Here is a 72,089-nt window from a genome sequence, read left to right on the forward strand (position 1 = left end):
GAGACTTTAGAGGTTTAGCTATCTCAAAACCTCTCTCTAGAAGACTCCACGATGTTACCAGGTGCTTTAGAGGTTCCGGTCATTTATCACCTTTTCTCCCTACCCGCATTGGTCATTTGAGAGCCCGGGCTTTTTATTGAACCTCTCCTCTCGCTCCTAGATTGGATGTTTGGTTGGGTTTTTCATATTTTCAACTTTTTTATGGAACCTCTCCTGACCATAATGGATGTTTCTTTTAGATTCTTTTTCATTGGTCCACTATTTTTTAAACTCTATCAGAACAGGTGATTTCAGTTTCTCATAGTATCAGCTTTTTTTTTTTTAACCGTCTAACCGATTGGATATTTCAAAAAAAAAAAAAAGCCTCTCTTCTGTTGTTTTATATAGAAGGTGACAAGTTATTTTAGAGGTTCCGCTATTTTTTTAACCTCTTGCTGCCATTTTTGATGTTTTACATGTCCAGCCAATAATTCCACAGAAAATCTTATTAAACTAATCAATTCATTTAGCATAGTGGCAGGATACAGAATCAACACACAAAAATGAGCGGCCTTCCTATACACAAACAAATCTGAAGAAAAAGAAATCAAGAAAACCATTCGTTTCATTATCCAAACCAACAGCGAATGCGGCTGCAGGGGCTGCTGAGGCGTCAGGGGGAGGCATGGGCGGAGCCGCTTGACTTCGGGGCGCGAGCGAGGATGTGCGGGCGGGAGGCCACGGGCAGGCTGATGGGGGCGGGCAGGAGCACCCTGTGAAACGGGGTGAAGGTGCCAGCCAGCCTGGGCGGGGACCTGGGCTGGGAGAAGCATCTACGCAGCCGGCGGGCCCGTCTGCTGGGCTGTGGTGGGGGGCTCGGGGCGGAGCCGGGGACACCCCGCCGAGCCTGCGGGCATGGGAGGGGCGAGGGGGAGAGGCGAGGGCAGAGTGAAGTTTGGGGTCCAGGGGATCTTTGAAGTGAGAAGCTGGGGGAAGGCGAAATGAAAGAGTCGGAGGGAGAGGAAAAGGGGGGGCTGTGGAAGGTGGGACAGGCAGCAGGAAGGTCGGGGTAAGTGAAGGGAAGGTGAGGTGAGGGGTGACGAGCTCAGAGAGGACGAGACGGTAGGTGGGGCGAATAGGGGATCCCGCTGGGGGTCTGCACTCGATCCCGGGTCGAGTGCAAACCTGAGCGTGTTTGGAAATTGGGAGACTTGGGGGCGAACGAGACTTAGGGCCCCCCTCCCGCCTCGGAGACGGGGCGACATGTCCGGGGCGTGGGACCCCAGGCTGGCGAGGTTGGCCTTGTTGCAGCAGCTCCGGGCTGTCTATGGTATCAAGGTGAAGGGCGGCCGTGGCCTGAGCGATCGCAGGAGACACGAAGCCACAGCCACGGAAATAGTGTGTAAAATATTTGGAGTGCCTTTTAATGCGTTGCCCCATTCTGTTGTACCTGAATATGGACACATTCCAAGCTTTCCTATTGATGCTTGCACATCTTTAGAAGAGCATATTCACTCAGAAGGACTTTTTAGGAAATCAGGATCTGTTACTCATCTAAAAGCACTAAAGAATAAATTGGATCATGGTGAGAGTTGCCTGTCTTCTGCACCTCCTTGTGATATTGCAGGACTTCTTAAACAGTTTTTTAGGGAATTGCCAGAGCCTCTTCTCCCAGCTGATTTACATGAAGCACTTTTCAAAGCACAACAGTTAGGTACAGAGGAAAAGAACAAAGCTACGTTACTGATCTCCTGTCTTATGGCTGACCACACAATTGATGTATTAAGATATTTCTTTAACTTTCTCAGGAATGTTTCTCTTAGATCTAGTGAGAATAAGATGGATAGCAGCAATCTTGCCGTTATATTTGCACCAAACCATCTTCAAACAAGTGAAGTACATGAAAAGATGTCTGCTAACACAGAAAAAAAGCTACGATTACAGGCTGCAATAGTACAGACTCTTATTGATTATGCATCAGATATTGGCCATGTTCCAGATTTTATCCTGGAAAAGATACCGGCTATGTTGGGTATTGATGGTCTCTGTGCTACTCCATCACTGGAAGGCCTTGAAGAAGGTGAATGTGAAACTCCTGGTGACTGTAAGAGAAAGCAAAGACAGAGTGTAGGAAATTTTGTTAGTGGAGCATTGAATAAACTTATATCTAACAGAACACCCTCTGTTACACCTCAGCAGGAAAGATTCACCCAGGTATCTGTATCACCAGTGATTCTTACACCAAATGCTAAGCGTAAACTGCCAGTAGAGTCTTCTCATGGTTTCTCAAGTAAGAAAAGGAAACCCATCAAGCACAATTTCAACTTTGAATTATTGCCAAGTAATCTCTTCGGTAGCAATTCTACTCCAGTATCAGTTCACTTTGATACAAGCTCAGAAGGGTCATCTCAGAGCTCACTCTCTCCTATAGTCATCGGTGGAAACCATTTGATCAGTACAGGTGTGCTAAGGCGAAGGAAAAGGATTGCAAATAAAAAAGTTTGCAGGGTAGAATCAGGAAAAACAGGCTGCTTCTCTCCTAAAGTCAGTCGTAAAGAAAAGGTTCGAAGATCTCTTCGTTTGACATTTAGTCTGGGGAGAAGTAGCAAAGATGTAAATGAGTGTTCTGGTATCAAGAGACATGAAAATGTTGGTCGACGACTTGCAAATCAACAAAATTTAAAAAATAGAATTGAATGTGTAAAAACCGGTCTACTTTTTAGCCCAGATATTGATGAAAGATTAACAAAGAAAGATTCAAAAAAGATCAGTACGTCTGAGGAAAACTTACTAACTCCAGAGCAACTTGATGGAACAAGTTACCGGATGTCTTGGGCAGGAACTAGTAATTCAAGTTTTCAAGAAATAGATGTAAATGAAGCTTCTCCAGTAGAGGCAAATTGTGACACGGAGAACTCTTTGGAGCCTGATAGTATGATTGAAAAGTCATCTGTTAGTTCATATGATCTCACTCCTAATATATTCAGTAAGCATAATAACAACTTAACTGGAGGCTCTCTTAGTGGGGAAGGAAATAACTTGACCACGGAGACTTTGGAGAAAATTCAGAAAGCATTTTCTGAATCTGGAAGCGATCTTCATACATTGATAAATCATAGGGAGTCATCAGTAACTAATGTAGGGCAAGTAAAATTAAATGAAACCTGTTCTATAGAATATAGCCCAGAGAAAAAATTATTTGAAACTAATGATTTGCCTGTTATAGAATCAAATGAATGCCATACTAGCACACATGAAAATAGTTTTTCAGAACGAGATTTATCATTACATCAGACTCAAAAATTGGATGGAGAACCAATTATGAAATGTTACCCAACTCAGATGAATATGGAAAATGACAACAGCATTCATGCAGATAGACCAAAAGATAATTTAAGCAAGCAAGAATGGCCTGTCGATGAACAAATGAAACAGCAGTCCCCAGCAGATAAACTAAATCCTACATGAAAGAAGACTGAGGATATAATTGAAGAGAACTTTCTGCAATGTGCAGCTTCTAGGGAGGATGAGGATGCAGCTAAGACCGCTTCTGTAGAGCAGATTTCATGTAACAGAACCAACTTGTCAAAACCTAGGCTTGTGAGAATTGTTAAACAGCAGTCATTGATGGAAAGAGGGGATAAAACGGTTTCTGAAAGTTTACGAGTGACAGAGCATGGTAAGGTTTCAGACCATATACAGTGGTTTAACAAGCTTTCTTTAAATGAACCAAATAGGACAAAGGTTAAGTCACCCCTTAAGTTTCACCATACACCTGTCCGTCAGTCTGTCAGAAGAATTAATTCTTTGTTGGAGTATAACAGACAGCCAGTGAGGCGTAAATTGACAAGTCTCGGTGATGCTGCTTCTCCCCTGGTTAAAGCAGTAAGCTGTGATAGTGCTCTTCCCTCTTGCGTAGAAAGTGCTTCAAAAGATTCCTCCAAGTCAAGCCCTAAAGAACAGAAGACTACATCATATGAACTGTCAAATGTTGATTCAATTTCAAAATCGAGCATGGACTTGACTTCTAACTTTTTCTCAAAGATGAAGAGACACCCAGACTCCATGAATGCTACTCTTGGGTCTACCAGAGTTTGTAAACAAGAAGTGATAACTGATGGTCAAGTTAAGTTTCCCTTGGATGATCTGACAAATCATGATATATTGAAATCTGTTGTAAATAATAATATGGGTGTTTATCCTGGGATAAATCACAAGGACCTTAGGAAACCATCAGAAAGAGAGAGGATCTGGTGCAAAGGCTCTCCAAATAATCCTACTGGAAAAGTTCAACTACTACCAACAAGTAAACCGGTAGACTTGTAGTTGGTAGATATTTTACTTGTTATTAGTATAAATTGAACTAGCAATTAGTGATATGACTTGCAGGATAATCTACCTGTTAGTTTGTAGCTCAGGATGATTGTTACATGATTTTTATATCATAGCACAAGCGATAGAGAGTCCCATACTTGAATAAATGACTGCTTATTGTTAATTGTGGCAGTATTTGAACTTTTAAATTCTATTTAAATTTTATCTCAAAAAACTGAGGTTATATTTTACCTTTTTAAAGGAATTGTTGACTGGGTTTATAGAAATTTATTTTTGAAAATTATGAATTTATTTTTTAAGTGTGGTACGAAGAGTGGAATGAGTTTTGCCTATTTGCTGTTATTTCTCCTAAATCAGACTAAGTTTTGTTTTGTTTTGTTTTGTTTTTTTAAGATTGACTTATTTATTTATACAAGCACTGGGTACAGTCAGAAGCGTGGGAGGGTGAGAGAATTCACCAGAGCCAGAGCGGGGAGCAGAGCAGGCAGAAGGACCGAAGTACACTGCTGAGGGGAGCAGCAGGTGGCAGGAGAGGTCTGCGCGCCATGTGGGACCCTCCTTTGGTGGCCGGGGAGCAGCCAGGGATCGAACTGGCACTGCACAGGCTGTGGGCAGCTTCGCAAGCCAGCGCTCAACCACTGCGCCACCGGGGAGGCCCTAAATCAGACTAAGTTTCTCCGAGAAATTTCCCGCATATAATTGGAAGAGATAAAACCCAGCAAATCTCATTTCTTGAGTTACATTAATGGTTTTTACCAGAATCTCCAGAAATTAATTAGCTTCAACAGCCTCAATTCTTTATTCCTATTCGGGGCAGAGTAATTAAGTTTTTATTGCCTGTAGAAGCGTGCAGTACATTCACTTGAATATTTGACAGAAGCAGAAGAATGACTCAAGTGTTGTGTTCATGGAATATGAAGCTGCAGAAGGAATTGATGACTTTTAAGCCATATTACGTTTTTAAAGTTAATTTGCACAAATACATTTGCATCTGTTTTGTCCAAAGTAGATTTTTAAATTATTTAAGGAGGAATAATAAAATGAAAAATTTTAATAAGGTGATTTCTTATATGCAGATGTTTGATTTTAAAATGAAATGTAACAGTGATGCATCTATGTATATTTAACTTGGATTCTTAAGCTTTAGTGTCTTATGAAAGCCCATGATGATTTTGTCTTGTGTGTAATGTTATTTATTTAGCATAGACATTAAAAGAAACTTTATGGAAAGCAAAAAAAAAAAAAAAAAGAAACAAACAAACAAAAATCCAATACTTGGGAATAAGGCTGACACAAAAGGTAAAGGCTCTATACAAAACACATTATAAAAGATTATGAAAAGAGGGCCTCCCCGGTGGCGCGGCGGTTGAGCACTGGGTTGCAAAGCTGCCCCGCAGCCTCTGAAGCGCTGGTCCAATTCCCAGGCTGCCGGTTCGATCCCACATGGCGAGCAGACCTCTCCTGCCGCCTGCTGCTCCCCTCAGCGTGTATTTCAACGATCTGCCTGTTCTGTTCCCGGCTCTGGCTCTGGTGAATTCTCTCACCCTCCTGTGCTTCTGACTGTACCCAGAGCTTGTATAAATCAATAATAAAATAAATCTTACAAAAAAAAGATTATGAAAAGAAATTGGGAGAAGGACTTAGAAAATCAAGACACAAGGAGCTGGAAGATACATCATAAAATACCCATGCTTATGTCCAAGTGTTTGGAAAAGGGAAAAGAGTTCCCTGCCCCATCTTATTAGGATTTGTCTCTAATTTTCATCTTTTACAACAACGTGAATAGCACTGTTTCAATACCTTCGATATGAAATGAAAAAACATTTCAACACAAAATTCACACTATTAGTTGTTTGTTGCAAATGAAAAAAAATTCCAATACAAAATTTACACGAGTTGTTTGATGCAAATGAAAAAATTTCAATACAAATTCACTCGACCAAACGGTTTGTTGCAAATGAAAAAATTTCAATACAAAAATCACAGGACACGTTGATTGTTGCAAATGGAAAATTTTCAATACAAAATGCACACGACTTGTTTGTTGCAAATGAAAAAATTTAAATACAAAATTCACACTATGAGCTGTTTGCTGCTATTGAATGAAATTTCAATACAAAATTTACTATGAGCTGTTTGTTGCAAATGAATAAAATTCCCATAAAAAATTCGCACAACTCTCATACAAGAGTCAGGCGAGGGAGGGTGAGAGAATTCACCCCCTGCTCCCCTCAGCCGTGTATATCAACGATGTGCCTGTTCTGTTCCCCGCTCTGGCTCTGGGGATTTCTCACCCTCCTGTGCTTCTGACTGTACCCAGTGCTTCTATAAATTAATAATAAAATAAATATTTTAAAAAAATTATGAAAAGTAATAGAAGAGGACACAAAGAAATGGAACCACATCCATTGGAACCTACTCTCTACCAGATTTGCTACTTGAGAATTCCAGCTTGACCATGGTTATTTATCGTACTATTTCTTGGATATAATTATCTATATTTGTAAGCCAGAGACATCCTGCAGGGGGGGAGGAGCGAGGAGCTCAGGGGACTGAGGTGATGGTGCACGGGGGCACTGGTGAAGGAAACTCTGCGTGCTCCACCTGAGGTGGGGGAAAGCAACCATTGCTTACAAAGGAACAATGATGACAAACCCATTAAAAGAAAATTCAATAAAAACAAAACAAAAGGACACCTGCTCTCCTGTGGATATTGCGGCCCATTCTAGGATAGGTAAGCCATGGAAACAACACAAATGCCCCCAACAAGATGAATAGATCAAGTAGCTAGGACGCACACAATGGAATATTACTCAGCAATCAAAAAGGAGATAGTCATGCCATTCGCAGCAGCATGGATGGCGCTGGAAAGGATGATGCTCAGTGAAATAAGCCAGAAGAGAAGAGAAAAGGTCAGAAGATTTCACTGATGGCAAGAAATGTAGGGAAACCCAATAAGGGATCAGGGCACAACATAACTACAATCAATTAAAACACAAAACCAACAGGCAACCCTAGACCCGAGACATTCTGTAGGGGAGGCGGAGCCAGAGGGATGAGGATAAGGGTGGGAAGAGCACAAGGGTCTATGGTGACTGAGCATGGGCGCCTTGGTGGTGGGCACTTCACAGGGAGGTCACACATTGTACAAAAATGAAGGATGGGGTAATAAATAGATTGCCGAAAACATAAGCTCCAGCTATTATTGTACCACCTCTCTCTACAGATTGTATCTGCCAAGTCATTTTGAGAGTTTCCCCTGTTTTACCTTAGGAATAAAATATATTCTGTTTGCCCCTGCGATTAGACACATGCATTCTTTTGAGCCTCTGGAAAAAAGAGGATCTACGTTAGAGAACTCATGAGAACAAAGAGACTGGGAAATAGCAGGCGTCGACTCCACCAGGAGAGAGTGCGTTGTCTTTTGAGTTTCTGGAGCAATATAGAAAAAGAGCTCAGGTTCTCTCTCCATGAGATAGTTTAGGAAACACAAACTCCAGGAATTATGCCAAATATCAGACCCAACAGCTCACCGTTTCTGGAAGACCCACTCTGGCCCGGATGGGAAAATGCCCCTGATGTCACTTTGGAGGAAACGGACCTGGAAGAAGCCTCCTGAGAGGGGCCATTCCTAGTCAAGACATTTGTCTTCCTAGTCCTCTTTCCAAAGTCTGAGTGACATCTTTCACCCAGCGTCCTTTGGACATGGAGTCTCAGTCATCTCAGTGTATTCATCTCTCCGATTCAGCCTTCCACTTGGGAGAGACGGTCTGAAAGTCAACCTGGCTAAAGAAAGTTCTGTAAGGACTTGCTACATACAGGGTTTTCACAATGGTACGAAACGGAAAGCATCTCAAACTGCATTGGGAGAAGGACTTAGACAATCATGACACGAGGAGCTGGGAGATACAGAATGACATAGCCATGCTTGCTTCCAAGTGTTTGGAAAATGCAAAAGAGCTCCCTGCCCCTTCTGAATAGCATTGGTCTCCAATTGGCATCTTGCACAACAAAGGGGAGGGCACTGTTTCCACAACACCTTCCACAGGAAATGACAAAAAATTGCAATAGGAAATTCCCCCGCTGAGTGACTTTTTGCAATGAAACAAATGCCAGCACAAAATTCACACTAGGAGTTGACCCTCTCTTACATAAGAGTCAGGCGTGTGTGGGTGTGCTGGGCCTCAGATCCGTGTACGGAGCTTCACTGCCTAAGCGTCCACCTCGCCGAGCCACCAGAGCTGCGCTGGGGTCGCTGAGGAATTCGGCACTATTGAACTTGTCTCCACCAGGCCGGACCGACGATCCTCACCACTTCCCTTACAAGGTGGGTGATTTCCCAAAGACCATTTCCAAGCTGCTGCCAGAGAGCAGGCTGGTGCTTGTGAGTTGCTTCAAGCTTCTGCTGCTGAGCTTCCGCCAGCTGTAACCCTCTCTCCACCAGATGGAGGCTGCTGTGACAAGAGCCCTAGGGCTTCAGCTACTGAACCTCTTACTACCAGAGTGGACGGTGTTACCCCTTGCTTAGGGGCTCAGCTACTAAGGAGTCTGTCTTTACCAAACTGGAGGATATCACCCTGTCCTTTAGGGGTGCAGCTATCATTGAACCTCCCTCTGACAGACTGGAGGAGGTGCCAGTGACTTTAAGGCTTCAGCTACCATATGAACTGTCACTTTCAGACTGATGGATGTCGCAAGTTTCCTCAGGGGTTCCGCTATCTGTAAACCCCTCTCTGACAGATGGGAGGACGGCCCAAGTGGCTTTCCGGATCCCGCTGCTTTTGGACCTATCACTCCCAGTCTGGAGGGTGTTCCCAATTGCTTTAGAGTTCCAGCCACTATGAAACCTGTCTCCACCCGTCGGGAGGATGTCACAAGTGACTTTAGAGGTGGAGCTATCTGGGAACCTCTCTCTAGAAGACGCCTCGATATTTACAAGGTGCGTTATCCGTTCAGCTACTTTCTCACCTTTTCTCCCTACCACATGGGTCATTTTTCAGCCCGGGCTTTTTTAGTCAACCTCTCCCCTCTCTACTAGATGGGATGTTTGTTGGGGGTTTTCCATGTTTTCAACTTTTTTTGTTTACCTCTCCTGACCATACCGGATGTTTGCTTTAGATTTTTTTCACTAGCCCACTATTGTTTTCTACTCTATCAGAACAGGTGATTTCTGTTTCTCATAGTATCAGCTATTTGGTTGTTTTGGTTGTTTTCTTTTACCGTCTAAAATGGTTTATTTCAAAGATTTCATAGTTTCGGCTATTATTTCAATTCTCCTCACCAGATTGGATGTTACCACTTGCTTTCGAGGTTCCGCTATTTTTCTTCCTCCTCTACCAAACTCCAGGAAGTGTGCCAAATATCAGACCCAACAGCTCACCACTTCTGGCAGACCCACTCTGGGTCGGATGGTCAATAGCCCCTGATGTCACTTTGGAAGAAACGAAACTCAAAGAAGGTTCACAATTTCTGGCAGACGCACTATGAGTCACGGTGTGTCCGGCCAATGAACCAAAAATCCCAATACAAAAGTCACACAATAAATTGTTTGATGAACTCTGACTTGAGCCTCTATATAAACAAGTCAGGCGTGGGAGGGTGAGAGAATTCACCGGAGACCAGAGGAGCAGGGAGCACACAGCAGAGTCGGTAGACACAGGGAGCAGGCCGGGCACAGACCCCCTCACACACACAGACCCACTCAAGCAAGCAGAGCTGTGTGCTGAGGGCCAGGCCTCCGATCAGCGCTGCGGAGCTTCGCTGCACAAGCGCTCACCTCGCTGAGCCACCGGGGCCGCCCCGGGTTGCTTAGACGTTCTGCACTATTTAACTGGTCTCTACCAGGCCCGATGAGGACGCTACTCACAACTTCCCATACAAGGCCTGCGCGATTTCCAAAACGCCATTTCCAAACCGCTGCCAGAGTGCAGGCTGTGTGTTGCAAGTGGCTTTAGAGCTTCCCTCTGCTGAGCTTCCGCTAGCTTTAACCCTCTCTCTACCAGATGGAGGCTGCTGTCACCAGTGCCCTAGGGGTTCAGCTATTGAACCTCTTGGGGCCAGAGTGGACGGTGTTACCCCTTGCTTTAGGGGCTCAGCTACTAAGGAATCTGTCTTTACCAAACTGGAGATTATCACCCTGTCCTTTAGGGGTGCACCTATCATTGAACCTCCCTCTGACAGACTGGAGGAGGTGCCACGTGACTCTAAGGCTTCAGCTACCATTTGAACTGTCACTTTCAGACTGATGGATGTCGCAAGTTTCCTCAGGGGTTCCGCTGTCTGTAAACCCCTGGCTTACAGAAGGGAGAACGGCCTGGCGGCTTTCTGGATCCCGCTGCTATTGGACCTATCACTACCCATGCTTCCTTCAAGTGTTTGGACAATGGAAAAGCGCTCACTGGCCATTCCTATTATTACATTTTTCTCGAATTTGCATCGTTGACAACAAAGTTGACAGCAGTGTTTCAACACCTTCGATATGAAATGAAAAAAATTCCAATATAAAATTTTCACTATGAGTTATTTGTTGCAAATGAAAACAATTTCAATACAAAATTCACTCGATGAGTTGTTTTTGGCCAATGAAAAAAAATTCAAAACAAAATTCACATGGAGCCGTTTGTTGCAAATGAAAAAAATTTTCAATACAAAATTCACACTATGAGCTGTTTGTTGCAAATGAATAAAATTCCAAAAAAAAATTCGCACAACGCTTTGACTCTCTTTGTACAAGAGTCAGGGAGAGAGGGTGAGAGAATTCACCCGCTGCTCCCCTCAGCAGTGTATATCAACGATGTGCCTGTTCTGTTCCCTGCTGTGGCCCTGGTGATTTCTCACCCTCCTGTGCTTCTGACTGTACCCAGTGTTTGTATAAATCAATAAAAAAATAAATATTTAAAAAAAAAGATTAAGAAAAGAAATAGAAGAGGACACAAAGAAATGGAACCACATCCATTGGAACCTACTCTCTACCAGATTTGTTACTTGAGAATGACAGCTTCACTATGGTTATGTATTGTACTATTTCTTTGCATATATTTATCTCTATTTGTAAGCCAGAGACATCCTGCAGTGGGGGAGGAGCGAGGAGCACAGGGGACTGAGGTGATGGTGCACGGGGGCATTGGTGAAGGAAACTCTGCGTGCTCCACCTGAGGTGGGGGAAAGCAACCATTGCTTACAAAGGAACAATGATTAAAAACTCATAAAAAGAAAATTCAATAAAAACAAAACAAAAGGACACCTGCTCTCCTGTGTTTATTGCGGCCCGTTCTAGGATAGGTAAGCCATGGAAACAACACAAATGCCCCCAACGAGATGACTGGATCAAGGAGCTAGGACGCACACAATGGAATATTACTCAGCCATCAAAAAGGAGATAGTCATGCCATTCGCAATAGCATGGATGGGAGTGGAAAGGATGTTGCTCAGTGAAATAAGCCAGAAGAGAAGAAAAAAAGGTCAGAAGGTTTCACTGATGGCAAGAAATGTAGGGAAACCCAATAAGGGATCAGGACACAAAATAACTACAATCAATGAAAATTCAAAACCAACAGGCAACCCTAGACCCAAGACATTCTGTAGGGGAGGCGGAGCCAGAGGGATGAGGATAAGGGTGGGAAGAGCACAAGGGTCTATGGTGACTGCGCATGGGCGCGTTGGTGGTGGGCATTTCACAGGGAGGTCACACATTGTACAAAAATGAAGGATGGGCTAATAAATAGATTGCCGAAAACATAAGCTCCAGCTATCATTGTACCACCTCTCTCTACAGATTGTATCTGCCAAGTCATTTTGAGAGTTTCCCCTGTTTTACCTTAGGAATAAAATGTATTCTCTTTGCCCCTGGTATTAGAGACATGCGCTCTTTTGATCCTCTGGGAAAAAGAGGACATATAATAGAGAACTCATGAGAACAAAGAGACTGGGAAATAGCAGGCGTCACCTCCACCAGGAGAGAGTGCGTTGTCCTTTGAATTTCTGGAGCAACATAGAAAAAGAGCTCAGGTTCTCTCTCCATGAGATTGTTTAGGAAACACAAACTCCAGGAAGTGTGCCAAATATCAGACCCAACAGCTCACTGTTTCTGGAAGACCCACTCTGGCCCGGATGGGAAATAGCCCCTGATGTCACTTTGGAGGAAACGGACCTGGAAGAAGCCTCCTGAGAGGGGCCATTCCTAGGCAAGCCATTTGTCTTCCTAGTCCTCTTTCCAAAGTTTCAGAGTGACATCTTTCACCCAGAGTCCTTTGGACATGGCATCTCAGTCATCTCAGTGTATTCATCTCTCCGATTCAGCCTTCCCACATGGGAGAGACGGTTCTGAAAGTCAACCTGGCTAAAGAACGTTCTGTAAGGACTTGCGACTTGCAGGGTTTCACAATGGTCCGAAATGGAAAGCATCTCAAACTGCTTTGGGAGAAGGACTTAGACATTCATTACAGGAGTAGCTGGGAGATGCAGAATGACATAGCCATGCTTGCTTCCAAGTGTTTGCAAAATGCAAAAGAGCTCCCTGCCCCTTCTGAATAAGGATGGGTCTCCAATTGGCATCTTGCACAACAAAGGGGACAGCACTGTTTCCACAACACCTTCCACAGGAAATGACAAAAATTGCAACAGGAAATTCACCACTGAGTTGCTTGTTGCAATGCAAAAAGTACAACAGGATATTCAACTGCTGAGTTACTTTTTGCAAGGAAAAAAAATACCAGCACAAAATTTACACTAGGAGTTGACCCTCTCTTATATAAGAGTCAGGCATGAGCGGGTGTGCCAGGCCTCAGATCCGGGCGCGGAGCTTCTCTTCCTAAGCGTCCACCTCTCCGAGCCACCGGAGCAGTGCCGGGGTCCCGAGGATTTCAGCACTAGTGAACTGGTCTCCACCCGTGCCGACGGACGATCCTCACAACCTCCCTTACAAGGTGGGTGATTTCCAAAAGGCCATTTCCAAGCCACTGCCAGAGAGCAGGCTGGTGCTTGTGAGTTGCTTCAAACTTCTGCTGCTGAGCTTCCACCAGCTTTAACCATCTCTCCACCAGATGGAGGCTGCTGTGACGAGAGCCCTAGGGCTTCAGCTACTGAACCACTTACTACCAGAGGGGACGGTGTTACCCCTTGCTTTAGGGGCTCAGCTACTAAGGAGTCTGTCTTTACCAAACTGGAGGATGTCACTGGTCCTTTAGGGGTGCAGCTATCATTGAACCTCCCTCTGACAGACTGGAGGAGGTGCCACGTGACTTTAAGGCTTCAGCTACCATTTGAACTGTCACTTTCAGACTGATGGATGTCGCAAGTTTCCTCAGGGGTTCCGCTGTCTGTAAACCCCTCGCTTACAGACGGGAGGACGGCCCAAGCGGCTTTCCGGATCCCGCTGCTATTGGACTTGTCACTACCCATGCTTCCTTCAAGTGTTTGGACATTGGAAAAGAGCTCCCTGGCCATTCCTATTATTATATTTTTCTCGAATTTGCATCTTTGACAACAAAGTTGACAGCAGTGTTTCAACACCTTCGATATGAAATGAAAAAAATTCCAATATAAAATTTACACAATGAGTTATTTGTAGCAAATGAAAACAATTTCAATACAAAATTCACTGGATGAGTTGTTTTTTGCCAATGAAAAAAAATTCAAAACAAAATTCACATGGAGCTGTTTGTTGCAAATGAAAAAAATTTTCAATACAAAATTCACACTAGGAGCTGTTTGCTGCAAATGACTTAAATTTCAATACAAAATTCACACTATGAGCTGTTTGTTGCAAATGAATAAAATTCCAAAAAAAAAATTCACACTACGAGTTGACACTCTCTCATACAAGAGTCAGGGGAGGGAGGGTGAGAGAATTCACCCTCTGCTCCCCTCACAGTGTATATGAACGATGTGCCTATTCTGTTCCCCACTCTGGCTCTGGTGATTTCTCACCCTCCTGTGCTTCTGACTGTACCCAGTATTTATATAAATCAATAATAAAATAGATCTTTAAGAAAAAGATTATGAAAAGAAATAGAAGAGGACACAAAGTAATGGAACCACATCCATTGGAACCTACTCTCTACCAGATTTGTTACTTGAGAATGACAGCTTCACTCTGGTTATGTATTGTACTATTTCTTTGCATATATTTATCTCTATTTGTAAGCCAGAGACATCCTGCAGGGGGGGAGGAACGAGGAGCACAGGGGACTGAGGTGATGGTGCACGGGGGCATTGGTGAAGGAAACTCTGCGTGCTCCACCTGAGGTGGGGGAAAGCCACCATTGCTTACAAAGGAACAATGATGAAAAACCCATAAAAAGAAAATTCAATAAAAACAAAACAAAAGGACAACTGCTCTCCTGTGTTTATTGCGGCCCGTTCTAGGATAGGTAAGCCATGGAAACAACACAAATGCCCCCAACAAGATAACTGGATCAAGGAGCTAGGACGCACACAATGGAATATTACTCAGCCATCAAAAAGGAGACAGTCATGCCATTCGCAGCAGCGTGGATGGCGCTGGAAAGGATGATGCTCAGTGAAATAAGCCAGAAGAGAAGAGAAAAAGGTCGAAGGTTTCACTGATCGCAAGAAATGTAGGGACACCCAATAAGAGATGAGGACACAACATAACTACAGTCAATTAAAACTCAAAACCAACAGGCAACCCTAGAACCGAGACATTCTGTAGGGGAGGCGGAGCCAGAGGGATGAGGATAAGGGTGGGAAGAGCACAAGGGTCTATGGTGACTGGGCATGGGCACCTTGGTGGTGGGCATTTCACAGGGAGGTCACACATTGTCCAAAAATGAAGGATGGGGTAATAAATAGATTGCTGAAAACGTAAGCTCCAGCTATTATTGTACCACCTCTCTCTACAGATTGGATCTGCCAAGTCATTTTGAGAGTTTCCCCTGTTTTACCTTAGGAATAAAATATATTCTGTTTGCCCCTGGGATTAGACACAGGCGCTCTTTTGAGCCTCTGGAAAAAAAGAGGCTCTACGTTAGAGAACAAAGAGACTGGGAAATAGCAGGCGTCGATCCTACCAGGAGATAGTGCGTTGTCCTTTGAGTTTCTGGAGCAACATAGAAAAAGAGCTCAGGTTCTCTCTCCATGAGATAGTTTAGGAAACACAAACTCCAGGAATTGTGCCACATATCAGACCCAACAGCTCACCATTTCTGGAAGACCCACTCTGGCCTGGATGGGAAAGAGCCCCTGATGTCACTTTGGAGGAAACGGACCTGGAAGAAGCCTCCTGAGAGGGGCCATTCCTAGTCAAGACATTTTTCTTCCTAGTCCTCTTTCCAAAGTCTCAGAGTGACATCTTTCACCCAGCGTCCTTTGGACACGGAGTCTCAGTCATCTCAGTGTATTCATCTCTCCGATTCAGCCTTCCCCCTTGGGAGAGACGGTCCGAAAGTCAACCTGGCTAAGGAATGTTCTGTAAGGACTTGCTACTTGCAGGGTTTTCACAATGGTCTGAAATGGAAAGCATCTCACACTGCATTGGGAGAAGGACTTAGACAATCATGACAGGAGGAGCTGGGAGATACAGAATGACATAGCCATGCTTGCTTCCAAGTGTTTGTAAAATGCAAAAGAGCTCCCTGCCCCTTCTGAATCGGATTGGTCTCCAATTGCATCTTGGACAACAAAGGGGAAGGCACTGTTTCCACAACACCTTCCACAGGAAATGACAAATATGGCAACAGGAAATTCACCCGCTCAGTTGCTTTTTGCAATGCAAAAATTACAACAGGATATTCAACCACTGACGTAATTTTTGCAATGAAAAAATTACAACAGGAAATTCAACCGCTGAGTTACTTTTTGCAATGAAACAAATGCCAGCACAAAATTCACACTAGCAGTTGACCCTCTCTTATATAAGCGTCAGGCGAGGGCGGATGTGCCAGACCTCAGATCTGCTCACGGAGCTTCACTACCTAACCGTCCACCTCGCTGAGCCACCTGAGGTGCCCCGGGGTCGCTGAGGATTTCGGCACTAGTGAACTGGTCTCCATCCTGCCCGACGGACGATCCTCACAACTTCCCTTACAAGGTGGGTGATTTCCAAAAGGCCATTTCCAAGCTGCTGCCAGAGAGCAGGCTGGTGCTTGTGAGTTGCTTCAGAGCTTCTGCTGCTGAGCTTCCACCAGCTTTAACCCTCTCTCTACCAGATGGAGGCTGGTGTTAGCATTGCCCTAGGGGTTCAGCTATTGAACCTCTTGCTACCAAAATGGATGGTGTTACCCCTTGCTTTAGGGGCTCAGCTACTATTGAATCTGTCTCTACCAAACTGGAGGGGGTCAGACGTTTATTTAGAGGTGCCGCTAGCTTTCATCCTCTTGCCTTCAGACTGGTGGATTTTACCAGTTTCTTTAGGAGTGCTGCTATCATTTAACCTCTGTCTGACAGACTGGAGGAGGTCCCACGTGACTTTAAGGCCTCAGCTACCATTTGAAGTGTCACTTTCAGACTGGGGGACGTCACAAATCTCTTTAGGGGGGCAGCTGTCTTTATACCCCTTTCTGACAGACGGGAGCATGTCCCAAGTTGCTTGCGGGATTCTGCTACTAGGTAACCTGTCACTCTCAGTCTGGAGGCTGTTCCAAATGGCTTTAGAGTTTCAGCTACTACGTAACCTGGCTCTACCAGTCTGGAGGATGTCACAGGAGACTTTAGAGGTTTAGCTATCTCGAAACCTCTCTCTAGAAGACTCCACGTTGTTACCAGGTGCTTCAGAGGTTCCGCTCATTTATCACCTTTTCTCCCTACCCGCATTGGTCATTTGAGAGCCCGGGCTTTTTATTGAACCTCTCCTCTCGCTCCCAGATTGGATGTTTGTTTGGGGTTTTTCATATTTTCAACTTTTTTATGGAACCTCTCCTGACCATAATGGATGTTTGTTGTAGATTGTTTATCATTGGTCCACTATTTTTTTAAACTCTATCAGAACAGGTGATTTCAGTTTCTCATAGTATCAGCATTTTTTTTTTTTAACCGTCTAACCGATTGGATATTTAAAAAAAAAAAAAGCCTCTTTCTGTTGTTTTAGAGAAGGTGACAAGTTATTTTAGAGGTTCCGCTATTTTTTTAACGTCTCGCTACCATATTTTGATGTTTTACATGTCCAGCCAATAATTCCACAGAAAATCTTATTAAACTAATCAATTCATTTAGCATAGTGGCAGGATACAGAATCAACACACAAAAATGAGCGGCCTTCCTATACACAAACAAATCTGAAGGAGAAGAAATCAAGAAAACCATCCTTTTCATTATTGAAACAAACAGCGAATGCGGCTGCAGGGGCTGCTGAGGCGTCGGGGGGAGGCATGGGCAGAGCCGCTTGACTTCGGGGCGCGAGCGAGGATGTGCGGGCGGGAGGCCAGGGGCAGGCTGATGGGGGCGGGCAGGAGCACCCTGTGAAACGGGGTGAAGGTGCCAGCCAGCCTGGGCGGGGACCTGGGCTGGGAGAAGGGTCTAAGCAGCCGGTTGGCCTGGCGGCTGGGCTGGGGTGGGGGGCTAGGGTCGGAGCCGGGGACACCCCACCGAGCCTGCGGGCATGGGAGGGGCGAGGGGGAGAGGCGAGGGCAGAGTGAAGTTTGAGGTACAGGGGATCTTTGAAGTGAGAAGCTGGGGGAAGGCGAAGTGAAAGGGTCGGAGACGAAAAGGGTAGGCTGTGGAAGGTGGGGGGACAGGCAGCAGGAAGGTCGGGGTAAGTGAAGGGAAGGTGAGGGGTGACGAGCTCAGAGAGGACAAGACAGTCGGTGGGGCGAATAGGGGATCCCGCTGGGGTTCCGGGTCGAGTGCAAACCTGAGCGTGTTTGGAAATTGGGAGACTTGGGGGCGAACGAGACTTAGGGCCCCCCTCCTGCCTCGGAGACGGGGCGACATGTCCGGGGCGTGGGACCCCAGGCTGGCGAGGTTGGCCTTGTTGCAGCAGCTCCGGGCTGTCTGAGGTATCAAGGTGAAGGGCGGCCGTGGCCTGAGCGATCGCAGGAGACACGAAGCCACAGCCACGGAAATAGTGTGTAAAATATTTGGAGTGCCTTTTAATGCGTTGCCCCATTCTGTTGTACCTGAATATGGACAAATTCCAAGCTTTCTTACGGATGCTGGCACATCTTTAGAAGAGCATATTCACGCAGAAGGACGTTTTAGGAAATCAGGATCTGTTACTCGTCTAAAAGCACTAAAGAATAAATTGGATCATGGTGAGAGTTGCCTGTCTTCTGCACCCCCTTGTGATATTGCAGGACTTCTTAAACAGTTTTTTAGGGAATTGCCAGAGCCTCTTCTCCCAGCTGATTTACATGAAGCACTTTTCAAAGCACAACAGTTAGGTACAGAGGAAAAGAATAAAGCTACGTTACTGATCTCCTGTCTTATGGCTGACCACACAATTGATGTATTAAGATATTTCTTTAACTTTCTCAGGAATGTTTCTCTTAGATCTAGTGAGAATAAGATGGATAGCAGCAATCTTGCCGTTATATTTGCACCAAACCATCTTCAAACAAGTGAAGTACATGAAAAGATGTCTGCTAACACAGAAAAAAAGCTACGATTACAGGCTGCAATAGTACAGACTCTTATTGATTATGCATCAGATATTGGCCATGTTCCAGATTTTATCCTGGAAAAGATACCGGCTATGTTGGGTATTGATGGTCTCTGTAAAAATTCAATACTAAATCACATGACGAGTTGTTTGTTGCAAATGGAAAAATTTCAATACTAAATGACATGACGAGTTGTTTGTTGCAAATGGAAGAATTTAAATACAAATTCACAAGACGAAATGTTCGTTGCAAATGAAAAAATTTCAATACTAAATCACAGGACGAGTTGTTTGATGCAAATGTAAAAATTTCAATACAAAATCACACTACCAAGAGTTGTTTGTTGCAAATGGAAGAATTTCAATACAAATTCACAGGACATAATGTTTGTTGCAAACGTAAAAATTTCAATACTAAGTCACAGGACAAGTTGTTTGATGCAAATGTAAAAATTTCAATACAAAATGACAGGAGGAGTTGTTTGATGCAAATGGAAGAATTTCAATACAAATTCACACGAGGAAATGTTCGTTGCAAATGAAAAAATTTCAATACTAAATCACAGGAGGAGTTGTTTGATGCAAATGTAAAAATTTCAATACAAAATGACAGGAGGAGTTGTTTGATGCAAATGGAAGAATTTCAATACAAATTCACACGAGGAAATGTTCGTTGCAAATGAAAAAATTTCAATACTAAGTCACAGGACGAGTTGTTTGATGCAAATGTAAAAATTTCAATACAAAATGACAGGAGGAGTTGTTTGATGCAAATGGAAGAATTTCAATACAAATTCACACGAAGAAATGTTTGTTGCAAATGTAAAAATTTCAATACTAAATCACAGGACGAGTTGTTTGATGCAAATGTAAAAATTTCAATACAAAATGACAGGAGGAGTTGTTTGATGCAAATGGAAGAATTTCAATACAAATTCACACGAGGAAATGTTCGTTGCAAATGAAAAAATTTCAATACTAAGTCACAGTACGAGTTGTTTGATGCAAATGTAAAAATTTCAATACAAAATGACACGAGGAGTAGTTTGATGCAAATGGAAGAATTTCAATACAAATTCACACGAAGAAATGTTTGTTGCAAATGTAAAAATTTCAATACTAAATCACAGGACGAGTTGTTTGATGCAAATGTAAAAATTTCAATACAAAATGACACGAGGAGTTGTTTGATGCAAATGGAAGAATTTCAATACAAATTCACACGAGGAAATGTTCGTTGCAAATGAAAAAATTTCAATACTAAATCACAGGACGAGTTGTTTGATGCAAATGTAAAAATTTCAATACAAAATGACAGGAGGAGTAGTTTGATGCAAATGGAAGAATTTCAATACAAATTCACACGAGGAAATGTTCGTTGCAAATGAAAAAATTTCAATACTAAGTCACAGGACGAGTTGTTTGATGCAAATGTAAAAATTTCAATACAAAATGACAGGAGGAGTTGTTTGATGCAAATGGAAGAATTTCAATTCAAATTCACACGAAGAAATGTTTGTTGCAAATGTAAAAATTTCAATACTAAATCACAGGACGAGTTGTTTGATGCAAATGTAAAAATTTCAATACAAAATGACAGGAGGAGTTGTTTGATGCAAATGGAAGAATTTCAATACAAATTCACACGAGGAAATGTTCCTTGCAAATGAAAAAATTTCAATACTAAGTCACAGGACGAGTTGTTTGATGCAAATGTAAAAATTTCAATACAAAATGACAGGAGGAGTAGTTTGATGCAAATGGAAGAATTTCAATACAAATTCACACGAAGAAATGTTTGTTGCAAATGTAAAAATTTCAATACTAAATCACAGGACGAGTTGTTTGATGCAAATGTAAAAATTTCAATACAAAATGACAGGAGGAGTTGTTTGATGCAAATGGAAGAATTTCAATACAAATTCACACGAGGAAATGTTCGTTGCAAATGAAAAAATTTCAATACTAAATCACAGGACGAGTTGTTTGATGCAAATGTAAAAATTTCAATACAAAATGACAGGACGAGTTGTTTGTTGCAAATGGAAGAATTTCAATACAAATTCACACGAAGAAATGTTTGTTGCAAATGTAAGAATTTCAATACAAATTCACACGAAGAAATATTTGTTGCAAATGTAAAAATTTCAATACTAAATAACACGACAAGTTGTTTGTTGCAAATGGAGAAATTTCAGTACAAATTCACAGGATGTAATGTTTGTTGCAAACGTAAAAATTTCAGTACTAAATCACAGGACGAGTTGTTTGATGCAAATGTAAAAATTTCAATACAAAATGGCAGGACGAGTTGTTTGTTGCAAATGGAAGAATTTCAATACAAATTCACACGAAGAAATGTTTGTTGCAAATGTAAAAATTTCAATACTAAATCACAGGACGAGTTGTTTGATGCAAATGTAAAAATTTCAATACAAAATGACACGAGGAGTTGTTTGATGCAAATGGAAGAATTTCAATACAAATTCACACGAGGAAATGTTCCTTGCAAATGAAAAAATTTCAATACTAAATCACAGGACGAGTTGTTTGATGCAAATGTAAAAATTTCAATACAAAATGACAGGAGGAGTTGTTTGATGCAAATGGAAGAATTTCAATACAAATTCACACGAGGAAATGTTCGTTGCAAATGAAAAAATTTCAATACTAAATCACAGGACGAGTTGTTTGATGCAAATGTAAAAATTTCAATACAAAATGACACGAGGAGTTGTTTGATGCAAATGGAAGAATTTCAATACAAATTCACACGAAGAAATGTTTGTTGCAAATGTAAAAATTTCAATACTAAATCACAGGACGAGTTGTTTGATGCAAATGTAAAAATTTCAATACAAAATGACAGGAGGAGTTGTTTGATGCAAATGGAAGAATTTCAATACAAATTCACACGAGGAAATGTTCGTTGCAAATGAAAAAATTTCAATACTAAGTCACAGTACGAGTTGTTTGATGCAAATGTAAAAATTTCAATACAAAATGACACGAGGAGTAGTTTGATGCAAATGGAAGAATTTCAATACAAATTCACACGAAGAAATGTTTGTTGCAAATGTAAAAATTTCAATACTAAATCACAGGACGAGTTGTTTGATGCAAATGTAAAAATTTCAATACAAAATGACACGAGGAGTTGTTTGATGCAAATGGAAGAATTTCAATACAAATTCACACGAGGAAATGTTCGTTGCAAATGAAAAAATTTCAATACTAAATCACAGGAGGAGTTGTTTGATGCAAATGTAAAAATTTCAATACAAAATGACAGGAGGAGTAGTTTGATGCAAATGGAAGAATTTCAATACAAATTCACACGAGGAAATGTTCGTTGCAAATGAAAAAATTTCAATACTAAGTCACAGGACGAGTTGTTTAATGCAAATGTAAAAATTTCAATACAAAATGACACGAGGAGTTGTTTGATGCAAATGGAAGAATTTCAATACAAATTCACACGAGGAAATGTTCGTTGCAAATGAAAAAATTTCAATACTAAATCACAGGAGGAGTTGTTTGATGCAAATGTAAAAATTTCAATACAAAATGACAGGAGGAGTAGTTTGATGCAAATGGAAGAATTTCAATACAAATTCACACGAGGAAATGTTCGTTGCAAATGAAAAAATTTCAATACTAAGTCACAGGACGAGTTGTTTGATGCAAATGTAAAAATTTCAATACAAAATGACACGAGGAGTTGTTTGATGCAAATGGAAGAATTTCAATACAAATTCACACGAGGAAATGTTCGTTGCAAATGAAAAAATTTCAATACTAAATCACAGGACGAGTTGTTTGATGCAAATGTAAAAATTTCAATACAAAATGACAGGAGGAGTAGTTTGATGCAAATGGAAGAATTTCAATACAAATTCACACGAGGAAATGTTCGTTGCAAATGAAAAAATTTCAATACTAAGTCACAGGACGAGTTGTTTGATGCAAATGTAAAAATTTCAATACAAAATGACAGGAGGAGTTGTTTGATGCAAATGGAAGAATTTCAATTCAAATTCACACGAAGAAATGTTTGTTGCAAATGTAAAAATTTCAATACTAAATCACAGGACGAGTTGTTTGATGCAAATGTAAAAATTTCAATACAAAATGACAGGAGGAGTTGTTTGATGCAAATGGAAGAATTTCAATACAAATTCACACGAGGAAATGTTCCTTGCAAATGAAAAAATTTCAATACTAAGTCACAGGACGAGTTGTTTGATGCAAATGTAAAAATTTCAATACAAAATGACAGGAGGAGTAGTTTGATGCAAATGGAAGAATTTCAATACAAATTCACACGAAGAAATGTTTGTTGCAAATGTAAAAATTTCAATACTAAATCACAGGACGAGTTGTTTGATGCAAATGTAAAAATTTCAATACAAAATGACAGGAGGAGTTGTTTGATGCAAATGGAAGAATTTCAATACAAATTCACACGAGGAAATGTTCGTTGCAAATGAAAAAATTTCAATACTAAATCACAGGACGAGTTGTTTGATGCAAATGTAAAAATTTCAATACAAAATGACAGGACGAGTTGTTTGTTGCAAATGGAAGAATTTCAATACAAATTCACACGAAGAAATGTTTGTTGCAAATGTAAGAATTTCAATACAAATTCACACGAAGAAATATTTGTTGCAAATGTAAAAATTTCAATACTAAATAACACGACAAGTTGTTTGTTGCAAATGGAGAAATTTCAGTACAAATTCACAGGATGTAATGTTTGTTGCAAACGTAAAAATTTCAGTACTAAATCACAGGACGAGTTGTTTGATGCAAATGTAAAAATTTCAATACAAAATGGCAGGACGAGTTGTTTGTTGCAAATGGAAGAATTTCAATACAAATTCACACGAAGAAATGTTTGTTGCAAATGTAAAAATTTCAATACTAAATCACAGGACGAGTTGTTTGATGCAAATGTAAAAATTTCAATACAAAATGACACGAGGAGTTGTTTGATGCAAATGGAAGAATTTCAATACAAATTCACACGAGGAAATGTTCCTTGCAAATGAAAAAATTTCAATACTAAATCACAGGACGAGTTGTTTGATGCAAATGTAAAAATTTCAATACAAAATGACAGGAGGAGTTGTTTGATGCAAATGGAAGAATTTCAATACAAATTCACACGAGGAAATGTTCGTTGCAAATGAAAAAATTTCAATACTAAATCACAGGACGAGTTGTTTGATGCAAATGTAAAAATTTCAATACAAAATGACACGAGGAGTTGTTTGATGCAAATGGAAGAATTTCAATACAAATTCACACGAAGAAATGTTTGTTGCAAATGTAAAAATTTCAATACTAAATCACAGGACGAGTTGTTTGATGCAAATGTAAAAATTTCAATACAAAATGACAGGAGGAGTTGTTTGATGCAAATGGAAGAATTTCAATACAAATTCACACGAGGAAATGTTCGTTGCAAATGAAAAAATTTCAATACTAAGTCACAGTACGAGTTGTTTGATGCAAATGTAAAAATTTCAATACAAAATGACACGAGGAGTAGTTTGATGCAAATGGAAGAATTTCAATACAAATTCACACGAAGAAATGTTTGTTGCAAATGTAAAAATTTCAATACTAAATCACAGGACGAGTTGTTTGATGCAAATGTAAAAATTTCAATACAAAATGACACGAGGAGTTGTTTGATGCAAATGGAAGAATTTCAATACAAATTCACACGAGGAAATGTTCGTTGCAAATGAAAAAATTTCAATACTAAATCACAGGAGGAGTTGTTTGATGCAAATGTAAAAATTTCAATACAAAATGACAGGAGGAGTAGTTTGATGCAAATGGAAGAATTTCAATACAAATTCACACGAGGAAATGTTCGTTGCAAATGAAAAAATTTCAATACTAAGTCACAGGACGAGTTGTTTAATGCAAATGTAAAAATTTCAATACAAAATGACACGAGGAGTTGTTTGATGCAAATGGAAGAATTTCAATACAAATTCACACGAGGAAATGTTCGTTGCAAATGAAAAAATTTCAATACTAAATCACAGGACGAGTTGTTTGATGCAAATGTAAAAATTTCAATACAAAATGACAGGAGGAGTAGTTTGATGCAAATGGAAGAATTTCAATACAAATTCACACGAGGAAATGTTCGTTGCAAATGAAAAAATTTCAATACTAAGTCACAGGACGAGTTGTTTGATGCAAATGTAAAAATTTCAATACAAAATGACAGGAGGAGTTGTTTGATGCAAATGGAAGAATTTCAATTCAAATTCACACGAAGAAATGTTTGTTGCAAATGTAAAAATTTCAATACTAAATCACAGGACGAGTTGTTTGATGCAAATGTAAAAATTTCAATACAAAATGACAGGAGGAGTTGTTTGATGCAAATGGAAGAATTTCAATACAAATTCACACGAGGAAATGTTCCTTGCAAATGAAAAAATTTCAATACTAAGTCACAGGACGAGTTGTTTGATGCAAATGTAAAAATTTCAATACAAAATGACACGAGGAGTAGTTTGATGCAAATGGAAGAATTTCAATACAAATTCACAGGATGTAATGTTTGTTGCAAATGTAAAAATTTCAATACTAAATCACAGGACGAGTTGTTTGATGCAAATGTAAAAATTTCAATACAAAATGACAGGAGGAGTTGTTTGATGCAAATGGAAGAATTTCAATACAAATTCACACGAGGAAATGTTCGTTGCAAATGAAAAAATTTCAATACTAAATCACAGGACGAGTTGTTTGATGCAAATGTAAAAATTTCAATACAAAATGACAGGACGAGTTGTTTGTTGCAAATGGAAGAATTTCAATACAAATTCACACGAAGAAATGTTTGTTGCAAATGTAAGAATTTCAATACAAATTCACACGAAGAAATATTTGTTGCAAATGTAAAAATTTCAATACTAAATAACACGACAAGTTGTTTGTTGCAAATGGAGAAATTTCAGTACAAATTCACAGGATGTAATGTTTGTTGCAAACGTAAAAATTTCAGTACTAAATCACAGGACGAGTTGTTTGATGCAAATGTAAAAATTTCAATACAAAATGGCAGGACGAGTTGTTTGATGCAAATGTAAAAATTTCAATACAAAATGACACGAGGAGTTGTTTGATGCAAATGGAAGAATTTCAATACAAATTCACACGAGGAAATGTTCCTTGCAAATGAAAAAATTTCAATACTAAATCACAGGACGAGTTGTTTGATGCAAATGTAAAAATTTCAATACAAAATGACAGGACGAGTTGTTTGTTGCAAATGGAAGAATTTCAATACAAATTCACACGAAGAAATGTTTGTTGCAAATGTAAGAATTTCAATACAAATTCACACGAAGAAATGTTTGTTGCAAATGTAAAAATTTCAATACTAAATAACACGACAAGTTGTTTGTTGCAAATGGAGAAATTTCAGTACAAATTCACAGGATGTAATGTTTGTTGCAAACGTAAAAATTTCAATACTAAATCACAGGACGAGTTGTTTGATGCAAATGTAAAAATTTCAATACAAAATGGCAGGACGAGTTGTTTGTTGCAAATGGAAGAATTTCAATACAAATTCACACGAAGAAATGTTTGTTGCAAACGTAAAAACTTCAATACTAAATCACAGGAGGAGTTTGATGCAAATGTAAAAATTTCAATACAAAATGACAGGAGGAGTTGTTTGTTGCTAATGGAAGAATTTCAATACAAATTCACAGGATGTAATGTTTGTTGCAAACGTAAAAATTTCAATACTAAGTCACAGGACGAGTTGTTTGATGCAAATGTAAAAATTTCAATACAAAATGACAGGAGGAGTTGTTTGATGCAAATGGAAGAATTTCAATACAAATTCACAGGACGAAATGTTCCTTGCAAATGAAAAAATTTCAATACTAAATCACAGGACGAGTTGTTTGATGCAAATGTAAAAATTTCAATACAAAATGACAGGACGAGTTGTTTGTTGCAAATGGAAGAATTTCAATACAAATTCACACGAAGAAATGTTTGTTGCAAATGTAAGAATTTCAATACAAATTCACACGAAGAAATGTTTGTTGCAAATGTAAAAATTTCAATACTAAATAACACGACAAGTTGTTTGTTGCAAATGGAGAAATTTCAATACAAATTCACAGGATGTAATGTTTGTTGCAAACGTAAAAATTTCAATACTAAATCACAGGACGAGTTGTTTGATGCAAATGTAAAAATTTCAATACAAAATGGCAGGACGAGTTGTTTGTTGCAAATGGAAGAATTTCAATACAAATTCACACGAAGAAATGTTTGTTGCAAATGGAAGAATTTCAATACAAATTCACACGAAGAAATGTTTGTTGCAAATGTAAAAATTTCAATACAAAATAACACGACGAGTTGTTTGATGCAAATGGAAGAATTTCAATACAAATTCACACGAGGAAATGTTCCTTGCAAATGAAAAAATTTCAATACTAAGTCACAGGACGAGTTGTTTGATGCAAATGTAAAAATTTCAATACAAAATGACACGAGGAGTTGTTTGATGCAAATGGAAGAATTTCAATACAAATTCACACGAGGAAATGTTCGTTGCAAATGAAAAAATTTCAATACTAAATCACAGGAGGAGTTGTTTGATGCAAATGTAAAAATTTCAATACAAAATGACAGGAGGAGTAGTTTGATGCAAATGGAAGAATTTCAATACAAATTCACACGAGGAAATGTTCGTTGCAAATGAAAAAATTTCAATACTAAGTCACAGGACGAGTTGTTTGATGCAAATGTAAAAATTTCAATACAAAATGACAGGAGGAGTTGTTTGATGCAAATGGAAGAATTTCAATTCAAATTCACACGAAGAAATGTTTGTTGCAAATGTAAAAATTTCAATACTAAATCACAGGACGAGTTGTTTGATGCAAATGTAAAAATTTCAATACAAAATGACAGGAGGAGTTGTTTGATGCAAATGGAAGAATTTCAATTCAAATTCACACGAAGAAATGTTTGTTGCAAATGTAAAAATTTCAATACTAAATCACAGGACGAGTTGTTTGATGCAAATGTAAAAATTTCAATACAAAATGACAGGAGGAGTAGTTTGATGCAAATGGAAGAATTTCAATACAAATTCACACGAAGAAATGTTTGTTGCAAATGTAAAAATTTCAATACTAAATCACAGGACGAGTTGTTTGATGCAAATGTAAAAATTTCAATACAAAATGACAGGAGGAGTTGTTTGATGCAAATGGAAGAATTTCAATACAAATTCACACGAGGAAATGTTCGTTGCAAATGAAAAAATTTCAATACTAAATCACAGGACGAGTTGTTTGATGCAAATGTAAAAATTTCAATACAAAATGACAGGACGAGTTGTTTGTTGCAAATGGAAGAATTTCAATACAAATTCACACGAAGAAATGTTTGTTGCAAATGTAAGAATTTCAATACAAATTCACACGAAGAAATATTTGTTGCAAATGTAAAAATTTCAATACTAAATAACACGACAAGTTGTTTGTTGCAAATGGAGAAATTTCAGTACAAATTCACAGGATGTAATGTTTGTTGCAAACGTAAAAATTTCAGTACTAAATCACAGGACGAGTTGTTTGATGCAAATGTAAAAATTTCAATACAAAATGGCAGGACGAGTTGTTTGTTGCAAATGGAAGAATTTCAATACAAATTCACACGAAGAAATGTTTGTTGCAAATGTAAAAATTTCAATACTAAATCACAGGACGAGTTGTTTGATGCAAATGTAAAAATTTCAATACAAAATGACACGAGGAGTTGTTTGATGCAAATGGAAGAATTTCAATACAAATTCACACGAGGAAATGTTCGTTGCAAATGAAAAAATTTCAATACTAAATCACAGGACGAGTTGTTTGATGCAAATGTAAAAATTTCAATACAAAATGACAGGAGGAGTTGTTTGATGCAAATGGAAGAATTTCAATACAAATTCACACGAGGAAATGTTCGTTGCAAATGAAAAAATTTCAATACTAAATCACAGGACGAGTTGTTTGATGCAAATGTAAAAATTTCAATACAAAATGACACGAGGAGTTGTTTGATGCAAATGGAAGAATTTCAATACAAATTCACACGAGGAAATGTTCGTTGCAAATGAAAAAATTTCAATACTAAATCACAGGAGGAGTTGTTTGATGCAAATGTAAAAATTTCAATACAAAATGACAGGAGGAGTAGTTTGATGCAAATGGAAGAATTTCAATACAAATTCACACGAGGAAATGTTCGTTGCAAATGAAAAAATTTCAATACTAAGTCACAGGACGAGTTGTTTAATGCAAATGTAAAAATTTCAATACAAAATGACACGAGGAGTTGTTTGATGCAAATGGAAGAATTTCAATACAAATTCACACGAGGAAATGTTCGTTGCAAATGAAAAAATTTCAATACTAAATCACAGGAGGAGTTGTTTGATGCAAATGTAAAAATTTCAATACAAAATGACAGGAGGAGTAGTTTGATGCAAATGGAAGAATTTCAATACAAATTCACACGAGGAAATGTTCGTTGCAAATGAAAAAATTTCAATACTAAGTCACAGGACGAGTTGTTTGATGCAAATGTAAAAATTTCAATACAAAATGACAGGAGGAGTTGTTTGATGCAAATGGAAGAATTTCAATTCAAATTCACACGAAGAAATGTTTGTTGCAAATGTAAAAATTTCAATACTAAATCACAGGACGAGTTGTTTGATGCAAATGTAAAAATTTCAATACAAAATGACAGGAGGAGTTGTTTGATGCAAATGGAAGAATTTCAATACAAATTCACACGAGGAAATGTTCCTTGCAAATGAAAAAATTTCAATACTAAGTCACAGGACGAGTTGTTTGATGCAAATGTAAAAATTTCAATACAAAATGACACGAGGAGTAGTTTGATGCAAATGGAAGAATTTCAATACAAATTCACACGAAGAAATGTTTGTTGCAAATGTAAAAATTTCAATAGTAAATCACAGGACGAGTTGTTTGATGCAAATGTAAAAATTTCAATACAAAATGACAGGAGGAGTTGTTTGATGCAAATGGAAGAATTTCAATACAAATTCACACGAGGAAATGTTCGTTGCAAATGAAAAAATTTCAATACTAAATCACAGGACGAGTTGTTTGATGCAAATGTAAAAATTTCAATACAAAATGACAGGACGAGTTGTTTGTTGCAAATGGAAGAATTTCAATACAAATTCACACGAAGAAATGTTTGTTGCAAATGTAAGAATTTCAATACAAATTCACACGAAGAAATATTTGTTGCAAATGTAAAAATTTCAATACTAAATAACACGACAAGTTGTTTGTTGCAAATGGAGAAATTTCAGTACAAATTCACAGGATGTAATGTTTGTTGCAAACGTAAAAATTTCAGTACTAAATCACAGGACGAGTTGTTTGATGCAAATGTAAAAATTTCAATACAAAATGGCAGGACGAGTTGTTTGATGCAAATGTAAAAATTTCAATACAAAATGACACGAGGAGTTGTTTGATGCAAATGGAAGAATTTCAATACAAATTCACACGAGGAAATGTTCCTTGCAAATGAAAAAATTTCAATACTAAATCACAGGACGAGTTGTTTGATGCAAATGTAAAAATTTCAATACAAAATGACAGGACGAGTTGTTTGTTGCAAATGGAAGAATTTCAATACAAATTCACACGAAGAAATGTTTGTTGCAAATGTAAGAATTTCAATACAAATTCACACGAAGAAATGTTTGTTGCAAATGTAAAAATTTCAATACTAAATAACACGACAAGTTGTTTGTTGCAAATGGAGAAATTTCAGTACAAATTCACAGGATGTAATGTTTGTTGCAAACGTAAAAATTTCAATACTAAATCACAGGACGAGTTGTTTGATGCAAATGTAAAAATTTCAATACAAAATGGCAGGACGAGTTGTTTGTTGCAAATGGAAGAATTTCAATACAAATTCACAGGAAGAAATGTTTGTTGCAAACGTAAAAACTTCAATACTAAATCACAGGAGGAGTTTGATGCAAATGTAAAAATTTCAATACAAAATGACACGAGGAGTTGTTTGTTGCTAATGGAAGAATTTCAATACAAATTCACAGGATGTAATGTTTGTTGCAAACGTAAAAATTTCAATACTAAGTCACAGGACGAGTTGTTTGATGCAAATGTAAAAATTTCAATACAAAATGACAGGAGGAGTTGTTTGATGCAAATGGAAGAATTTCAATACAAATTCACAGGACGAAATGTTCCTTGCAAATGAAAAAATTTCAATACTAAATCACAGGACGAGTTGTTTGATGCAAATGTAAAAATTTCAATACAAAATGACAGGACGAGTTGTTTGTTGCAAATGGAAGAATTTCAATACAAATTCACACGAAGAAATGTTTGTTGCAAATGTAAGAATTTCAATACAAATTCACACGAAGAAATGTTTGTTGCAAATGTAAAAATTTCAATACTAAATAACACGACAAGTTGTTTGTTGCAAATGGAGAAATTTCAATACAAATTCACAGGATGTAATGTTTGTTGCAAACGTAAAAATTTCAATACTAAATCACAGGACGAGTTGTTTGATGCAAATGTAAAAATTTCAATACAAAATGGCAGGACGAGTTGTTTGTTGCAAATGGAAGAATTTCAATACAAATTCACACGAAGAAATGTTTGTTGCAAATGGAAGAATTTCAATACAAATTCACACGAAGAAATGTTTGTTGCAAATGTAAAAATTTCAATACAAAATAACACGACGAGTTGTTTGATGCAAATGGAAGAATTTCAATACAAATTCACACGAGGAAATGTTCCTTGCAAATGAAAAAATTTCAATACTAAGTCACAGGACGAGTTGTTTGATGCAAATGTAAAAATTTCAATACAAAATGACACGAGGAGTTGTTTGATGCAAATGGAAGAATTTCAATACAAATTCACACGAGGAAATGTTCGTTGCAAATGAAAAAATTTCAATACTAAATCACAGGAGGAGTTGTTTGATGCAAATGTAAAAATTTCAATACAAAATGACAGGAGGAGTAGTTTGATGCAAATGGAAGAATTTCAATACAAATTCACACGAGGAAATGTTCGTTGCAAATGAAAAAATTTCAATACTAAGTCACAGGACGAGTTGTTTGATGCAAATGTAAAAATTTCAATACAAAATGACAGGAGGAGTTGTTTGATGCAAATGGAAGAATTTCAATTCAAATTCACACGAAGAAATGTTTGTTGCAAATGTAAAAATTTCAATACTAAATCACAGGACGAGTTGTTTGATGCAAATGTAAAAATTTCAATACAAAATGACAGGAGGAGTTGTTTGATGCAAATGGAAGAATTTCAATACAAATTCACACGAGGAAATGTTCCTTGCAAATGAAAAAATTTCAATACTAAGTCACAGGACGAGTTGTTTGATGCAAATGTAAAAATTTCAATACAAAATGACAGGAGGAGTAGTTTGATGCAAATGGAAGAATTTCAATACAAATTCACACGAAGAAATGTTTGTTGCAAATGTAAAAATTTCAATACTAAATCACAGGACGAGTTGTTTGATGCAAATGTAAAAATTTCAATACAAAATGACAGGAGGAGTTGTTTGATGCAAATGGAAGAATTTCAATACAAATTCACACGAGGAAATGTTCGTTGCAAATGAAAAAATTTCAATACTAAATCACAGGACGAGTTGTTTGATGCAAATGTAAAAATTTCAATACAAAATGACAGGACGAGTTGTTTGTTGCAAATGGAAGAATTTCAATACAAATTCACACGAAGAAATGTTTGTTGCAAATGTAAGAATTTCAATACAAATTCACACGAAGAAATATTTGTTGCAAATGTAAAAATTTCAATACTAAATAACACGACAAGTTGTTTGTTGCAAATGGAGAAATTTCAGTACAAATTCACAGGATGTAATGTTTGTTGCAAACGTAAAAATTTCAGTACTAAATCACAGGACGAGTTGTTTGATGCAAATGTAAAAATTTCAATACAAAATGGCAGGACGAGTTGTTTGTTGCAAATGGAAGAATTTCAATACAAATTCACACGAAGAAATGTTTGTTGCAAATGTAAAAATTTCAATACTAAATCACAGGACGAGTTGTTTGATGCAAATGTAAAAATTTCAATACAAAATGACACGAGGAGTTGTTTGATGCAAATGGAAGAATTTCAATACAAATTCACACGAGGAAATGTTCCTTGCAAATGAAAAAATTTCAATACTAAATCACAGGACGAGTTGTTTGATGCAAATGTAAAAATTTCAATACAAAATGACAGGAGGAGTTGTTTGATGCAAATGGAAGAATTTCAATACAAATTCACACGAGGAAATGTTCGTTGCAAATGAAAAAATTTCAATACTAAATCACAGGACGAGTTGTTTGATGCAAATGTAAAAATTTCAATACAAAATGACACGAGGAGTTGTTTGATGCAAATGGAAGAATTTCAATACAAATTCACACGAGGAAATGTTCGTTGCAAATGAAAAAATTTCAATACTAAATCACAGGAGGAGTTGTTTGATGCAAATGTAAAAATTTCAATACAAAATGACAGGAGGAGTAGTTTGATGCAAATGGAAGAATTTCAATACAAATTCACACGAGGAAATGTTCGTTGCAAATGAAAAAATTTCAATACTAAGTCACAGGACGAGTTGTTTAATGCAAATGTAAAAATTTCAATACAAAATGACAGGAGGAGTTGTTTGATGCAAATGGAAGAATTTCAATACAAATTCACACGAAGAAATGTTTGTTGCAAATGTAAAAATTTCAATACTAAATCACAGGACGAGTTGTTTGATGCAAATGTAAAAATTTCAATACAAAATGACAGGAGGAGTTGTTTGATGCAAATGGAAGAATTTCAATACAAATTCACACGAGGAAATGTTCGTTGCAAATGAAAAAATTTCAATACTAAGTCACAGTACGAGTTGTTTGATGCAAATGTAAAAATTTCAATACAAAATGACACGAGGAGTAGTTTGATGCAAATGGAAGAATTTCAATACAAATTCACACGAAGAAATGTTTGTTGCAAATGTAAAAATTTCAATACTAAATCACAGGACGAGTTGTTTGATGCAAATGTAAAAATTTCAATACAAAATGACACGAGGAGTTGTTTGATGCAAATGGAAGAATTTCAATACAAATTCACACGAGGAAATGTTCGTTGCAAATGAAAAAATTTCAATACTAAATCACAGGAGGAGTTGTTTGATGCAAATGTAAAAATTTCAATACAAAATGACAGGAGGAGTAGTTTGATGCAAATGGAAGAATTTCAATACAAATTCACACGAGGAAATGTTCGTTGCAAATGAAAAAATTTCAATACTAAGTCACAGGACGAGTTGTTTAATGCAAATGTAAAAATTTCAATACAAAATGACACGAGGAGTTGTTTGATGCAAATGGAAGAATTTCAATACAAATTCACACGAGGAAATGTTCGTTGCAAATGAAAAAATTTCAATACTAAATCACAGGAGGAGTTGTTTGATGCAAATGTAAAAATTTCAATACAAAATGACAGGAGGAGTAGTTTGATGCAAATGGAAGAATTTCAATACAAATTCACACGAGGAAATGTTCGTTGCAAATGAAAAAATTTCAATACTAAGTCACAGGACGAGTTGTTTGATGCAAATGTAAAAATTTCAATACAAAATGACACGAGGAGTTGTTTGATGCAAATGGAAGAATTTCAATTCAAATTCACACGAAGAAATGTTTGTTGCAAATGTAAAAATTTCAATACTAAATCACAGGACGAGTTGTTTGATGCAAATGTAAAAATTTCAATACAAAATGACAGGAGGAGTTGTTTGATGCAAATGGAAGAATTTCAATACAAATTCACACGAGGAAATGTTCCTTGCAAATGAAAAAATTTCAATACTAAGTCACAGGACGAGTTGTTTGATGCAAATGTAAAAATTTCAATACAAAATGACAGGAGGAGTTGTTTGATGCAAATGGAAGAATTTCAATACAAATTCACACGAGGAAATGTTCGTTGCAAATGAAAAAATTTCAATACTAAATCACAGGACGAGTTGTTTGATGCAAATGTAAAAATTTCAATACAAAATGACAGGACGAGTTGTTTGTTGCAAATGGAAGAATTTCAATACAAATTCACACGAAGAAATGTTTGTTGCAAATGTAAGAATTTCAATACAAATTCACACGAAGAAATATTTGTTGCAAATGTAAAAATTTCAATACTAAATAACACGACAAGTTGTTTGTTGCAAATGGAGAAATTTCAGTACAAATTCACAGGATGTAATGTTTGTTGCAAACGTAAAAATTTCAGTACTAAATCACAGGACGAGTTGTTTGATGCAAATGTAAAAATTTCAATACAAAATGGCAGGACGAGTTGTTTGATGCAAATGTAAAAATTTCAATACAAAATGACACGAGGAGTTGTTTGATGCAAATGGAAGAATTTCAATACAAATTCACACGAGGAAATGTTCCTTGCAAATGAAAAAATTTCAATACTAAATCACAGGAGGAGTTGTTTGATGCAAATGTAAAAATTTCAATACTAAATCACAGGACGAGTTGTTTGATGCAAATGTAAAAATTTCAATACAAAATGGCAGGACGAGTTGTTTGTTGCAAATGGAAGAATTTCAATACAAATTCACAGGAAGAAATGTTTGTTGCAAACGTAAAAATTTCAATACTAAATCACACAAGGAGTTTGATGCAAATGTAAAAATTTCAATACAAAATGACATGAGGAGTTGTTTGTTGCAAATGGAAGAATTTCAATACAAATTCACAGGATGTAATGTTTGTTGCAAACGTAAAAATTTCAATACTAAGTCACAGGACGAGTTGTTTGATGCAAATGTAAAAAGTTCAATACAAAATAACAGGAGGAGTTGTTTGATGCAAATGGAAGAATTTCAATACAAATTCACACGAAGAAATGTTTGTTGCAAATGTAAAAATTTCAATACTAAATCACAGGACGAGTTGTTTGATGCAAATGGAAGAATTTCAATACAAATTCACAAGAGGAAATGTTCGTTGCAAATGAAAAAATTTCAATACTAAGTCACAGGACGAGTTGTTTAATGCAAATGTAAAAATTTCAATACAAAATGACAGGACGAGTTGTTTGTTGCAAATGGAAGAATTTCAATACAAATTCACACGAAGAAATGTTTGTTGCAAATGGAAGAATTTCAATACAAATTCACACGAAGAAATGTTTGTTGCAAATGTAAAAATTTCAATACTAAATAACACGACGAGTTGTTTGATGCAAATGGAAGAATTTCAATACAAATTCACACGAGGAAATGTTCGTTGCAAATGAAAAAATTTCAATACTAAGTCACAGGACGAGTTGTTTGATGCAAATGTAAAAATTTCAATACAAAATGACACGAGGAGTTGTTTGATGCAAATGGAAGAATTTCAATACAAATTCACACGAAGAAATGTTTGTTGCAAATGTAAAAATTTCAATACTAAATCACAGGACGAGTTGTTTGATGCAAATGTAAAAATTTCAATACAAAATGACAGGAGGAGTTGTTTGTTGCAAATGGAAGAATTTCAATACAAATTCACACGAAGAAATGTTTGTTGCAAATGTAAGAATTTCAATACAAATTCACACGAAGAAATGTTTATTGCAAATGTAAAAATTTCAATACTAAATAACACGACAAGTTGTTTGTTGCAAATGGAGAAATTTCAATACAAATTCACAGGATGTAATGTTTGTTGCAAACTTAAAAATTTCAATACTAAATCACAGGACGAGTTGTTTGATGCAAATGTAAAAATTTCAATACAAAATGGCAGGACGAGTTGTTTGTTGCAAATGGAAGAATTTCAATACAAATTCACACGAAGAAATGTTTGTTGCAACTGTAAAAATTTCAATACTAAATCACAGGACGAGTTGTTTGATGCAAATGTAAAAATTTCAATACAAAATGGCAGGACGAGTTGTTTGTTGCAAATGGAAGAATTTCAATACAAATTCACACGAAGAAATGTTTGTTGCAAACGTAAAAATTTCAATACTAAATCACAGGAGGAGTTTGATGCAAATGTAAAAATTTCAATACAAAATGACAGGAGGAGTTGTTTGTTGCAAATGGAAGAATTTCAATACAAATTCACAGGATGTAATGTTTGTTGCAAACGTAAAAATTTCAATACTAATTCACAGGACGAGTTGTTTGATGCAAATGTAAAAATTTCAATACAAAATGACAGGAGGAGTTGTTTGATGCAAATGTAAGAATTTCAATACAAATTCACACGACGAAATTTTCGTTGCAAATGAAAAAATTTCAATACTAAATCACAGGATGAGTTGTTGATGCAAATGAAAAAATTTCAATACTAAATCACAGGACGAGTTGTTTGTTGCAAATGTAAAAATTTCAATACAAATTCACAGGACGAAATGTTTGTTGCAAATGTAAAAATTTCAATACAAATTCACACTATGAGCTGAGCTGTTTGCTGCAAATGAAGAAAATTTCAATAAAAGTTCACACTATGAGCTGTTTTTGCCAATAAATAAAATTCCAATAAAAAATTCGCACAACGAAATGGTTGTTGCAAATGAAAAAATTTCAATACTAAAGCACACGACGAGTTGTTTGTTGCAAATGGAAAAATTCCAATACAAAATTCACATGAGTTGTTTGTTGCAAATGAAATAATTTCAATACTTAATTCACACCATGAGCTGTTGGCTGCAAATGAATACAATTTCAATACAAAATTCACACTGTGAGCTGTTTGCTGCAAATGAATAAAAATTCAATACAAAATTCACACTATGAGCTGTTTGTTGCAAATGAATAAAATTCCAAACAAAAATTCGCACAACGGGTTGACTCTCTTTGTACAAGAGTCAGGCGTGAGAGGGTGAGAGAATTCACCCGCTGCTCCCCTCAGCAGTGTATATCCAGGATGTGCCTGTTCTGTTCCCCGCTGTGGCCCTGGTGATTTCTCACCCTCCTGTGCTTCTGACTTTACCCAGTGCTTGTATAAATCAATAATAAAATAAATATTTTTAAAAAAAAGATTATGAAAAGAAATAGAAGAGGACACAAGAAATGGAACCACATCCATTGGAACCTACTCTCTACCAGATTTGTTACTTGAGAATGACAGGTCACTATGGTTATGTATTGTACTATTTCTTTGGATATATTTACCGCTATTTGTAAGCCAGAGACATCCTGCTGGGGGCGGGGGGGGGAGGAGCGAGGAGCACAGGGGACTGAAGTGATGGGGCTCCGGGGCATTAGTGAAGGAAACTCTGCGTGCTCCACCTGAGGTGGGGGAAAGCAACCATTGCTTACAAAGGAACAATGATGAAAAACCCATAAAAGAAAATTCAATAAAAACAAAACAAAAGGACACCTGCTCTCCTGTGTTTATTGCGGCCCGTTCTAGGATAGGTAAGCCATGGAAACAACACAAATGCCTCCAACGAGATGACTGGATCAAGGAGCTAGGACGCACACAATGGAATATTACTCAGCCACCAAAAAGGAGACAGTCATGCCATTCGCAGCAGCACGGATGGCGATGGAAAGGATGATGCTCAGTGAAATAAGCCAGAAGAGAAGAGAAAAAGGTCAGAAGGTTTCAATGATCGCAAGAAATGTAGGGAAACCCAATAAGGGTCAGGACACAAAATAACTACAATCAATGAAAATTCAAAACCAACAGGCAACCCTAGACCCGAGACATTCTGTAGGGGAGGCGGAGCCAGAGGGATGAGGTTAAGGGTGGGAAGAGCACAAGGGTCTATGGTGACTGCGCATGGGCACCTTGGTGGTGGGCATTTCACAGGGAAGTCACACATTGTCCAAAAATGAAGGATGGGGTAATAAATAGATTGCTGAAAACGTAAGCTCCAGCTATTATTGTACCACCTCTCTCTACAGATTGGATCTGCCAAGTCATTTTGAGAGTTTCTCCTGTTTTACCTTAGGAATAAAATATATTCTGTTTGCCCCTGGGATTAGACACATGCGTTCTTTTGAGCCTCTGGAAAAAAGAGGATCTACGTTAGAGAACAAAGAGACTGGGAAATCGCTGGCGTCGACTCTACCAGGAGAGAATGCGTTGTCTTTGAGTTTCTGGAGCAACATAGAAAAAGAGCTCAGGTTCTCTCTCCATGAGATAGTTTAGGAAACACAAACTCCAGGAAGTGTGCCAAATATCAGACCCAACAGCTCACCATTTCTGGAAGACCCACTCTGGCCCGGATGGGAAATAGCCCCTGATGTCACTTTGGAGGAAACGGACCTGGAAGAAGCCTCCTGAGAGGGGCCATTCCTAGTCAAGACATTTGTCTTCCTAGTCCTCTTTCCAAAGTCTCAGAGTGACATCTTTCACCCAGCGTCCTTTGGACATGGAGTCTCATCATCTCAGTGTATTCATCTCTTCGATTCAGCCTTCCTCCTTGGGAGAGACGGTCCGAAAGTCAACCTGGCTAAGGAATGTTCTGTAAGGACTTGCTACTTGCAGGGTTTTCACAAGGGTCCCAAATGGAAAGCCTCTCAAACTGCATCGGGAGAAGGACTTAGACAATCATGACAGGAGGAGCTGGGAGATACAGAATGACATAGCCATGCTTGCTTCCAAGGGTTTGCAAAATGCAAAAGAGCTCCCTGCCCCTTCTCAATAGGATTGGTCTCCAATTGGCATCTTGCACAACAAAGGGGAGGGCACTGTTTCCACAACATCTTCCACAGGAAATGACAAATATGGCAACAGGAAATTCACCCGCTGAGTTGCTTTTTGCAATGCAAAAATTACAACAGGATATTCAACCACTGAGTTACTTTTTGCAATGAAACAAATGCCAGCACAAAATTCACACTCGGAGTGGACCCTCTCTTATATAAGCGTCAGGCGTGGGCGGGTGTGCCAGACCTCAGATCTGCCCACGGAGCTTCACTGCCTAAGCTTCCACCTCGCCGAGTTAGCAGAGCTGCACCGAAGTCGCTGAGGATTTCGGCACTAGTGAACCGGTCTCCACCCGGCCGGCCGGACGATCCTCACAACTTCCCTTACAAGGTGGGTGATTTCCAAAAGGCCATTTCCAAGCCGATGCCAGAGAGCAGGCTGGTGCTTGTGAGTTGCTTCAAGCTTCTGCTGCTGAGCTTCCGCAGCTGTAACCCTCTCTCCACCAGATTGGATTGATCTCCAATTGCATCTTGGACAACAAAGGGGAAGGCACTGTTTCCACAACACCTTCCACAGGAAATGACAAAAATGGCAAAGGAAATTCACCAGCTGAGTTTCTTTTTACAATGCAAAAATTACAACAGGATATTCAATGGATGAGTCACTTTTTGCAATGAAAAAATTACAACAGGATATTCAACTGATGAGTCACTTTTTGCAATGCAAAAATTACAACAGGATATTCAATGGATGAGTCACTTTTTGCAATGAAAAAATTACAACAGGATATTCAACCGCTGACGTAATTTTTGCAATGAAACAAATGCCAGCACAAAATTCACACTCGGAGTGGACCCTCTCTTATATAAGCGTCAGGCGAGGGCGGATATGCCAGACCTCAGATCTGCGCACAGAGCTTAACTACCTAACTGTCCACCTCGCTGAGCCACCAGAGCTGCCCCGGGGCCGCTGAGGATTTCTGCTTTATTGAACTGGTCTCTACCAGGCCCGAGGACGACCTTACTCACAACTTCCCTCACAAAATTTACACAATTTACAAGATTTACAAGATTTATAAAATTTACAAAATTTACAAAATTTACAAGATTTACAAGATTTACAAAATTTACAAAACGCCCATTTACAAAATTTACAAAACGCCATTTCCAGTTTTCCAAACCGCTGCCAGAGTGCAGGCTGTGTGTTGCAAGTAAGTGGCTTCAGAGCTTCTGCTGAGCTTCTGCTCGCTTTAACCCTCCCTCTACCAGATGGAGGCTGTTGTTACCACTGCCCTAGAGGTTCAGCTATTGAACCTCTTGCTACCAGAGTGGACGGTGTTACCCCTGTCTTTAGGGGCTCTGCTACTCTTTAATCTGTCTCTACCAAACTGGAGGAGGTCACACGTTGCTTTAGGGCTGCAGCTAGCTTTCAACCTCTTTCCATTAGACTGGTGGGTGTCACCAGTCGCTTTAGGGCTGCAGCTATCATTTACCCTCTGTCTGACAGACTGGAGGAGGTCCCACGTGACTTTAAGGCTTCTGCTACCATTTGGACTGTCAGTTTTAGACTGGTGGACGTCACAAGCCTCTTTAGTGGTCGAGCTGTCTTTAAACCCCGCTCTGACAGACGGGAGCATGTCCCAAGTTGCTTTCGGGATTCTGCTACTAGGGAACCTGTCACTCCCAGTCTGGAGGCTGTTTCAAATTGCTTTCGAGTTTCAGCTACTACATAACCTGGCTCTACCAGTCTGGAGGATGTCACGAGAGTCTTTAGAGGTTTAGCTATCTCGAAACCTCTCTCTAGAAGACTCCACGATGATACCAGGTGCTTTAGAGGTTCCGATCGATAATTTATCACCTTTTCTCCCTACCCGCATTGGTCATTTGAGAGCCCGGGCTTTTTATTGAACCTCTCCTCTCACTCCCAGACTGGATGTTTGGTTGGGGTTTTTCATATTTTCAACTTTTTTATGGAACCTCTCCTGACCATAATGGATGTTTGTTGTAGATTGTTTTTCATTGGTCCACTATTTTTTTAAACTCCATCAGAACAGGTGATTTCAGTTTCTCATAGTATCAGCTATTTTTTTTTTTTTTTTACCGTCTAACCGATTGGATATTTAAAAAAAAAAAACACACAAAAACCTCTCTTGCCTGTTGTTTTAGAGAAGGTGACAAGTTATTTTAGAGGTTCCGCTATTTTTTTAACCTCTCACTGCCATTTTGATGTTTTACATGTCCAGCCAATAATTCCACAGAAAATCTTATTAAACTAATCAATCAACTTAGCAAAGTGGCAGGATAGAGAATCAACACACAAAAATGAGCGGCCTTCTATACACAAACGAATCTGAAGAAGAAGAAATCAAGAAAACCATCCTTTTCATTATTGAAACAAACAAACAAATAAAAATCCAATCCTTGGGAATAAGCCTGACGCAACAGGTAAAGGCTCTATACAAAACACATTATAAAAGATTATGAAAAGAGGGCCTCCCCGGTGGTGCAGCGGTTGAGCACGACGAGTTGACTCTCTTATACCCAGTGCTTGTATAAATCAATAATTAAATAAATCATTAAAAAAAAGATTATAAAAAGAAATAGAAGAGGACACAAAGAAATGGAACCACATCCATTGGAACCTACTCTCTACCAGATTTGTTACTTGAGAATGACTGCTTCACTATGGTTATATATTGTACTATTTCTTTGGATATATTTATCTATATTTGTAAGCCAGAGACATCCTGCGGGGGGGGGGGGGAGCGAGGGGCACAGGGGACTGAGGTGATGGTGCACCAGGGCATTGGTGAAGGAAACTGCGTGCTCCACCTGAGGTGGGGGAAAGCAACCATTGCTTACAAAGGAACAATGATGAAAAATCCATAAAAAGAAAATTCAATAAAAACAAAACAAAAGGACACCTGCTCTCCTGTGTTTATTGCGGCCCGTTCTAGGATAGGTAAGCCATGGAAACAACACAAATGCCCCCAACGAGATGACAGGATCAAGGAGCTAGGACACACACAATGGAATATTACTCAGCAATCAAAAAGGAGATAGTCATGCCATTCGCAGCAATATGGATGGCGCTGGAAAGGATGATGCTCAGTGAAATAAGCCAAAAGAGAAGAGAAAAAGGTCAGAAGGTTTCACTGATGGCAAGAAATGTAGGGAAACCCAATAAGGGATCAGGACACAAAGTAACTACAATCAATTAAAATTCAAAACCAACTGGCAACCTTAGACCCGAGACATTCTGTAGGGGAGGTGGAGCCAGAGGGATGAGGATAAGGGTGGGAAGAGCACAAGGGTCTATGGTGACTGGGCATGGGCGCCTTGGTGGTGGGTATTTCACAGGGAGGTCACACATTGTACAAAAATGAAGGATGGGGTAATAAATAGATTGCCAAAAACATAAGCTCCAGCTATTATTGTACCACCTCTCTCTACAGATTGGATCTGCCAAGTCCTTTGAGAGTTTCCCCTGGTTTACCTTAGAAATAAAATATATTCTGTTTGCCCCTGGGATTAGACACATGTGTTCTTTTGTGCCTCTGGTAAAATAGGATATACGTTAGAGAACTCATGAGAACAAAGAGCCTGGGAAATAGCAGGCGTCGACTCCACCAGGAGATAGTGCATTGTCCTTTGAGTTTCTGGAGCAACATAGAAAAAGAGCTCAGGTTCTCTCTCCGTGAAATAGTTTAGGAAACACAAACTCCAGGAAGTGTGCCACATATCAGACCCAACAGCTCACCATTTCGGGAAGACCCACTCTGGCCCGGATGGGAAATAGCCCCTGATGTCACTTTGGAGGAAACGGACCTCGAAGAAGCCTCCTGAGAGGGGCCATTCGTAGGCAAGACATTTGTCTTCCTAGTCCTCTTTCCAAAGTCTCAGAGTGACATCTTTCACCCAGAGTCCTTTGGACATGGTGTCTCAGTCATCCCAGTGTATTCATCTCTCCGATTCAGCCTGACCACTTGGGAGAGACGGTCCGAAAGTCAACGTGGCTAAAGAACGTTCTGTAAGGACTTGCGACTTGCAGGGTTTTCACAATGGTCAGAAATGGAAAGCATCTCAAACTGCTTTGGGAGAAGGACTTAGACAATCATGACAGGAGGAGCTGGGAGATACAGAATGACATACCCATGCTTGCTTCCAAGGGTTTGCAAAATGCAAAAGAGCTCCCTGCCCCTTCTGAATAGGATTGGTCTCCAATTGGCATCTTGGACAACAAAGGGGAGGGCACTGTTTCCACAACATCTTCCACAGGAAATGACAAAAATTGCAACAGTAAATTCACCACTGTGTTGCTTTTTGCAATGCAAAAATTACAACAGGATATTCAACCGCTGAGTTACTTTTTGCAACGAAAAAAAATGCCAGCACAAAATTTAAACTAGGAGTTGACCCTCTCTTTTATAAGAGTCAGGCGTGCGCGGGTGTGCCAGGCCTCAGATCCGCTTGTGGAGCTTCACTTCCTAAGCGTCCACCTCGCCGAGCCACCGGAGCTGCGCCAGGGTCCCTGAGGATTTCAGCACTAGTGAACTGGTCTCCACCCGACCCGAGGGACGATCCTCACAACTTCCCTTACAAGGTGGGTCATTTCCAAAAGGCCATTTCCAAGCCGCTGCCAGAGAGCAGACTGGTGCTTGTGAGTTGCTTCAGAGGTTCTGCTGCTGAGCTTCCGCCAGTTTTAACCCTCTCTCTACCAGATGGAGGCTGCTGTGAAGAGAGCCCTAGGGCTTCAGCTACTGAACCTCTTACTACCAGAGTGGACGGTGTTACCCCTTGCTTTAGGGGCTCAGCTACTAAGGAATCTGTCTTTACCAAACTGGAGGATGTCGCCCGGTGCTTCAGGGGTGCAGCTATCATTGAACCTCCTTCTAACAGACTGGAGGAGGTGCCACGTGACTTTAAGGCTTCAGCTACCATTTGAACTGTCACTTTCAGACTGATGGATGTCACAAGTTTCCTCAGGGGTTCCGCTGTCTGTAAACCCCTCTCTGACAGACGGGAGGAAGGCCCAAGCAGCTTTCCGGATCCCGCTGCTATTGACCCTGTCACTCCCAGGCTGGAGGGTGTTCCCAATTGCTTTAGAGTTCCAGACACTATGGAACCTGTCTCCACCTGTCAGGAGGATGTCACAAGTGACTTTAGAGGTGGAGCTATCTCGGAACCTCTCTCTAGAAGACGCCTCGATATTTACAAGGTGCGTTAGCGGTTCAGCTACTTTCTCACCTTTTCTCCCTACCACATGGGTCATTTTTGAGTCCGTGCTTTTTTAGTCAACCTCTCACCTCTCTACTAGATTCGATGTTTGTAGGGGGTTTTCCATGTTTTCAACTTTTTTTGTTTACCTCTCCTGACCATCATTGATGTGTGCTTTAGATTGTTTTCACTAGCCCACTATTGTTTTCTACTCTATCAGAACAGGTGATTTCTGTTTCTCATAGTATCAGCTATTTGGTTGTTTTGGTTGTTTTCTTTTACCGTCTAAAAGATGGGCTCTTTCAAAGATTTCATAGTTTAGGCTATTATTTCAATTCTCCCCACCAGATTGGATGTTACCACTTGCTTTCGAGGTTCCGCTATTTTTCTTCCTCCTCTACAAAACTCCAGGAAGTGTGCCAAATATCAGACCCAACAGCTCACCATTTCTGGCAGACGCACTCTGGGCCGGATGGTCAATAGCCCCTGATGTCACTTTGGAAGAAACGAAACTCAAAGAAGGGTCACAATTTCTGGCAGACGCACTATGAGTCACGGTGTGTCCGGCCAATGAAAAAAAATCCCAATACAAAATTCACACAATAAATTGTTTGATGAACACTGACTTGAGCCTCTATATAAACAAACGAGTCAGGCGTGCGAGGGTGAGAGAATTCACTGGAGACCAGAGGAGCAGGGAGCACACAGCAGAGTCGGCAGACACAGGGAGCAGCCTGGCACAGACCCCCTCACACACACAGACCCACTCAAGCAAGCAGAGCTGGGTGCTGAGGGCCAGGCCTCTGATCAGCGCTGCGGAGCTTCGCTGCACAAGTGCTCACCTCGCTGAGCCACCAGGGCCGCCCCGGGTTCGCTTAGGCTTTCTGCACTTTTTAACTGGTCTCTACCAGGCCCGATGAGGACGCTACTCACAACTTCCTGTACAAGGCCTGCGGGATTTCCAAAACGCCATTTCCAAACCGCTGCCAGAGTGCAGGCTGTGTGTTGCAAGTGGCTTTAGAGCTTCCCTCTGCTGAGCTTCCTCTAGCTTTAACCCTCTCTCTACCAGATGGAGGCTGCTGTCACCAGTGCCCTAGGGGTTCAGCTATTGAACCTCTTGCTAACAAAATGGACGGTGCTACCCCTTGCTTTAGGGGCTCAGCTACTATTGAATCTGTCTCTACCAAACTGGAGGGTGTCACACGTTTATTTAGAGGTGCCGCTAGCTTTCATCCTCTTGCCTTCAGACTGGTGGATGTTACCAGTTTCTTTAGGGGTGCTGCTATCATTTAACCTCTGTCTGACAGACTGGAGGAGGTCCCACATGACTTTAAGGCCTCAGCTACCATTTGAAGTGTCACTTTCAGACTGGTGGACGTCACAAGTCTCTTTAGGGGTTCCGCTGTCTTTATACCCCTTTCTGACAGACGGGAGCATGTCCCAAGTTACTTGCGGGATTATGCTACTAGGTAACCTGTCACTCCCAGTCTGGAGGCTGTTCCAATTTGCTTTTGAGTTCCAGCTACTACGTAACATGGCTCTACCAGTCTGGAGGATGTCACAGGAGACTTTAGAGGTTTAGCTATCTCGAAACCTCTCTCTGGAAGACTCCATGATGTTACCAGGTGCTTTAGAGGTTCCCTTCCCGCATTGGTCATTTGAGAGCCGGGTCTTTTTATTGAACCTCTCCTCTCGCTCCCAGATTGGAGGTTTGTTTGGGGTTTTTCATATTGTCAACTTTTTAATGGAACCTCTCCTGACCATAATGGATGTTTGTTTTAGATTGTTTTTCACTAGTTCACTATTTTTTTAAACTCTATCAGAACAGATGATTTCATTTTCTCATAGTATCAGCTATATATTTTTTTTTTTACCGTCTAAACGACTGGATATTTAAAAAAAAAAAACAAACAAACCTCTCTTGCCTGTTGTTTTAGAGAATGTGACAAGTTATTTTAGAGGTTCCGCTATTTTTTTAACCTCTCACTGCCATTTTGGATGTTTTACATGTCCAGCCAATACTTCCACAGAAAATCTTATTAAACTAATCAATTAACTTAGCCAAGTGGCAGGATACAGAATCAACACACAAAAATGAGCGGCCTTCCTATACACAAACAAACCTGAAGAAGAAAAAATACAGAAAACCATCCCTTTCATTATTGAAACAAACAAACAAAATAAAAATCCGATACTTGGGAAGAAGCCTGACACAACAGGTAAAGGCTCTATACAAAACACATTATAAAAGATTATGAAAAGAGGGCCTCCCTGGCGGCGTGGCGGTTGAGCACTGGGTTGAAGAGCTGCCCCGCAGCCTCTGCAGCGCTGGTTCGATTCCCCGGCTGCCGGTTCGAGCCCACATGGCGAGCAGCCCTCTCCTGCCGCCCGCTGCTCCCCTCAGCAGTGTATTTCAACGATCTGCCTGTTCTTGTTCTGTTCCCGGCTCTGGCTCTGGTGAATTCTCTCACCCTCCTGCGCTTCTGACGGTACCCAGTGCTTGTATAAATCAATAATTAAATAAATCTTAAAAAAAAAGATTATGAAAAGAAATTGGGAGAAGGACTTAGAAAATCATGACACAAGGAGCTGGGAGATACATCACAAAATACCCATGCTTCCTTCCACGTGTTTGGAAAAGGGAAAAGAGTTACCTGCCCCATATTATTACGATTTGCCTCTAATTTTCATCTTTTAGAACAACGTGAATAAACTGTTTCAATACCTTCGATATGAAATGAAAAAACCTTTCAACACGAAACTCACTATTAATTGTTTGTTGCAAATGAGAAAAATTCCAATACAAAATTCACGCGAGTTGTTTGTTGCAAATGAAAAAATTACAGTACAAAATTCACACGACGAAATGTTTGTTTCAAATGAAAAAATTTCACTACAAAATCACATGGCGAGTTGTTTGTTGCAAATGGAAAAATTTCAATACAAAATTCTCACGAGTTGTTAGTTGGAAATGAAAAAATTACAATACAAAATTCACACTATGAGCTGTTTTCTGCAAATGAATAAATTTTCAATACAAAATTCACACTATGAGCTGTTTGCTGCAAATGAATTAAATTTCAGTACAAAATTCACACTATGAGCTGTTTGTTGCAAGTGAATCAAATTCCAATAAAAAAATCGCACGACGAGTTGACTCTCTTATACCCAGTGCTTGTATAAATCAATAATAAAATAAATCATTAAAAAAAAGATTATGAGAAGAAATAGAAGAGGACACAAAGAAATGGAACCACATCCATTTGAACCTACTCTCTACCAGATTGGGTCCTTGAGAATTTCAGCTTGACCATGGTTATTTACTGTACTATTTCTTTGGATATAGTTATCTATATCTGTAAGCCAGAGACATCCTGCAGGCCCGAACTAGGATAGGTAAGCCATGGAAACAACACAAATGCCCCCAATGATGACTGGATCAAGGAGCTAGGACGCCCACAATGGAATATTACTCAGCCATCAGAAGGGAGATAGTCATGCCATTCGCAGCAACATGGATGGCGCTTTAAAAGGATGATGCTCAGTGAAATAAGCCAGAAGAGAAGAGAAAAAGGTGAGAAGGTTTCACTGATCGCAAGAAATGTAGGGACACCCAATAAGAGATGAGGACATAACTACAGTCAATTAAAACTCAAAACCAACAGGCAACCCTAGAAACGAGACATTCTGTAGGGGAGGCGGAGCCAGAGGGATGAGGATAAGGGTGGGAAGAGCACAAGGGTCTATGGTGACTGGGCATGGGCGCCTTGGTGGTGGGCATTTCACAGGGAGGTCACACATTGTACAAAAATGAAGGATGTGGTAATAAATAGATTGCCGAAAACGTAAGCTCCAGCTATCATTGTACCACCTCTCTCTACAGATTGGATCTGCCAAGTCATTTTGAGAGTTTCCCCTGTTTTACCTTAGGAATAAAATATATTCTGTTTGCCTCTGGGATTAGACACATGCACTCTTTTGAGCTTCTGGAAAAAAGAGGATCTACGTTAGAGAACAAAGAGACTGGGAAATAGCAGGCATGGACTCTAACAGGAGAGAGTGCGTTGTCCTTTGAGTTTCTGGAGCAACATAGAAAAAGAGCTCAGGTTCTCTCTCCATGAGATAGTTTAGGAAACACAAACTCCAGGAAGGGTGCCACATATCAGACCCAACAGCTCACCATTTCTGGAAGACCCACTCTGGCCCGGATGGGAAATAGCCCCTGATGTCACTTTGGAGGAAACGGACCTGGAGTAAGCCTCCTGAGAGGGGCCATTCCTAGGCAAGACATTTGTCTTCCTAGTCCTCTTTCCAAAGTCTCAGAGTGACATCTTTCACCCAGCGTCCTCTGGACATGGAGTCTCAGTCATCTCAGTGTATTCATCTCTCCGATTCAGCCTTCCCCCTTGGGAGAGAAGGTCCGAAAGTCAACCTGGCTAAGGAATGTTCTGTAAGGACTTGCTACTTGCAGGGTTTTCACAAGGCTCCCAAATGGAAAGCATCTCAAACTGCATCGGGAGAAGGACTTAGACAATCATGACAGGAGGAGCTGGGAGATACAGAATGACATAGCCATGCTTGCTTCCAAGGGTTTGCAAAATGCAAAAGAGCTCCCTGCCCCTTCTCAATAGGATTGGTCTCCAATTGGCATCTTGGACAACAAAGGGGAGGGCACTGTTTCCACAATGCCTTCACAGGAAATGACAAATATGGCAACAGGAAATTCACCCATTGAGTTGCTTTTTGCAATGCAAAAATTACAACAGGATATTCAACCACTGAGTTACTTTTTGCAATGAAAAAATTACAACAGGATATTCAACAGCTGAGTGACTTTTTGCAATGCAAAAATTACAACAGGATATTCAACTGCTGATGTAATTTTTGCAATGAAAAAATTACAACAGGATATTCAACCCCTGAGTTACTTTTGGCAATGAAACAAATGCCAGCACAAAATTCACACTCGGAGTGGACCCTCTCTTATATAAGCGTCAGGCGTGGGCGGGTGTGCCAGACCTCAGATCTGCGCACGGAGCTTCAGTGCCTAAGCGTCCACCTTACCGAGTTACCAGAGCTGCACCAGAGTCGCTGAGGATTTCGGCACTAGTGAACCGGTCTCCACCCGGCCGGCCGGACGATCCTCACAACATCCCTTACAAAGTGGGTGATTTCCAAAAGGCCATTTCCAAGCCGCTGCCAGAGAGCAGGCTGGTGCTTGTGAGTTGCTTCAAGCTTCTGCTGCTGAGCTTCCGCAGCTGTAACCCTCTCTCCACCAGATGGAGGCTGCTGTGACGAGAGCCCTAGGGCTTCAGCTACTGAACCTCTTACTACCAGAGTGGACGGTGTTACCCCTTGCTTTAGGGGCTCAGCTACTAAGGAATCTGTCTTTACCAAAGTGGAGGATGTCACCCTGTCCTTTAGGGGTGCAGCTATCATTGAACCTCCCTCTGACAGACTGGAGGAGGTGCCTCGTGACTTTAAGGCTTCAGCTACCATTTAAACTGTCACTTTCAGACTGATGGATGTCGCAAGTTTCCTCAGGGGTTCTGCTGTCTGTAAACCCCTTGCTTACAGACGGGAGGCTTACATACGGGAGGAAGGCCCAAGCGGCTTTCCGGATCCCGCTGCTATTGACCCTGTCACTCTCAGGCTGGAGGGTGTTCCCAATTGCTTTAGAGTTCCAGCCACTATGGAACCTGTCTCCACCTGTCGGGAGGATGTCACAAGTGACTTTAGAGGTGGAGCTATCTCGGAACCTCTGTCTAGAAGACGCCTCGATATTTACAAGGTGCGTTAGCGGTTCAGCTACTTTCTCACCTTTTCTCCCTACCACATGGGTCATTTTTCAGCCCGGGCTTTTTTAGTTAACCTCTCCCCTCTCTACTAGATTGGATGTTTGTTGGGGGTTTTCCATGTTTTCAACTTTTTTTGTTTACCTCTCCTGATCATCATGGATGTGTGCTTTAGATTGTTTTCACTAGCCCACTATTGTTTTCTACTCTATCAGAACAGGTGATTTCTGTTTCTCATAGTATCAGCTATTTGGTTGTTTTGGTTGTTTTCTTTTACTGTCTAAAAGATGGGCTCTTTCAAAGATTTCATAGTTTCGGCTATTATTTCAATTCTCCTCACCAGATTGGATGTTAGTACTTGCTTTTGAGGTTCCGCTACTTTCTTCCTCCTCTACCAAACTCCAGGAAGTGTGCCAAATATCAGACCCAACAGCTCACCACTTCTGGCAGACGCACTCTGGGTGGGATGGTCAATAGCCCCTGATGTCACTTTGGAAGAAACGAAACTCAAAGAAGGTTCATAATTTCTGGCAGACGCACTATGAGTCACGGTGTGTCCGGCCAATGAACAAAAAATCCCAATACAAAATTCACACAATAAATTGTGTGTTGAACACTGACTTGAGCCTCTATGTAAATGAGTCAGGCGTGGGAGGGTGAGAGAATTCACCGGAGAACAGAGGAGCAGGGAGCACACAGCAGAGTCGGCAGACACAGGAAGCAGCCGGGCACAGACCCCCCTCACACGCACAGACCCACTCAAGCAAGCAGAGCTGGGTGCTGAGGGCCAGGCCTCCGATCAGCGCTGCGGAGCTTCACTGCACAAGTGCTCACCTCGCTGAGCCACCAGGGCCGCCCCGGGTTCGCTTAGGCGTTCTGCACTATTTAACTGGTCTCTACCAGGCCCGATGAGGACGCTACTCACAACTTCCTGTACAAGGCCTGCGGGATTTCCAAAACGCCATTTCCAAACCGCTGCCAGTGTGCAGGCTGTGTGTTGCAAGTGGCTTTAGAGCTTCCCTCTGCTGAGTTTCCTCTAGCTTTAACCCTCTGTCCACCAGATGGAGGCTGCTGTCACCAGTGCCCTAGGGGTTCAGCTATTGAACCTCTTGCTACCAAAATGGACGGTGCTACCCCTTGCTTTAGGGGCTCAGCTACTATTGAATCTGTGTCTACCAAACTGGAGGGGGTCACACGTTTATTTAGAGGTGCCGCTAGCTTTCATCCTCTTGCCTTCAGACTGGTGGATGTTACCAGTTTCTTTAGGGGTGCTGCTATCATTTAACCTCTGTCTGACAGACTGGAGGAGGTCCCACGTGACTTTAAGGCCTCAGCTACCATTTGAAGTGTCACTTTCAGACTGGTGGACGTCACAAGTCTCTTTAGGGGTTCCGCTGTCTTTATACCCCTTTCTGGCAGACAGGAGCTTGTCCCAAGTTGCTTGCGGGATTATGCTACTAGGTAACCTGTCACTCCCAGTCTGGAGGCTGTTCCAATTTGCTTTCGAGTTCCAGCTACTACGTAACCTGGCTCTACCAGTCTGGAGGATGTCACAGGAGACTTTAGAGGTTTAGCTATCTCGAAACCTCTCTCTGGAAGACTCCACGATGTTACCAGGTACTTTAGAGGTTCCCTTCCCGCATTGGTCATTTGAGAGCCGGGTCTTTTTATTGAACCTCTCCTCTCGCTCCCAGATTGGAGGTTTGTTTGGGGTCTTTCATATTGTCAACTTTTTAATGGAACCTCTCCTGACCATAAAGGATGTTTGTTTTAGATTGTTTTTCACTGGTTCACTATTTTTTTAAACTCTATCAGAACAGGTGATTTCATTTTCTCATAGTATCAGCTATATATATTTTTTTTTTTACCGTCTAAACGACTGGATATTTAAAAAAAAAAAACAAACCTCTCTTGCCTGTTGTTTTAGAGAAGGTGACAAGTTATTTTAGAGGTTCCGCTATTTTTTTAACCTCAAACTGCCATTTTGGATGTTTTACATGTCCAGCCAATACTTCCACAGAAAATCTTATTAAACTAATCAATTAACTTAGCCAAGTGGCAGGATACAGAATCAACACACAAAAATGACCGGCCTTCCTATACACGAACAAATCTGAAGAAGAAAAAATACAGAAAACCATCCCTTTCATTATTGAAACAAACAAACAAAATAAAAATCCGATACTTGGGAAGAAGCCTGACACAACAGGTAAAGGCTCTATACAAAACACATTATAAAAGATTATGAAAAGAGGGCCTCCCTGGCGGCGTGGCAGTTGAGCACTGGGTTGAAGAGCTGCCCCGCAGCCTCTGCAGCGCTGGTTCGATTCCCCGGCTGCCGGTTCGAGCCCACATGGCGAGCAGCCCTCTCCTGCCGCCCGCTGCTCCCCTCAGCAGTGTATTTCAACGATCTGCCTGTTCTTGTTCTGTTCCCGGCTCTGGCTCTGGTGAATTCTCTCACCCTCCTGCACGTCTGACTGTACCCAGTGCTTGTATAAATCAATAATTAAATAAATCTTAAAAAAAAAAGATTATGAAAAGAAATTGGGAGAAGGACTTAGAAAATCATGACACAAGGAGCTGGGAGATACATCACAAAATACCCATGCTTCCTTCCACGTGTTTGGAAAAGGGAAAAGAGTTACCTGCCCCATATTATTACGATTTGCCTCTAATTTTCATCTTTTAGAACAACGTGAATAAACTGTTTCAATACCTTCGATATGAAATGAAAAAACCTTTCAACACGAAACTCACACTATTAGTTGTTTGTTGCAAATGAGAAAAATTCCAATACAAAATTCACACGAGTTGTTTGTTGCAAATGAAAAAATTACAGTACAAAATTCACACGACGAAATGTTTGTTTCAAATGAAAAAATTTCACTACAAAATCACATGGCGAGTTGTTTGTTGCAAATGGAAAAATTTCAATACAAAATTCACACTATGAGCTGTTTTCTGCAAATGAATAAATTTTCAATACAAAATTCACACTATGAGCTGTTTGCTGCAAATGAATTAAATTTCAGTACAAAATTCACACTATGAGCTGTTTGTTGCAAGTGAATGAAATTCCAATAAAAAAATCGCACGACGAGTTGACTCTCTTATACCCAGTGCTTGTATAAATCAATAATAAAATAAATCATTAAAAAAAAGATTATGAGAAGAAATAGAAGAGGACACAAAGAAATGGAACCACATCCATTTGAACCTACTCTCTACCAGATTGGGTCCTTGAGAATTTCAGCTTGACCATGGTTATTTACTGTACTATTTCTTTGGATATAGTTATCTATATCTGTAAGCCAGAGACATCCTGCAGGCCCGAACTAGGATAGGTAAGCCATGGAAACAACACAAATGCCCCCAAGAGATGACTGGATCAAGGAGCTAGGACGCCCACAATGGAATATTACTCAGCCATCAGAAGGGAGATAGTCATGCCATTCGCAGCAACATGGATGGCGCTTGGAAAGGATGATGCTCAGTGAAATAAGCCAGAAGAGAAGAGAGAAAGGTCAGAAGGTTTCACTGATGGCAAGAAATGTAGGGAAACCCAACAAGGGATCAGGACACAAAGTAACTACAATAAATTAAAACTCAAAACCAACAGGCAACCCTAGACCCAAGACATTCTGTAGGGGAGGCGGAGCCAGAGGGATGAGGATACGGGTGGGAAGAGCACAAGGGTCTATGGTGACTGCGCATGGGCGCCTTGGTGGTGGGCATTTCACAGGGAGGTCACACATTGTACAAAAATGAAGGATGGGGTAATAAATAGATTGCCAAAAAAATAAGCTCCAGCTATCATTGTACCACCTCTCTCTACAGATTGGATCTGCCAAGTCATTTTGAGAGTTCCGCTGTTTTTTTAACCTCTCTCTATCATATTGGATGTTTTACAGGTCCAGCCAAAAACTCCACAGAAAATCTTATTAAACTAATGAATCCATTTAGCAAAGTAGCAACCTACAGAATCAACACGCAAAAATGAGCGGCCTTCCTATACACAAACAAATCAGAAGAAGAAGAAACCAAGAAAACCATCCCTTTTATTATTGAAACAAAAAACCAACGAACAAAAAAAATCAAATACTTGGGAATAAGCCTGACACAACAGGTGAAGGATCTATACAAAACACATTATAAAAGATTGTGAAAGGAAACAGAAGAAGACACAAAGAAATGGAACCACATCCATTTTAACCTCCTCTCTACCAGATTGGGGATTTGAGAATGACAGCTTGACCATGGTTATTTACTGTACTATTTCTTTGGATATATTTATCTATATTTGTAAACCAGAGACATCCTGCAGGGGGGGAGGAGCGAGGAGCACGGGGGCATTGGTGAAGGAAACTCTGCGTGCTCCACCTGAGGTGGGGGAAAGCAACCATTGCTTACAAAGGAAAAATGATGACAAACCCATAAAAAGAAAATTCAATAAAAACAAAACAAAATAACACCTTCTCTCCTGTGTTTATTGCGGCCCGTTCTAGGATAGGTAAGCCATGGAAACAACACAAATGCCCCCAACGAGATGACTGGATCAACGAGTTAGGACACACACAATGAAATATTACTCAGCCATCAAAAAGGAGATAGTCATGCCATTCGCAGCAACATGGATGGCGCTGGAAAGGATGATGCTCAGTGAAGTAAGCCAGAAGAGAAGAGAAAAAGGTCAGAAGGTTTCACTGATGGCAAGAAATGTAGGGAAACCCAATAAGGGATCAGGACACAAAATAACTACAATCAATGAAAATTCAAAACCAACAGGCAACCCTAGACCCGAGACATTCTGTAGGGGAGGCGGAGCCAGAGGGATGAGGATAAGGGTGGGAAGAGCACAAGGGTCTATGGTGACTGGGCATGGGCGCGTTGGTGGTGGGCATTTCACAGGGAGGGCACACATTGTACAAAAATGAAGGATGGGGTAATAAATAGATTGCTGAAAACATAAGCTCCAGCTATCATTGTACCACCTCTCTCTGCAGATTGGATCTGCCAAGTCATTTTGAGAGTTTCCCCTGTTTTACCTTAGGAATAAAATGTATTCTCTTTGTATTCTCTTAGACACATGCGTTCTTTTGAGCCTCTGGAAAAAAGAGGATATACGATAGAGAACTCATGAGAACAAAGAGACTGGGAAATAGCAGGCGTCGACTCCACCAGGAGCGAGTGCGTTGTCCTTTGAGTTTCTGGAGCAACATAGAAAAAGAGCTCAGGTTCTCTCTCCATGAGATAGTTTAGGAAACACAAACTCCAGGAAGGGTGCCACATATCAGACCCAACCGCTCACCATTTCTGGAAGACCCACTCTGTTCCAGATGGTAAATTGCCCCTGATGTCACTTTGGAAGAAACGAAACTAAAAGAAGGTTCATGAGAGGGGCCATTCCTAGGCAAGACATTTGTCTTCCTAGTCCTCTTTCCAAAGTCTCAGAGTGACATCTTTCACCCAGAGTCCTTTGGACATGGAGTCTCAGTCATCTCAGTGTATTCATCTCTCTGATTCAGCCTTCCCACTTGGGAGAGACGGTCTGAAAGTCAACCTGGCTAAAGAACGTTCTGTAAGGACTTGCGACTTGCAGGGTTTTCACAATGGTCCGAAATGGAAAGCATCTCAAACTGCTTCGGGAGAAGGACTTAGACAATCATGACAGGAGGAGCTGGGAGATACAGAATGACATAGCCATGCTTGCTTCCAAGGGTTTGCAAAATGCAAAAGAGCTCCCTGCCCCTTCTGAATAGGATGGGTCTCCAATTGGCATCTTGCACAACAAAGGGGACAGCACTGTTTCCACAACACCTTGGACAGGCAATGACAAAAATTGCAACAGGAAATTCACCTCTGAGTTGCTTTTTGCAATGCAAAAATTACAACAGGATATTCAACTGCCCAGTTACTTTTTGCAAGGAAAAAAATGCCAGCACAAAATTTACACTAGGAGTTGACCCTCTCTTATATAAGAGTCAGGCGTGCACGGGGGTGCCAGGCCTCAGATCCGCGCGCGGAGCTTCACTTCCTAAGCGTCCACCTTGCCGAGCCACCGGAGCTGCGCCGGGGTCCCTGAGGATTTCAGCACGAGTGAACTGCTCTCCACCCGGCCAGACGGATGATCCTCACAACCTCCCTTACAAGGTGGGTGATTTCCAAAAGGCCATTTCCAAGCTGCTGCCAGAGAGCAGGCTGGTGCTTGTGAGTTGCTTCAGAGCTTCTGCTGCTGAGCTTCTGCCAGCTTTAAACCTCTCTCCACCAGATGGAGGCTGCTGTGACGAGAGCCCTAGGGCTTCAGCTACTGAACCTCTTACTACCAGAGTGGACGGTGTTACCCCGAGCTTTAGGGGCTCAGCTACTAAGGAGTCTGTCTTTACCAAACTGGAGGATGTCACCTGGTGCTTCAGGGGTGCAGCTATCATTGAACCTCCTTCTGACAGACTGGAGGAGGTGCCACGTGACTTTAAGGCTTCAGCTACCATTTGAACTGTCACTTTCAGACTGATGGATGTCGCAAGTCTCCTCAGGGGTTCCGCTGTCTGTAAACCCCTCGCTTACAGACGGGAGGACGGCCCAAGTGGCTTTCCGGATCCCGCTGCTATTGAACCTGTCACTCCCAGGCTGGAGGGTGTTCCCGATTGCTTTAGAGTTCCAGCCACTATGGTACCTGTCTCCACCCGTCGGGAGGATGTCACAAGTGACTTTAGAGGTGGAGCTATCTCGGAACCTCTCTCTAGAAGACGCCTCGATATTTACAAGTTGCGTTATTGGTTCAGCTACTTTCTCACCTTTTCTCCCTACCACATGGGTCATTTTTGAGCCCGGGCTTTTTTAGTCAACCTCTCCCCTCTCTACTAGATTGGATGTTTGTTGGGGGTTTTCCATGTTTTCAACTTTTTTTGTTAACCTCTCCTGACCATAATGGATGTTTGCTTTACATTGTTTTCACTAGCCCACTCTTGTTTTCTACTCTATCAGAACAGGTGATTTCTGTTTCTCATAGTATCAGCTATTTGGTTGTTTTGGTTGTTTTCTTTTACCGTCTAAAAGATGGGTTATTTCAAAGATTTCATAGTTTCGGCTATTATTTCAATTCTCCTCACCAGATTGGATGTTACCACTTGCTTTCGAGGTTCCGCTATTTTTCTTCCTCCTCTACCAAACTCCAGGAAGTGTGCCAAATATCAGACCCAACAGCTCACCATTTCTGGCAGACGCACTCAGGGTCAATAGGCCCTGATGTCACTTTGGAAGAAACGAAACTCATAGAAGGTTCACAATTTCTGGCAGACGCACTATGAGTCACGGTGTGTCCGGCCAATTAAACAAAAATCACAATACAAAATTCACACAATAAATTGTTTGATGAACACTGACTTGAGCCTCTATATAAACGATTCAGGCGTGGGAGGGTGAGAGAATTCACCGGAGACCAGAGGAGCAGGGAGCACTCAGCAGAGTCTGTAGACAGAGGGAGCAGGGCGGGCACAGACCCCCTCACACACACAGACCCGCTCAAGCAAGCAGAGCTGGGTGCTGAGGGCCAGGCCTCCGATCAGCGCTGTGGAGCTTCGCTGCACAAACGCTCACCTCGCTGAGCCACCGGGGCCGCCCCGGCTGCGCTTAGGCTTTCTGCACTATTTAACTGGTCTCTACCAGGCCCGACTAGGACGCTACTCACAACTTCCCATACAAGGCCTGCGCGATTTCCAAAACGCCATTTCCAAACCGCTGCCAGAGTGCAGGCTGTGTGTTGCAAGTGGCTTTAGAGCTTCCCTCTGCTGAGCTTCCGCTAGCTTTAACCCTCTCTCTACCAGATGGAGGCTGCTGTCACCAGTGCCCTAGGGGTTCAGCTATTGAACCTCTTGGGGCCAGAGTGGACGGTGTTACCCCTTGCTTTAGGGGCTCAGCTACTATTGAATCTGTCTCTACCAAACTGGAGGGGGTCACACGTTGCTTTAGAGGTGCCGCTAGCTTTCAACCTCTTTCCTTCAGACTGGTGGATGGCACCAGTTCCTTTAGGGGTGCAGCTCTCATTTAACCTCTGTCTGACAGACTGGAGGAGGTCCCACGTGACTTTAAGGCCTCAGCTACCATTTGAAGTGTCACTTTGAGACTGGGGGACGTCACAAGTCTCTTTAGGGGGGCAGCTGTCTTTATACCCCTTTCTGACAGACGGGAGCATGTCCCAAGTTGCTTTCGGGATTCTGCTACTATGGAACCTGTCACTCCCAGTCTGGAGGCTGTTCCAAATTGCTTTCGAGTTTCAGCTACTACATAACCTGGCTCTACCAGTCTGGAGGATGTCACAGGAGACTTTAGAGGTTTAGCGATCTCGACACCTCCCTCTGGAAGACTCCACCATGTTACCAGGTACTTGAGAGGTTCCGCTCATTTATCACCTTTTCTCCCTACCGCATTGGTCATTTGAGAGCCCGGGCTTTTTTGTTGAACCTCTCCTCTCTCTCCTAGATTGGATGTTTGCTTGGGGTTTTTCCTATTTTCTACTTCTTTTGGAACCTCTCCTGATCATAATGGATGTTTGTTGTAGATGTTTTTTTATCGGTCCACTGTTTTTTTGAACTCTATCAGAACAGGTGATTTCAGTTTTTCATAGTATCAGCTATTTTGTTGCTTTTTGTTTTTTGTATTTTTTTTTTTTTACCATCTGACAGATTGGATATTTCAAATATTTCATACTTTCAGCTATTATTGAAATTCTCCCTACCAGATCCAGTTTGTACGTGACCAGTTGCTTTAGAGGTTCAGCTATTTTTTTTTTTCTTCCTCTACCACATTGCCTATTTTAAAGACCGGGCTTTATATTTTTATTTTTTTTAAAGATTTCTTTATCTATTCATACAAGCACAGGGTCTAGTGAGAAGCGCAGGAGGGTGAGAGAATTCACCAGAGCCAGAGCGGGGAGCAGAGCAGGCAGAAGGACCGAAGCACACTACTGAGGGGAGCAGAGGGCGGCTGGAGAGGTCTGCGCGCCATGTGGGACCCTCGCCCTGGGGCCGGGGATCGAACCGGTGCTGCAGGGGCTGCGGGCAGCTTTGCCAGGCCCTTTTTTTTTTTCCTCTTCCCTCTTGTTTTAGAGAAGGTTACAAGGTATTTTAGAGGTTCTGCTGTTTTTTTAACCTCTCTATCATATTGGATGTTTTACAGGTCCAGCCAAAAACTCCACAGAAAATCTTACTAAACTAATCAATCCATTGAACAAAGTAGTAATATACAGAATCAACACACAAGCATGAGCGGCCTTCCTATATACAAACAAATCTGAAGGAGAAGAAATCTACAAAACCATTCCTTTTACTATTGAAACTATCAAACTACAATCCAATACTTGGGAATAAGCCTGACACAACAGGTGAAGGATCTATACAAAACACATTATAAAAGATTATGAAAAGAGGGCCTCCTCGGTGGCGCAGCGGTTGAGCACTGGGATGCAAAGCTGCCCGCAGCCTCTGCAGCGCTGGTTCGATTCCCCGGCTGCCGGTTGGATCCTACATGGCGAGCAGAGCTCTCCTGCCGCCAGCTGCTCCCCTCAGCAGAGTATTTTAACGATCTGCCTGTTCTGTTCCCTGCTCTGGCTCTGGTGAATTCTCTCACCCTCCTGTGCTTCTGACAGTACTCAGTGCTTGTGTAAATCAATAATAATATAAATCTTAAAAAAAAAAAGTTTATGAAAAGAAATTGGGAGAAGAACTTAGAAAATCATGACACAAGGAATTGGGAGATACCTCATAAAATACCCATGCTTCCTTCCAAGTGTTTGTAAAGGGAAAAGAGTTCCCTGCCCCATCTAATTAGGATTTGTCTCTAATTTTCATCTTTTAGAACAACGTGAATAGTACTGTTTCAATACCTTCGATATGAAATGAAAAAACATTTCAACACAAAATTCACACTATTGGTTGTTTGTTGCGGCCCGTTCTAGGATAGGTAAGCCATGGAAACAACACAAATGCCCCCAACGAGATGACTGGATCAAGGATCTAGGACGCACTATTACTATATTACTATATATATTATATTACTATATATATTACTCTATATATATTACTATATATATTACTCTATATATAGTAATATATATATTACCCTATATATTACTATATATATTAGTATATATATTACTATATATATTATATTATATATTACTATATATATTACTATATATATTATATATATTACTATATATATTACTATATATATAACTATATATTCTATATTACTATATTACTATACTACTATATTACTATATATATACTATATTACTATATTACTATATTACTATATATACTATATATATACTATATATATAACTATATTATATTACTATATTACTATATTACTCATCAATCAAAAAGGAGATAGTCATGCCGTTCGCAGCAACATGGATGGCGCTGGAAAGGATGATGCTCAGTGAAATAAACCAGAAGAGAAGAGAAAAAGGTCAGAAGGTTTCACTGATGGCAAGAAATGTAGGGAAACCCAATAAGGGATCAGGACACAAAATAACTACAATCAATGAAAATTCAAAACCAACAGGCAACCCTAGACCCGAGACATTCTGTAGGGGAGGCAGAGCCAGAGGGATGAGGATAAGGGTGGGAAGAGCACAAGGGTCTATGGTGACTGGGCATGGGCGCCTTGGTGGTGGGCATTTCACAGGGAGGTCACACATTGTACAAAAATGAAGGATGGGGTAATAAATAGATTGCCGAAAACATAAGCTCCAGCTATCATTGTACCACCTCTCTCTACAGATTGGATCTGCCAAGTCATTTTGAGAGTTTCCCCTGTTTTACCTTAGGAATAAAATGTATTCTCTTTGCCCCTGGGATTAGACACATGCGCTCTTTTGAGCCTCTGGAAAGAAGAGGATATACGATAGAGAACTCATCATGAGAACAAAGAGACTGGGAAATAGCAGGTGTCGACTCCACCAGGAGAGAGTGTGTTGTCCTTTGAGTTTCTGGAGCAACATAGAAAAAGAGCTCAGGTTCTCTCTCCATGAGACAGTTTAGGAAACACAAACTCCAGGAAGGGTGCCACATATCAGACCCAACAGCTCACCATTTCTGTAAGACGCACTCTGTTCCAGATGGTAAATTGCCCCTGATGTCACTTTGGAAGAAACGAAACTAAAAGAAGGTTCATGAGAGGGGCCATTCCTAGGCAAGACATTTGTCTTCCTAGTCCTCTTTCTAAAGTTTCAGAGTGACATCTTTCACCCAGAGTCCTTTGGACATGGAGTCTCAGTCATCTCAGTGTATTCACCTCTCTGATTCAGCCTGACCACTTGGGAGAGACTGTCTTCAATTCAAAATGGGTAAACAACGTTCTGTAAGGACTTGCTACTTGCAGGGTTTTCACAATGGTCCCAAATGCAAAGCATCTCAACAGGTATTGGGAGAAGGACTGAGGAAATCATGACACAAAAGCTGGGAGATACTTCATTAAAATAGGCATATTGCCATCCAAGTGAGTCACTGTGTTTCCGGCCAATGAACAATAAATCCAATGCAAAATTCACACAAGGAATTGAACGATGAACACTGACTTGAGCCTCTATATAAACGAGTCAGGCGTGGGAGGGTGAGAGAAGTCACCGGAGACCAGAGGAGCAGGGAGCACACAGCAGAGTGGGCAGACACAGGGAGCAGGCCGGGCACAGACCCACTCAAGCAAGCAGAGCTGGGTGCTGAGGGCCAGGCCTCCGATCGGCGCTGTGGAGCTTCCCTGCACAAACGCTCACCTCGCTGAGCTACCGGGGCCGCCCCGGCTGTGCTTAGGCTTTCTGCACTATTTAACTGGTCTCTACCAGGCCTGACGAGGACGCTACTCACAACTTCCCGTACAAGGCCTGCGCGATTTCCAAAACGCCATTTCCAAACCGCTGCCAGAGTGCAGGCTGTGTGTTGCAAGTGGCTTTAGAGCTTCCCTCTGCTGAGCTTCCGCTAGCTTTAACCCTCTCTCTACCAGATGGAGGCTGCTGTCACCAGTGCCCTAGGGGTTCAGCTATTGAACCTCTTGGGGCCAGAGTGGACGGTGTTACCCCTTGCTTTAGGGGCTCAGCTACTATTGAATCTGTCTCTACCAAACTGGAGGGGGTCACACGTTGCTTTAGAGGTGCCGCTAGCTTTCAACCTCTTTCCTTCAGACTGGTGGATGTCACCGGTTCCTTTAGGGGTGCAGCTCTCATTTAACCTCTGTCTGACAGACTGGAGGAGGTCCCACGTGACTTTAAGGCCTCAGCTACCATTTGAAGTGTCACTTTGAGACTGGGGGACGTCACAAGTCTCTTTAGGGGGGCAGCTGTCTTTATACCCCTTTCTGACAGACGGGAGCATGTCCCAAGTTGCTTTCGGGATTCTGCTACTATGGAACCTGTCACTCCCAGTCTGGAGGCTGTTCCAAATTGCTTTCGAGTTTCAGCTACTACATAACCTGGCTCTACCATTCTGGAGGATGTCACAGGAGACTTTAGAGGTTTAGCGATCTCGACACCTCCCTCTGGAAGACTCCACCATGTTACCAGGTACTTGAGAGGTTCCGCTCATTTATCACCTTTTCTCCCTACCGCATTGGTCATTTGAGAGCCCGGGCTTTTTTGTTGAACCTCCCCTCTCTCTCCTAGATAGGATGTTTGCTTGGGGTTTTTCCTATTTTCTACTTCTTTTGGAACCTCTCCTGATCATAATGGATGTTTGTTGTAGATGTTTTTTCATCGGTCCACTGTTTTTTTGAACTCTATCAGAACAGGTGATTTCAGTTTTTCATAGTATCAGCTATTTTGTTGCTTTTTGTTTTTTGTATTTTTTTTTTTACCATCTGACAGATTGGATATTTCTAATATTTCATAGTTTCAGCTATTATTGAAATTCTCCCTACCAGATCCAGTTTGTACGTGACCAGTTGCTTTAGAGGTTCAGCTATTTTTTTTTTTTTTCTTCCTCTACCACATTGGCTGTTTTAAAGCCTGGGCTTTCTATTTTTATTTTTTTTTTAAAGATTTCTTTATCTATTCATACAAGCACTGGGTCTAGTGAGAAGCGCGGGAGGGTGAGAGAATTCACCAGAGCCAGAGCGGGGAGCAGAGCAGGCAGAAGGACCGAAGCACACTGCTCAGGGGAGCAGCGGGCGGCTGCAGAGGTCTGAGCGCCATGTGGGACCCCCGCCCTGTGGCTGGGTATCGAACCGGTGCTGCAGAGGCTGCGGGCAGCTATGCCAGGCCCTTTTTTTTTTTCCCTCTTCCCTCTTGTTTTAGAGAAGGTTACAAGGTATTTTAGAGGTTCCGCTGTTTTTTTAACCTCTCTCTATCATATTGGATGTTTTACAGGTCCAGCCAAAAACTCCACAGAAAATCTTATTAAACTAATCAATCCATTGAACAAAGTAGTAATATACAGAATCAACACACAAACATGAGCGGCCTTCCTATACACAAACAAATCTGAAGGTGAAGAAATCTAGAAAGCTATTTCTTTTACTATTGAAACAAACAAACAAACTACAATCCAATACTTGGGAATAAGCCTGACACAACAGGTGAAGGATCTAAACAAAACACATTATAAAAGATTATGAAAAGAGGGCCTCCTCGGTGGCGCAGCGGTTGAGCACTGGGTTGCAAAGCTGCCCGCAGCCTCTGCAGTGCCGGTTCGATTCCCCGGCTGCCGGTTGGATCCTACATGGTGAGCAGAGCTCTCCTGCCGCCTGCTGCTCCCCTCAGCAGTGTATTTCAACGATCTGCCTGTTCTGTTCCCCGCTCTGGCTCTGATGAATTCTCTCACCCTCCTGCGCTTCTGAGAGTACTCAGTGCTTGTGTAAATCAATAATAATATAAATCTTAAAAAAAAAAGTTTATGTAAAGAAATTGGGAGAAGAACTTAGAAAATCATGACACAAGGAGTTGGGAGATACATCATAAAATACCCATGCTTCCTTCCAAGTGTTTGTAAAGGGAAAAGAGTTTCCTGCCCCATCTTATTAGGATTTGTATCTAATTTTTATCTTTAAGAACTACATGAATAGCACTGTTTCAACACCTTCGATATGAAATGAAAAAACATTTCAACACAAAATTCACACTATTAGTTGTTTGTTGCAAATGAAAAAAAAATTCAATAGAAAATTCACGCGAGTTGTTTGTTGCAAATGAAAAAATTTGAATACAAAATTCACATGACGAAATGTTTGCTACAAATGAAAAAAAATTCAATACAAAATTCACATGGCGAGTTGTTTGTTGTAAATGGAAAAATTTCAATACCAAATTCACACTATAAGCTGTTATTTGCAAATGAAAAAAATTCAGTACAAAATTCACACTATGAGTTGTTTGTTGCAAATGAAAAAAATTCCAATTTAAAATCCACGCTATGGGCCTCCCCGGGGGCGCAACGGTTGAGCGCTGGGTTGCGAAGCTACCTGTAGTCTACGTGGCGCTGGTTCAATCCCCGGCCACCTGAGGAGGGTCCCACAGGGCACGCAGACCTCTCTTGCCGCCTGCTGCTCCCCTCAGCAGTGTATTTAGGTCCTTCTGCCTGCTCTGCTCCCTGCTCTGGCTCTGGTGAATTCTCTCACCCTCCCGCGCTTCTGACTGTACCCAGTGCTTCTATAAATTAATAATATAATGAATATTTAAAAAAAAGATTATGAAAAGAAATAGAAGAGGACACAAAGAAATGGAACCACATCCATTGGAACCTACTCTCTACCAGATTTGCTACTTGAGAATTCCAGCCTGACCATGGTTATTTATTGTACTATTTCTTTGGATATATTTATCTTTATTTGTAAGCCAGAGACATCCTGCAGGGGGGGAGGAGCGAGGACCTCAGGGGACTAAGGTGATGGTGCACGGGAGCATTGGTGAAGGAAACTCTGCGTGCTGGACCTGAGGTGGGGGAAAGCAACCATTGCTTACAAAGGAACAATGATGACAAACCCATAAAAAGAAAATTCAATAAAAACAGAAAAAAATAACACCTTCTCTCCTGTGTTTATTGCGGCCCGTTCTAGGATAGGTAAGCCATGGAAACAACACAAATGCCCCCAACGAGATGACTGGATCAACGAGTTAGGACACACACAATGAAATATTACTCAGCCATCAAAAAGGAGATAGTCATGCCATTCACAGCAACATGGATGGCGCTGGAAAGGATGATGCTCAGTGAAATACGCCAGAAGAGAAGAGAAAAAGGTCAGAAGGTTTCACTGATCGCAAGACATGTAGGGAAACCCAATAAGGGATCAGGACACAAAATAACTACAATCAATGAAAATTCAAAACCAACAGGCAACCCCAGACCCGAGACATTCTGTAGGGGAGGCGGAGCCAGAGGGATGAGGATAAGGGTGGGAAGAGCACAAGGTTCTATGGTGACTGGGCATGGGCACGTTGGTGGTGGGCATTTCACAGGGAGGTCACACATTGTACAAAAATGAAGGATGGGCTAATAAATAGATTGCCGAAAACATAAGCTCCAGCTATCATTGTACCACCTCTCTCTACAGATTGGATCTGCCAAGTCATTTTGAGAGTTTCCCCTGTTTTACCTTAGGAATAAAATGTATTCTCTTTGCCCCTGGGAGTAGACACATGCCCTCTTTTGAGCCTCTGGAAAAAAGAGGATATACGATAGAGAACTCATGAGAACAAAGAGACTGGGAAATAGCAGTCGTCGACTCCACCAGGAGAGAGTACGTTGTCCTTTGAGTTTCTGGAGCAACATAGAAAAAGAGCTCAGGTTCTCTCTCCATGAGATAGTTTAGGAAACACAAACTCCAGGAAGTGTGCCACATATCAGACCCAACAGCTCACCATTTCTGGAAGACGCACTCTGTTCCGGATGGTAAATTACCCCTGATGTCACTTTGGAAGAAACGAAACTAAAAGAAGGTTCATGAGAGGGGCCATTCCTAGGCAAGACATTTGTCTTCCTAGTCCTCTTTCCAACGTTTGAGAGTGACACTTTCACCCAGAGTCCTTTGGACATGGAGTCTCAGTCATCTCAGTGTATTCATCCCTCCGATTCAGCCTGACCACTTGGGAGAGACGGTCTGAAAGTCAACCTGGCTAAAGAACGTTCTGTAAGGACTTGCGACTTGCAGGGTTTTCACAATGGTCCCAAATGGAAAGCATCTCAAACTGCATCGGGAGAAGGACTTAGACAATCATGACAGGTGGAGCTGGGACATACAGAATGACATAGCCATGCTTGCTTCCAAGGGTTTTCAAAATGCAAAAGAGCTCCCTGCCCCTTCTGAATTGGATTGGTCTCCAATTGCATCTTGGACAACAAAGGGGAAGGCACTGTTTCCACAACACCTTCCACAGGAAATGACAAAAATGGCAACAGGAAATTCACAGGCTGAGTTGCTTTTTGCAATGCAAAAATTACAACAGGATATTCAACCGCTGAGTTACTTTTTGCAACGAAAAAATTAGAACAGGATATTCAACCGCTGAGTTACTTTTTGCAATGAAACAAATGCCAGCACTAAATTCACACTAGGAGTTGACCCTCTCTTATATAAACGTCAGGCGAGGAGGGCGGATGTGCCAGACCTCAGATCTGCGCACGGAGCTTCACTACCTAACCGTCCACCTCGCTGAGCCACCAGAGCTGGCCCGGGGTCGCTGAGGATTTCGGCACTAGTGAACTGGTCTCCATCCTGCCTGAGGGACGATCCTCACAACTTCCAGTACAAGGTGGGTGATTTCCAAAAGGCCATTTCCAAGCCGCTGCCAGAGAGCAGGCTGGTGCTTGTGAGTTGCTTCAAGCTTCTGCTGCTGAGCTTCCACCAGCTTTAACCCTCTCTCTACCAGATGGAGGCTGGTGTTACCATTGCCTTAGGGGTTCAGCTATTGAACCTCTTGCTACCTAAATGGATGGTGTTACCCCTTGCTTTAGGGGCTCAGCTACTATTGAATCTGTCACTACCAAACTGGAGGGGGTCAGACGTTTATTTAGAGGTGCCGCTAGCTTTCATCCTCTTGCCTTCAGACTGGTGGATTTTACCAGTTTCTTTAGTAGTGCTGCTATCATTTAACCTCTGTCTGACAGACTGGAGGAGGTCCCACGTGACTTTAAGGCCTCAGCTACCATTTGAAGTGTCACTTTCAGACTGGTGGACGTCACAAGTCTCTTTAGGGGTTCCGCTGTCTTTATACCCCTTTCTGGCAGACAGGAGCTTGTCCCAAGTTGCTTGCGGGATTCTGCTACTATGGAACCTGTCACTCCCAGTCTGGAGGCTGTTCCAAATGGCTTTCGAGTTTCAGCTACTACGTAACCTGGCTCTACCAGTCTGGAGGATGTCACAGGAGACTTTAGAGGTTTAGCTATCTCGAAACCTCTCTCTAGAAGACTCCACGATGTTACCAGGTGCTTCAGAGGTTCCGCTCATTTATCACCTTTTCTCCCTACCCGTATTGGTCATTTGAGAGCCCGGGTTTTTTATTGAACCTCTCCTCTCGCTCCCAGATTGGATGTTTGTTTGGGGTTTTTCATATTTTCAACTTTTTTATAGAACCTCTCCTGACCATAATGGATGTTTGTTGTAGATTGTTTATCATTGGTCCACTATTTTTTTAAACTCTATCAGAACAGGTGATTTCAGTTTCTCATAGTATCAGCTTTTTTTTTTTTTTTAACCGTCTAACCGATTGGATATTTAAAAAAAAATAAAGCCTCTCTTCTGTTGTTTTAGAGAAGGTGACAAGTTATTTTAGAGGTTCCGCTATTTTTTTAACCTCTAGCTCCCATTTTTGATGTTTTACATGTCCAGCCAATAATTCCACAGAAAATCTTATTAAACTAATCAATTCATTTAGCAAAGTGGCAGGATACAGAATCAACACACAAAAATGAGCGGCCTTCCTATACACAAACAAATCTGAAGAAAAAGAAATCAAGAAAACCATCCTTTTCATTATTGAAACAAACAGCGAATGCAGCTGCAGCGGTTGCTGAGGCGTCGGGGGGAGGCATGCGCAGAGCCGCTTGACTTCGGGGCGCGAGCGAGGATGTGCGGGCGGGAGGCCAGGGGCAGGCTGATGGGGGCGGGCAGGAGCACCCTGTGAAACGGGGTGAAGGTGCCAGCGAGCCTGGGCGGGGACCTGGGCTGGGAGAAGCGCCTATGCAGCAGGCTGGCCCTGCGGCTGGGCTGGGGTGGGGGGCTCGGGGCGGAGCCGGGGACACCCCACCGAGCCTGCGGGCATGGGAGGGGCGAGGGGGAGAGGCGAGGGCAGAGTGAAGTTTGGGGTCCAGGGGATCTTTGAAGTGAGAAGCTGGGGGAAGGCGAAGTGAAAGGGTCGGAGACGAAAAGTGGAGGCTGTGGAAGGTGGGGGGACAGGCAGCAGGAAGGTCGGGGTAAGTGAAGGGAAGGTGAGGGGTGAGGAGCTCAGAGAGGACATGACGGTCGGTGGGGCGAATAGGGGATCCCGCTGGGGTTCCGGGTCAAGTGCAAACCTGAGCGTGTTTGGAAATTGGGAGACTTGGGGGCGATCGAGACTTAGGGCCCCCCTCCCTCCTCGGAGACGGGGCGGCATGTCCGGGGCGTGGGACCCCAGGCTGGTGAGGTTGGCCTTGTTGCAGCAGCTCCGGGCTGTCTAAGGTATCAAGGTGGAGGGCGGCCGTGGCCTGAGCGATCGCAGGAGACATGAAGCTGCAGCCACGGAAATAGTGGGTAAAATATTTGGAGTGCCTTTTAATGCGTTGCCCCATTCTGTTGTACCTGAATATGGACAAATTCCAAGCTTTTTTTTTTTTTTTTTAATTTTTGCAAATCATGTTTTTTTTTTTTTTATATAGAGGCATGCTTTATTTATTTATTTATTTATTTATTTTTGTTTGTTTGTTTTTTGTTTATACATGCACTGGGTAGTCAGAAGCGCGGGAGGGTGAGAGAATTCACCAGAGCCAGAGCGGGGAGCAGAGCAGGCAGAAGGACCGATTTACACTGCTGAGGGGAGCAGCAGGCGGCAGGAGAGGTCTGCGCGCCATGTGGGACCCTCCTCTGGTGGCTGGGGAGCAGCCGGGGATGGAACCGGCACCGCAGAGGCTGCGGGCAGCTTCGCAACCGAGCGCTCAACCGCTGCGCCACCGGGGAGGCCCAAATTCCAAGCTTTCTTACGGATGCTTGCACATCTTTCGAAGAGCATATTCACACAGAAGGACGTTTTAGGAAATCAGGATCTGTTACTCGTCTAAAAGCACTAAAGAATAAATTGGATCATGGTGAGAGTTGCCTGGCTTCTGCACCCCCTTGTGATATTGCAGGACTTCTTAAACAGTTTTTTAGGGAATTGCCAGAGCCTCTTCTCCCAGCTGATTTACATGAAGCACTTTTCAAAGCACAACAGTTAGGTACAGAGGAAAAGAATAAAGCTACGTTACTGATCTCCTGTCTTATGGCTGACCACACAATTGATGTATTAAGATATTTCTTTAACTTCCTCAGGAATGTTTCTCTTAGTTCTAGTGAGAATAAGATGGATAGCAGCAATCTTGCCGTTATATTTGCACCAAACCTTCTGTGATTTAGTATTGAAATTTTTACATTTGCAACAAACAACTCGTCGTGTGAATTTGAGTTGAAATTCTTCCATTTGCAACAAACAACTCGTCGTCCTGTGATTTAGTATTGAAATTTTTCCATTTGCAACAAACAACTCGTCTGTCATTTAGTATTGACAATTTTACATTTGCAACAAACAACTTGTCCTGTGATTTAGTATTGAAATTTTTACATTTGCAACAAACAACTCGTCCTGCCATTTAGTATTGAAATTTTTACATTTGCAACAAACATTTCCTCGTGTGAATTTGTATTGAAATTTTTCCATTTGCAACAAACATTTCGTCGGGTGATTTAGTATTGAAATTTTTCCAATTTGCAACAAACAACTCGTTGTGTGATTTAGTATTGAAATTTTTACATTTGCAACAAACAACTGGTCGTCCTGCCATTTAGTATTGACATTTTTACATTTGCAACAAACAACTCGTCGTGTGATTTAGTATTACATTTTTCCATTTGCAACAAACAACTCGTCCTGTGATTTAGTATTGAAATTTTTCCATTTGCAACAAACAACTCGTCGTATTGACATTTTTACATTTGCAACAAACAACTCGTCGTGTGATTTAGTATTAAATTTTTACATTTGCAACAAACATTTCATCCTGTGAATTTGTATTGAAATTTTTCCATTTGCAGCAAACAACTAGTCCTGTGATTTAGTATTGAAATTTTTCCATTTGCAACAAACATTTTGTCGTGTGAATTTGTATTGAAATTTTTCCATTTGCAACAAACGACTCGTCCTCGTGTGATTTAGTATTAAAATTTTTACATTTGCAACAAAAAACTCGTCGTGTGATTTAGTATTGAAATTTTTACATTTGCAACAAACAACTCGTCATGTGATTTAGTATTGAAATTTTTCCATTTGCAACAAACAACTCGTCCTGTGATTTAGTATTGAAATTTTTACATTTGCAACAAACAACTCGTCGTGTGATTTAGTATTGAAATTTTTCCATTTGCAACAAACAACTCCTCGTGTGATTTAGTATTGAAATTTTTACATTTGCAACAAACAACTCGTCCTGCCATTTAGTATTGAAATTTTTACATTTGCAACAAACATTTCCTCGTGTGAATTTGTATTGAAATTTTTCCATTTGCAACAAACATTTCGTCGGGTGATTTAGTATTGAAATTTTTCCAATTTGCAACAAACAACTCGTTGTGTGATTTAGTATTGAAATTTTTACATTTGCAACAAACAACTGGTCGTCGTGCCATTTAGTATTGACATTTTTACATTTGCAACAAACAACTCGTCGTGTGATTTAGTATTACATTTTTCCATTTGCAACAAACAACTCGTCGGTCGTCGTGTCATTTAGTATTGACATTTTTACATTTGCAACAAACAACTCGTCGTGTGATTTAGTATTAAATTTTTACATTTGCAACAAACATTTCATCCTGTGAATTTGTATTGAAATTTTTCCATTTGCAGCAAACAACTAGTCCTGTGATTTAGTATTGAAATTTTTCCATTTGCAACAAACATTTTGTCGTGAGAATTTGTATTGAAATTTTTCCATTTGCAACAAACGACTCGTCCTCGTGTGATTTAGTATTAAAATTTTTACATTTGCAACAAACAACTCGTCGTGTGATTTAGTATTGAAATTTTTACATTTGCAACAAACGACTCCTCCTCGTGTGATTTAGTATTAAAATTTTTACATTTGCAACAAACAACTCGTCGTGTGATTTAGTATTGAAATTTTTACATTTGCAACAAACAACTCGTCGTGTGATTTAGTATTGAAATTTTTCCATTTGCAACAAAC

General features: G+C 40.8%; 2 protein-coding genes and 1 pseudogene across 3 annotated transcripts; all 3 read left to right on the forward strand.

Annotated features, from left to right (window-relative positions):
• Nucleotides 1–1,121: 1,121 nt before the first annotated feature.
• LOC311180789 (rho GTPase-activating protein 11A-like) lies at nucleotides 1,122–4,305 on the forward strand (the record flags this gene model as incomplete). Its single annotated transcript, XM_084248752.1, is given in 2 exon segments — nucleotides 1,122–3,444; nucleotides 3,448–4,305. Coding segments are annotated over 2 exon segments (3,060 nt in total). The 5' UTR covers nucleotides 1,122–1,242.
• Nucleotides 4,306–18,199: 13,894 nt separating this feature from the next.
• LOC311173211 (rho GTPase-activating protein 11A-like) lies at nucleotides 18,200–19,048 on the forward strand (annotated as a pseudogene). The gene has a single exon. The product of its transcript is annotated as a rho GTPase-activating protein 11A-like (transcript).
• Nucleotides 19,049–69,068: 50,020 nt separating this feature from the next.
• Nucleotides 69,069–70,258, forward strand: LOC311168313 (inactive Rho GTPase-activating protein 11B-like; the record flags this gene model as incomplete). The annotated part of the gene is given in 3 exon segments (XM_084229689.1): nucleotides 69,069–69,329; nucleotides 69,333–69,467; nucleotides 69,836–70,258. Coding segments are annotated over 3 exon segments (756 nt in total). The 5' UTR covers nucleotides 69,069–69,131.
• Nucleotides 70,259–72,089: the final 1,831 nt, after the last annotated feature.

The sequence above is a fragment of the Talpa europaea genome (assembly GCF_964194135.1).
Source record: "Talpa europaea genome assembly, chromosome: 1".
In the NCBI taxonomy this organism is placed as follows: Eukaryota; Metazoa; Chordata; class Mammalia; order Eulipotyphla; family Talpidae; genus Talpa; species Talpa europaea.